This window comes from Vitis vinifera, chromosome 17, assembly GCF_030704535.1.
Source record: "Vitis vinifera cultivar Pinot Noir 40024 chromosome 17, ASM3070453v1".
Lineage (NCBI taxonomy): Eukaryota > Viridiplantae > Streptophyta > Magnoliopsida > Vitales > Vitaceae > Vitis > Vitis vinifera.
In genome coordinates, this window is record NC_081821.1 from 8201734 (window position 1) to 8273822 (window position 72089).

Sequence of the window (72089 nt, forward strand, 5' to 3'; positions counted from 1 at the left end):
TAATAAGTTAGGAATCAAGTCACAAGCAGATGAGTCAAGTTCGTAAACACAGTTGCAAAGAAGCCACTTGGAAGAATCCATAATTTGAATAGATGTGAGATAAAGTCGGAAAACCGACTCTTGTATCTTTAGATCAATTGGCCACTGCCAGGGCAAGCTGTTGCTGCTCAAGACTGGAATACCCTTCGACACGCAGATCAACTCATCATTCAGAGGAGATCCTGCAGAGATATTTGAATCGTTTCTATCAAAACCAAGAAATTTCTTAGACAACAAATTAATTTTAGAAATATGATATAAATTAACAAGTTGAAGCCTTAATACCATCAGTACTATTTACGATTCCGGCCTCAATTAGTTTTGGAATATGAAGTGCCAAAGCCCAGATTCCTGCTCCCATAGGACAAAAAGGGACCCCTTCGATTCCCATCTTCTCTGCCACCTCCATTGGCCACCGCTCAAGTGTTATGTCAGCAATAACACAAGTGATCTGCTCATCATCATTCGAGTGGTTTACTTTCTCAATTAAATCCTTCAAATGACCCGGCATGACTCTTGAAATACTTTCTGTTAACTTGAGCATGTTTTTCCGATCGTCCCCTGGATCCAGACCATCTGGGATAGAGGCTAGCCCTATCCCACTCCGAGCCTCAGCTTCATGTGGGAGTGCAGCCAGCAGTTTAGCATGTATGAAGTCAGAGTTCACAAAGGTGACCTTGATCCCATGATCAGAAATCCGGTGTGCAAGCTTCATAAGAGGAGCAACATGTCCTTGCGCTGGGAGCGGTATAATCAGCACATGAGGTCGCCTGCCCATGGTCCTTGCTAACTTGCCAACACTTCCACCCTTCTCTTTGTTCTGATCCCAAGCTTCACTAGTACTGATACTGTTTTATTAGCCTGAGCCCTCCATGGAACTGTATTTATGAATTTTATACCTATTGCCCTCCTAATTGAGGTGCAAAACTTTTGTCCCTTTCAAAAAACAAAGGGAATATGAAGTCCTCGCTAGCTTTTTCAACAATGAAAACTAGTGGAAGTTCACCGACACTAGAGATGGAAAACCCTCGTCTCAGAAATGCAAGGAAAGGGAAGACCGTCCGCCCACACATATGCTTCCACAGCTTCGCAAAACATAGCCCTAGCTGCTGCATTATTGGCCTTAGAAACCAGCCGCCAGACCAGCCCAACACGTGGTTTTGAAAAAAAATTCTTCCCTGGGCTGGAACCCATATACGGGCGGCAAGCCCAACAAAGTCCATCTCTGATTTATGAATTTCTTTTATTATCTCAAAGCTATGGGTTTGTGGGTCTGGCCCACACTTATTGTGGTGTAATCTGCTACGTGGTTAATTTGTCTATATAGTGTCCTCTATGGCTCTGGAAGCATATTTAAGAATTTCATTTAATTGGCTGCCTTTCATCTCACAGTTTTATATGACTGTTAACGTTTAAGACAAATACGTATCACTGTTGTGACTAAGCTTCTCAGGCAGTTTTTTCTTCTTTTCTAGTGTTGCTTATGCATCAAGATATATATCTTTTGTTTTATATGATGAGGAAGTCATCATCACGTTTTTCCTTTGTCTTTTACATACAAACTCTTATGTAGCTTGAATCTCGTCTTTTGTATCATCAGCTGTATTTGTCTGTTTCTGTTATTAATAAGCCTGTATTGATGTTGCTGAGCCCTCCCTTCTACTGTATTTGTGTATTTCATACATTATCTAAAAGCTAAAGTCTCTGATTATCTTGGTATTTTGTCTTTTTTGCCACTTGTCTTGGTATTTTGTCTTTATAAAGTGTCTTATGTAGCTCTCCATTGCCACTTATCAAAAGTCTCATTAAAATATCATTTTTGCTCTCATACCAAGTTGAAATCCAAAAAAAGATTCAAAGAGAAAAAGATTGAGAAAAAAAATTAGGATTTCTTATTATAAATTCTCTTAAAAATAACTCTAACACCATTAGAATTTAAATAAACCTAATAAAAGAAAATAAATATTATTTTACTCTTACTTCTAAAAAAAAAAAAAAATTCTAATGTTGTAACTAAATATATAATAACTAAATAGTATATAATTCTAATATATTAACTAAATATATTAGTAACTTCTAACACCTTTTACCATTGGATGTTGTGAACGGGCCATTTTAAATAATATTTCTTTGATGTGATAATGAGTTTGATATTTTAGTAAAATATAGTCGGACTTATTTTGGTTCTTTGATTATAAACTAACATTTGGTGATACTCCAAATGCAATATTTGAGTGTATTATTTTTTGCTATGAGTATTTTAAATTATGGTTAGATCTTAGAGGTCTTTTTCATAAGTATAATTGATTATAATATTATTGTAAGACATTTGATAAAACCTAATACATAATACTTAATGATTTAAGATGAGTTTAAGTTAAATTATATTTAAGTTATTAAATTAATAGAGCAAATTAATGTCTTCAAATTATTTTTAATTTTAAGTTACAATATTTATTATGATTAATAATTTATGTGATAATTAGGTCTTTAAGATAATGTATCTAATAAATTTCTTTTACTTAGATAATCTTATGAGGAGCAAACCTTGGCATTCACTCTCACCCTTTTACAAAGCTTTACTTTCTTGATTTTCCAAGGGTGCTATCGTTGAAACATGACGGTTTTGGAGGCTATGTTGTTGAATGTCCCAAAACCATATTGGATTAGTTTCACTATCACTTAGAACCCTTGGGTTAGAGCCCATTTGACCATATACTATACTTATTTTTAGAAATTGTCTTGAAGTTAAAAAAAAAATATAGTTTTTATTTTCTAAAAACAATGGTGTTTAGCAACTTTGTTTTTAAATACACTTTTAAAAAAATAAAAAACAAAAATTTGTTTGGATTTTTTTTTTTAATATTCTGATTTTATAAAAAAAAAAATCATAGACTTAATGTATATAATATTAATTAAATTTAATTCATGCCTTGGTAAAAATAAAAATAATTTTGTACTTAGAAATAAATCATATACATGTATAGTTTTTAGTAAAATATGAGTAGTAATAATATTATAGTAAAATTATAAGTTATATTTTTTGGTAACAAAATATACTATTTTAGTATATGTTATAAAATTATGGACATTAATATTTTCATAAAAGCATTTTTTTTTTCAAAATAAATAATTTGTTTTTATATTATTTGTTAAATATGGGTCACTATTTGAATTTCAAATTATTTTTAAAAGTTACTAAACTTATTAATAAATTAAATGGAATAAGTCTTGGTTGATTTGAAGTATATTTGTGTGAAAAAAAATAGAAGGAAATATGATTTTATGAAGAAAAGAAAAATGAGTTATTATGAATTAATTTTTGTCCATATAATTCTTGTATTAATTGAATCATTATTTGAGTTTTAAACTATTTTTAAAATTTTTGTACTCGTTGATAAATCCAATACATCAAGTTTTACTTGATTTGAAGTTTATTTGCCTACTAAACAGATTTGAAAAAATATAATTATATGTCAAAAAAATAAAAATAAAACTTAGGAAAGTTATTCAAAATTGGATTAGCTTTTAGTTCCAAGATTTTCTAATATTATTGGTTTTTTAGTCTTGAATTATTTTTAAAATTTTGAAAACACAAAAATGTTTTAAAATTACATGGTCAAACAAACTATTAGGCCCAATTTGACTTTGTGATTTAAAAATAGATAACTATTTTTAAAAATTCATAGTAATGTTTTGGTCATTGTTTTTATTTCCAATTTTTAGAAACAAAAGAAAATAGAGAATAGTTTTAAAAAGAGAAGTAGAAGATATTTTTACTAGTTTTTAAAAACAAAGTAAAAACATAAAGATATTTAAAGAAAAAAATCATAAAAAAAACAAATAAAATTATATATAACATCTTTCTTTCTCTCTATGGAAATTGAAAATCTTCAAATATGATATTCCTTTGAATTATTTGTATAAAATTGTATATGATACTTTTCCCAACCATTCCACCCACTCTTTCTCTCTTGTTTATACCCTTCACTGCCCCACATCCTTCTCTTCCTCCCTTTTTCTCTCATTCTTTTTGCTCACATTTCTACTCTTCCTTTTTTTTTTCTTTTTTTCTTTTTTTTTTTTGTTTTCCAAAAATCTATCACTCCTCACCGCCACCGGCAGGACCACCAACCAATCATCGTCGATGAGCCATTGCCAGCAACCCCCTTCCCTTCTATCACTTTCTCATCTCACCCATTTTCCCTTTTTATTATTCATTTTATTTTGTTTTCCTTTCTCTCTTTTTTTTTCTTCTTTCTTTCTTTCTCTCTTTAACTCCACTATCGGCCACCCGCCGCCATCTAACAATTCCAGCAAGCCATAGATTCTTCAACAACAAAAAAAAAATTGTGTAAGCCCATTTATGTATTTCTTTATTTTATTTTTCTTATTATTGTCATTTTTTTTTTTGTTTGTGAGATTTGAATTGTTGAATCAATATGAAATTTGGGCTTTGTTAATTAATATAGAATTTAGGTTGTGGATATATTGCATTTGTTGGTTAATTTAAGATATTTGGATTAGGCCAGTTGCATATTGTTTACCTTATTTGGACTTGCGGCCCATTGCTTATTGGTTATTTATTTGGGCTTATTGGATTGGGCTTGAGACCTTATTTCCTTTAGCCTTGTATATTATTAATGTGGGCTTGTTAAATAATATGAAACTTGAGCTCATTTGTTGTGGATAAAATTTGTTGGATTGGATGATAATTGATATGAGTTTTATCCATTTGAAATATTTAATTTAGACATGAGACAATTATGGTATATTTTGGATATTATTTCGAGTTTACATATTAAATTGGGCTCAATTATTTTGGATTATAGGATATTGAATTTAGGTCTAATGGAATTTGTTTTAATTATCAAATTTTTGGGTTTGGTTGATTGTGCTTGTATTTTGGTTATTAATTTGAAAATTTTTTGCTAAGACCTATAACATATGAGATATTTTTATTGGGTTATATTTACTAATTTGGGCTCATTTTGATTGATGAAATTTATTGGACTAATTTGAAGTCTAAATTTGGGTTTGAATATTTGTTTGGAATTTTGTACATTTCTGGATATTTATATTTGAGCTATTTTTGTTTTTGCATAGACCCATTCTTCAATTTTATTTTCCATTTTTATTTGATTTATTTTTATTAGTTTTTGTAAATGTTTGTTTGTATATACTTACTCATTGTGTACATAATTGAATATCGAAAAAACAAAAAAAAATTATTTAAATAAGAGGAACAATTCATTAAACATGTTTTAATAAAACAATAGTTCATAAAATATTTCTTTGAATAAAAATAAGTTTTCAAAATGTTTTTAGGAAAATTTAGAAAATCGTTTTTAATAAAATAAAAAAAATTGTTTTTAATAATAATTGTCTCAAAATTGTTTTGTAAATAAAGTTATCCCAAAATTCATTTTTAATAAAATTGTCCAAAAATGTTTTTTTAAATAAATTATATTTCCTTAATTAGATAGGATTAAAAGTATTTTTTTATAGATAAGGGTCTTAAATAATTTTTTTAATAAGAATGAAATTTGCAAATCAAAGTTGTAGAAATCATTTTTTTTTAATAAAATTGGGTTGAAAATATTTTCATAAACAAAGTTTGTAAAGAAATTAATTCCTTTTGTAAATAATGTTGTAAAAAATCATTCATTTTTTTAATAAAAGCAAATAAAAATAATTTTTGTTGCCAAATTGAAATTTATAATAAATTGTTCTGAAAAGATAAATGTATACAACTTTCTTGAAAAGAAAAATTGAAAACAAATAAAGTTGAATAAAATCATTTATTGAAAATGAATAGAAACTTTTTTTGTAAATAATTAAATTGAAATCATTAATTCCAAAATTGTTTTAATAAAATCCTTTAAATCTTTTTTAAAAAAAATCATTTTTTTAAATATCCTTTTTTAATCCATTCAATAAATCAATTTGTATAATTCTCTTATCATTTATTTTGTATATTTTTTTAATTAGATTTCATCATTATTTTTGTGTATATTGATTTTCACTATGACTTGTACATACTCATTTATGTGATTATATTTCTTGGTATCCATAATTAATTAATTAATTAATTGTTACAATTCTCTTTATTCGTTTAGGAGAGACCGCATGTATATAGGCTTAGAGGAGTGTTACAGCTCACCACCGTACCTTCCAAATAGGTAACTTGACCCCCAAACCCAGACTCGGTTTTTCACAAACCTATTTTTCCTTCAGGAGTCATACTTAAGGTTTTTTTTTTTTTTCTTATTTTGTTTTTCCCTTTAAAAATAAAATAAAAATAATTGACAACTCCAAGTCTTTTCTAAAAATCATATTTTTCACCAACTGAAAAGCAAATCTCATCGTTGAGTGAGGATGCACATAAAAAATGCAGGTCCACAGTGTTATATTCATCAAGAAGTATGATAATTTAAAAAATAAATTAATTTGAAACTCAAATGGTAACCAATTAATACAAAATATTTATAGATGAAAATTCTTTCACAAATACTCTATTATTTCTTTTTTTTTTTAACACATAATTATATTTTAAAAAATTTTATCATTTGATAAATGAATTTCAAATCAAACAACACTTTGTATTAAATTTATTAATGAGTTTAATAATTTTTAAAAATAATTTAAAACTACAAAAATTGATATAATCACTATAAAAAATAATAGACTAAAACTTATGCATAATGAATTATGACTTTCCTTTTTCTCTTACAAACACAATTATATTTTTTGATTTTTTTTCGCCAGTTAAAAGCATTCTAAATTGAGATATAATTAATAATGTAAATTCTTTAATGAATTTTCTAATTTTTAAAAATAATTAAGAATTCAAAAGATCGATCTAATTAATTGCATATTAAATCAAAGCACCATAGAAAACTCCGTTCAAAATTAAGTACATATGTGCATGTAATGAAAACTTTGCTCATTCACATGTTAAACAAGTTAAACTTTATTTGTTTTGGAATTTATATATATATATATATATATATATATATATATATATATATATATATATATATATATATATATTAATTTTGGGATGATATTGCTATTTATATTTTTACTAAAAACTATTTATTTGTAATTATAAAATTATTTTCATTTTTAATTACACATCAATTAAATTCAATTAATATAATTAATGTTATGCAAATTGAATTTATAATATTTTACAAAAATCAAAATAAAAATTATTTTTTAAAAAAAAAAATTTGCCAAATATCCGTATTTTTGTAAAATACTTAAAAAAATAAAATAAAATAAAATCTATTTTCTTTTTTTAAACTTAAAAACAGTTTTTTTTAAACCAAACATTACAAAACAGGGTCACTCGGCGGGTCTTGAGGCCTCTATCAACATGTTTTGTTTATTTTGTTGCCCAATTTTTGTGTAAGCTCTAAATAATGCCACTTTCAATCCTTTCCAATTGCTCTGTTCCTGCACTTTTTTTAAATGTTGCCATGTAGACAACAGTATAGTTCTTGATCCCCCAATCAAAGAAAACTCAAAAATTATACATAATTCTTTGCTCCACTACTAATGCATTACATCAGTATCTGTCATTAATCAACTCTACCACACAAATTTTATGCAGCAATTGCCATGATTTTTGTACACTAAGTGTTGTGCCAGCGAAAGCTTTGATGCCAACGATGTTAGTTCAAGAACACAAAGATAAAACAATCACACATACGGTACACGAGGTTTTAACGTGGTTCGGCCAACCATGCCTACGTCCACGGATGAGAGAGAATAATTCCACTATACAATAGAGAATATTACAGAGGATAGAACCAGATACAATTATTGGGTTCCCGAAACATCCCATGTTTCCCCACTCCTTGTATCCATACCTTATTACGAGCCCTCTCGCTCCACCAGGTACCTCCCGTTCTTCCTCACATCTCTATCCACCTCGTATAGTCTCTATAGGCCCATCTCCATCTCATAACTTTTTCCCCTCATGACCTAGAATATTTATAGAGATATTTCCAACAACCTTCCTTATTCTATAAGGAAGTCTAATATTACAATAATATATCCACCTAGAAATATTCTATATAATATTCTTTACAAAAAAAGGAATCTATACTAATTAGGAATTTGGGACACTTCCTAACAATCTCCACCTTGGACCAAATTACATGAAGTTAATCTTCAATCTCTCCATGACACAAACCTTTTTGTATCATATCACCACGAAATAGCAATCAACTCCACCTTCAGTGAAAATTCCTTTTGTTTTCATCTTGTGTGCTTTGTGATCTTTTACTCTTCCAGAAATCTTCAACCCAAGCTCTGATACCAATTGTTGTGCCAGCGGAAGCTTTGATGCTAACGATGTTAGTTCAAGAACATAAAGATAAAACAATCACACATACGGTACACGAGGTTTTAACGTGGTTTGGCCAACCATGCCTACGTCCACGGAGTTGCAGGGATATCACTATTATCAGGGAAGAATACAGAGTACAACCTGGCGGCTACAATATTCTCTATATATATATAGCACGGCAACCCTACCATACTAAAAAACCCTAATTACAAAATGTGGTTCCACAATGGGCTAAATGGGCCCAACAGGCCTCAATAAATCTCCCATTAAAAAAGCCATGCAATATTATTCGGGTCGGGTCATCAAACCGGATCAAACAAAACTAGGCTCCACAAAGCCCAACAAATCTCCCACTTGGAGACTAGTCCAATCACCAACATCAAACCGCTATCCTCCAAGAAACGATCCCTTATCCTTACAACTCATCCTCCTGTCCTCAAGCTAGAAGACCAATTGAAGCTGCGCACAGCTTCAACTTCTCAATAGTGACACCCTTAGTCAACATGTCTACAGGGTTCTTAGATCCACAAATCTTCTCAAGTATTACCAGTTTATCCTCAACAAGATAACTGATAAAGTGGTATTTTGTTTGTATATGTTTCGACTTTGAATGAAAAGCCGAATTTTTGGCAAGAAAAATTGCACTCTGACTGTCACTGTGTAGAATGCCCATCTCCTGCTTCTTACCCAATTCATCTAAGAAACCATGTAGCCAAATCATCTCCTTTCCAGCTTCAATTGCTGCAACATACTCAGCTTCTGTAGTAGACAAAGTAACAATCTTCTGTAGATTTGAAGTCCATGATATAGTTGTACCACCTAGAGTAAAAACAAACCCAGTAGTACTCTTTCTACTATCAATATCACCAGCAAAATCAGCATCTACATAACCCTGCAGTTTCAAACTTGCACCTGTGAAGCAAAGACATGTATCTAATGAACCCTTCAGATATCTTAAAATCCACTTGACTGCCTCCCAATGCTGCTTTCCAGGCCTACTCATGAATCTGCTCACAACTCCCACTGCATGTGCAATGTCTGGCCTTGTACACACCATAGCATACATCAAGCTGCCAATAACTGAGGCATAGGGCACCTTGCTCATACACACCAATGCTGCTTTAGTGACTGTTCTTTGCTTAGTTTGAAATGACTACCCAAGGGTGTGCTCACTGGTTTAGCTTCATTCATGTTGAACCTGCTGAGAACTTTCTTCACATACTCTGACTGTGAAAGCTTCAATGTACCATTAGCCTTGTCTCTAATGATTCTCATACCAAGGATTTGCTTTGCAGCTCCCAAATCCTTCATTGCAAACTGTTTGGACAATTGCTTCTTCAGATTATTAATCTTCTCAATGTTAGACCCTGCAATAAGCATATCATCCACATACAATAGTAATATGATATAAGAATTGTCAAAGGACTTAAAATAGCAACAGTGATCAGCTTCACATTTCTTGAACCCAATTCTATGCATAAAATTGTCAAACTTCTTGTACCACTGTCTAGGAGCTTGTTTAAGGCCATACAAGCTCTTTCTCAGTTTGCAGACTAGATTCTCTTGTCCCTGAACAATGAACCCTTTTGGTTAAATCATGTAAAGGTCTTCCTCCAAGTCACCATGAAGGAATGCTGTCTTCACATCTAACTGCTCAAGATGTAAGTTTTCTGCAGCCACCATTCCAAGTACAAGTCTAATTGTTGACATCTTCACAACTGGAGAAAATATCTCTGTGTAGTCAATGCCCTCCTTCTGCTGGAACCCTTTAACAACTAATCTGGCCTTGTAACGTTTGCTACCATCATGCTCATTCTTTATTCTGTATACCCACTTGTTGTGCAAAGCCTTCTTTCCTACTGGCAATTCAGTCAGTTCCCACGTCTGATTCCCCAATAGGGAATCCATCTCATCCTTCATGGCTAACTCCCACTTGCTTGAATTCTCATCTTGCAAGGCTTCATCATAACACTCTGGCTCACCACCATCAGTCAACAGGAGATAATTTAAAACAGGTGAATAACGTTGCGGAGGTCTAATGTTCCTGGAAGATCTGCGAACTTCAGCTACAGGTGTACTCAAATCTACCTGTGAATTTACATTCATTCTCCTTATCTTCTTCACCCCCTTTTTGGACAGTACTTTCAGTCAATTCATCTAAGTTGACAAACTCAGATTTCTTTTGATCTATCTCTGTAACATCTGACGTTACAGTTGACCTATCCTTGTACATAACCTGTTCATTAAATATCACATTTCTACTTCTGATGATTTTCCTGTTTTGTTCATCCCAAAACCTATAGCCAAATTTCTCATTGCCATAGCCAATGAAAAAACATATTTTTGACTTTGCATCAAGTTTACTACGAGCATCAGAATCAATATGAACATAAGAAACACAACCAAAAACTTTTAAATGTGAAAACTTCACCTCTTTACCGCTCCAAACCTCCTCAGGAAGTCTGAACTCCATGGGAACTGATGGTCCTCGGTTTATCAGGTAAGCTGCAGTGCTAACAGCATCAGCCCAAAAAGTTTTTGGTAGTCCAGCATGCAACCTCATACTTCTAGCACGCTCATTGAGAGTTCTATTCATGCGCTCAGCCACACCATTTTGCTGTGGTGTCCCAGGAATGGTCTTCTCCATCCTAATTCCCTGTGCAGCACAAATACAATAGAGAATATTACAGAGGATAGAACCAGATACAACTATTGGGTTCCCGAAACATCCCATGTTTCCCCACTCCTTGTATCCATACCTTACTACGAGCCCTCTCGCTCCACCAGGTACCTCCCGTTCTTCCTCACATCTCTATCCACCTCGTATAGTCTCTATAGGCCCATCTCCATCTCATAACTTTTTCCCCTCATGACCTAGAATATTTATAGAGATATTTCCAACAACCTTCCTTATTCTATAAGGAAGTCTAATATTACAATAATATATCAACCTAGAAATATTCTATATAATATTCTTTACAAAAAAAATGAATCTATACTAATTAGGAATTTGGGACACTTCCTAACAATCTCCACCTTGGACCAAATTACATGAAGTTAATCTTCAATCTCTCCATGACACAAACCTTTTTGTATCATATCACCACGAAAGAGCAATCGACTCCACCTTCAGTGAAAATTCCTTTTGTTTTCATCTTGTGTGCTTTGTGATCTTTTACTCTTCCAGAAATCTTCAACCCAAGCTCTGATACCAATTGTTGTGCCAGCGGAAGCTTTGATGCCAACGATGTTAGTTCAAGAACACAAAGATAAAACAATCACACATACGGTACACGAGGTTTTAACGTGGTTCGGCCAACCATGCCTACGTCCACGGATGAGAGAGAATAATTCCACTATACAATAGAGAATATTACAGAGGATAGAACCAGATACAATTATTGGGTTCCCGAAACATCCCATGTTTCCCCACTCCTTGTATCCATACCTTATTACGAGCCCTCTCGCTCCACCAGGTACCTCCCGTTCTTTCTCACATCTCTATCCACCTCGTATAGTCTCTATAGGCCCATCTCCATCTCATAACTTTTTCCCCTCATGACCTAGAATATTTATAGAGATATTTCCAACAACCTTCCTTATTCTATAAGGAAGTCTAATATTACAATAATATATCCACCTAGAAATATTCTATATAATATTCTTTACAAAAAAAGGAATCTATACTAATTAGGAATTTGGGACACTTCCTAACACTAAAATCACATACCAACCTCTGCACATGCATACACAACATGAATGCATTTGCTTTTATTGAGAGAATAGTTTCACACATTTGAATGTGGCAACATTGGGAAGCATCTTCATTGTTTCATCGCTTCAATAAAGGTTTTGAAATTCTTGTAAGAAGATCCGCCTTCGCTTACACTCTTTCTAGCCATTTCCTTCAACTTCTTTGCATTTGCTTTTATACCATCATCAGAGACCAACTTTTCAATCTTCATCTTAATCCCATGCCTTGATATGAATCCCTTTTCATCTGGGTTCAACCCCAAGCCCACCTTCCATTTTTTGCATATGTAACTCTGGTTATGGAATTGATCTGCGAAGTAGGGCCAACATAGGAAGGGAACTCCCATGCTTATGCTGTCCATGGTTGAGTTCCAACCACAATGGGAAAAGAAACATGCAACAGAAGGGTGAGCTAAAACCTCTTCTTGGGGTGCCCATGATACAATCTTTCCATGGTCAGCTACTCTCTCAATGAAACCATCAGGGTATTCAGCAACTGATCCATCGGTGAAGTCTGATCGGACAACCCATAAAAATGGCCGGCCTACAAGTTCGAGACCAAGTGCTAGTTCATTGAATTGGCGCTGGTTGAAGATTGCTAAGCTGCCAAAGGCAACATAAATGACTGAGCCAGCAGGTTGTTTATCGAGCCAGCCTATGCAGGTCGAATCCTCAGGCCAAAAGTTTCCAGCATAATGACCCAGATGATGACTTGCAAGTAATGGACCTATTGATAATATGTTAGGAATCAACTCACAGGCAGATGAGTCAAGTTCATAAACAAAGTTGCTGAGAAGCCACTTGGAAAAATCCATTTTTTGAATAATTATGAGAAGAGTTCGGAAAATGGTCTCTTGTATCTTTGGATCAATTGGGCAGCACCAGGGCAATCTGTTGCTGCTAAAGACTGGGATATCCTTTGACAGGCAGATCAACTCGTCATTCAGAGGAGATCCTGCAGAGATATTTGAATTATTTCCATCAAAACAAAGAAATTTCTCAATACTTCCCTGGTATCAACAACAAATTAATTTTAGAAAAAGTTGAAGCCTTAATACCGTTAGTGCTATGTATGATTCTGTTAGCAAGTAAAATCTTTTTACAGTTTATACTTTAAGTAAACATTAAATAAGTATGTAAATAAAATAAATGAAATTACAGAACTTACTTTAATTCTATGAATCCGAGCCCAATGACAACACTGTTTCCTTAAGACAATTTTATTCCCTCTCTGGTGCTCAAGGTAGTGAATAAATGTCTCCCAAGATAGAACGGATATTCAGTTCTACAAAAGCAGCACTTCAATCTGTAGAACACCACGAACACAACTTGTGTTTTGTACTCGAACTGACAAAGGATGCAAAGAAGAGAGAGAGAAATATGCAGGAATTAATTGAATCATTTAATGCCGGGGTAGAAAATCTATTTATAGACTTCTTGGTGTCTATTTAGAATAGGTATAAACCTATTCGGAATAGACACGTACCTGTTTGGAATAGTCATTCAAGTGGGTGACTTTGGAGTCAATTTTCTCATTCAATACTTAATGGATTTGAACAAATAAATATACCACGTTATACTCCTCGCGGAAGAGAACGCGTTGGTGTGTGGTCCCGACATTTTCAGAGTGTGGGTCACACTTTTAATTAAGCCCCAAGTTGCTCAATTATTATTTTTTTCAAACTCATTTCCAACAATCCCCCACATGAATGTAAAATTGGCTTTACAACATGCAAAATGAATACGCAGACACTAGTTCGAGTACAAATGAAAAGTTACTGCTTCAGACTAAGTGACCATTGGTCTTGAACTTGCCCTAGTGAAGACTATCGGATTTACTTGGCCAGTCAATAGACGTTGTCTTTGAATTGCCAGTCGTTGGTGTAAACCAAGACAATAGAATCACACAGTACCATTTCTAACACAGTTGGTTCTCACGTTTGTGTTCATTTTGGCCTTGAACACCTCTTGGTTCCGTGAGTATGTTAGAGAATTTAGCCTTTCATAATTCTCATAGAAGTGGCCCCCTTCTTACTCACGTAGGTGATTTCTATTAAGAATATCCTGCAATATCCCACTTATGACACAATTTCATAAGCTATAGAAATCATTAAAATCGTATCTTATCCTGATTCTCGCGGCAGATATGCACTGTCTCATCATAGGAATGGTTTGGAGTAAGTATCTCCACAGTGCGTTCTGAGTTCTACATAGTTCGGTTTGCCCTTTGAACCTAGATCTTGGGATCTCCTGTCAGCTAGGTTGGGTTGCCACTATGATGACCCTTGGTTTATTTCATAGGCTTTAGACCCATTCCCTTTGATGAACTTTCTACTTGCTCTCTAGTTAAACCTTTTGTAAGCGGATCTGCAATATTATCTTTTGACCTTACGTAGTCAATTGAGATAATTCCATTTGAGAGCAATTGCCTAACGGTATTATGTCGACGTCGTATGTGACGTGACTTACCGTTATAGTTATGACTCTGTGCTCTTCCAATTGCTGATTGGCTATCACAATGGATGCAAATAGCAGGCACAAGTTTTGACCAATTTGGAATATCCTCTAAGAAATTTCGTAGCCATTCGGCTTCTTCTCCAGCTTTATCTATTGCAATGAATTCTGATTCCATTGTAGATCGAGCTATACAAGTTTGTTTTGAGGATTTCCAAGACACGGTTGCACCTCCAAGTGTAAACACATATCCACTTGTGGATTTTGAGTCTTTTGAGTCAGATATCCAATTAGCATCGCTGTATCCTTCAAGTACAGCTGGATATCTTGTGAAATGCAGTCCATAATTTTGAGTATATTTAAGGTATCCCAAAACTCGTATTATTGATTTCCAATGATTTTCTCCGGGATTACTCGTAAATCGACTTAGCTTACTAACGGAGTATGCTATATCAGGTCGAGTGCAGTTCATCACATACATTAGACTGCCAATTATACGAGAATATTCTAATTGAGATTTTCCTATGCCAGTATTCTTAAAAAGATGAAGATTTACATCCATAGGTGTCTTCTTTGGTCTTATATCGTACTTCTTGAATTTCTCAAGTATTTTCTCAATGTAATGAGATTGAGAAAGTATAAGACCATCAGAAGTTTTTGAGACCTTAATTCCCAAAATTATATCTGCCACACCTAGATCTTTCATATCAAATCTACTGGATAGCATTTGTTTAGTCATTTTTATCATATTAGTATCACTACCAATAATTAACATGTCATCAACATATAGACATACAATGACATATCCTTTTTGAGTGTTTTTGACATAAACGCATTTATCACATTCATTAATTTTGAATCCATTTGATATCATTGCATTGTCAAATTTCTCATGCCATTGTTTAGGTGCTTGCTTTAATCCATATAAGGATTTAACAAGCTTACACACTTTCCTCTCTTGTCCAAGAGCTATAAACCCTTCAGGTTGATCCATATATATTTCTTCATCTAATTCACCGTTCAAAAATTCCGTTTTAACATCCATTTGATGTATTTCAAGATTGTTTATTGCTGCTATAGCAATTAACATACGGATAGAAGTTATTCGGCTAACTGGTGAATAAGTGTCAAAATAATCCAATCCTTCCCTTTGCTTGTACCCTTTGGCAACAAGTCTTGCTTTGTATTTATCAATTGAACCATCTGCCTTCATTTTCTTTTTGAAAATCCACTTACATCCCAATGTTTTGGTACCTGGTGGAAGAGCCACTAGTTCCCAAGTATGGTTTTGCAGAATAGATTCAATTTCACTATTAATTGCTTCTTTCCAATATGAAGCTTCAGGGGAGGACATAGCTTCTTTGAACGTTTGAGGATCATTTTCTAACAAATATGTTAGAAAATCTGGGCCAAACGAAGTTGACTTTCTTGCCCTTTTTCCATGTCTAGGTTCTTCGTCAACTTGTTTTTCTTTTGATTCTTGATTTACTTCTAATTGATTATTACCAAAAGTAATATCATGAGTCCTCTTTTGTGTACTTGTTTCAGATGACTTGTTATATGGAAAAATAGTTTCAAAGAATGTAGCATTCCTTGATTGTATAATTGTATTAACATGCACATCAGGAATCTCGGACTTATAAACAAGAAAACGATATGCACTACTATTATTAGCATAACCAATGAATATACAATCAATGGTTTTAGGTCCTATTTTAACCTTTTTAGGTTTAAGAACCCCCACCTTTGCCAAACACCCCCACACTTTTAGATATTTATAGCAAGGCTTGTGACCTTTCCATAAATCATAAGGTGTTTTAAGTGTTTTCTTATGAGGCATTTTGTTAAGAATATAATTGGCGGAAAGCAAAGCTTCCCCCCACAAATTCTGGGGTAAACCAGAACTTAACAACATAGCATTCATCATTTCTTTCAATGTTCTATTTTTGCGTTCAGCAATCCCATTAGATTGAGGAGAATATGGAGCGGTAGTTTGGTGAATGATTCCATGTTCTAAACAGAACTCCTCGAAAGGGGATTCATATTCACCACCTCTATCGCTTCTTATTGCCTTAATCTTTTTGCTAAGTTGATTCTCAACTTCATTTTTATAATGTTTAAACATTTCAATTGCCTCATCTTTGCTTTTAAGCAAATATACATAACAATATCTAGTGCAATCATCGATAAAAGTAATAAAATACTTTTTCCCACCTCTCGTTTGCACAAACTTTAAATCACAAATATCACTGTGAATTAAGTCTAGAGGTTCAGTACTTCTTTCAACTGAATGAAAAGGTACTTTTGTTAATTTAGATTCTACACAAGTTTCACATTTATGATTAGGATCAATATTAAATTTAGGTAGATAATCTAAGTGAATTAATCTACGTAGAGTATCATAATTAACATGTCCTAATCTACCATGCCAAATATTAGAAGACTCAAGCAAGTAAGCAGAAGAATCAATCTTATTATTATTAATAGACTTAGGTACAACAGTCATTACATTCATCTTAAAGAGCCCATCACTAAGATAGCCCTTTCCTACAAACATCTCATTCTTTGTAAGTACAAACTTATCAGACACAAACACTAATTTGAAACTATTTTTGCTAAGCAAAGATCCAGAAACCAAGTTCTTGCGAATGTCTGGCATATGAAGCACATCATTTAAAGTGAGTTCTTTGCCAGAAGTCATTTTCAAAATCACCTTCCCACGGCCTTCAACTTTGGAACTAGAAGAGTTACCCATGAATAATTCTTCATTTTGCTCTACGAGTTTGTAAGTTGAAAACATCCACTTGTTGGAACATATGTGACGAGTAGCCCCAGTGTCCACCCACCATTCCTTGGTGTTTCCTACAATATTGCATTCGGATACAACAGCGGAAAGATTCATCTCGAAGACATCATTTGAAAGTTTATCAAATTCTGTCACATTTGCTTGGGGTTTCTTTTCCTTCTTTGGCTTACGGCAATCATTAGACTTGTGACCAGTTTTGCCACAATTATAACATTTGCCTTTGAATTTCTTCGCCGCATTTGATCCTTGATTCTGATTTTGATCACCATGCTTTCGTTTCTTGTTAGTTTTTGGTCCTTGTTCAATAACATTGGCTTTAGCCTCCATTGAATTATTTCTCTTCTTTTCAGATTTTCGGTTGTCCTCCTCAATCCTTAACCTCACAATTAATTCTTCAAGATTCATCTCTTTGCGTTTGTGCTTGAGATAATTCTTGAAGTCCTTCCATAGTGGTGGTAATTTTTCAATCACAGCAGCCACTTGAAATGAGTCACTAAGACTCATTCCTTTAGAATGGATTTCATGAAGAATTACTTGCAGTTCTTGAACTTGACTTATAACTATTTTGGAATCGATCATTTTGAAATCAAGAAATTTGCCGACTATGAATTTCTTCATGCCAGCATCCTCGGTTTTGTATTTCTTGTCAAGTGAATCCCATAGTTCCTTTGCTGTCTTGAGTGAACAATACACATTGTAAAGTGTATTGTCTAAGCCATTAAGCACATAATTTCTGCATAAGAAATCAGAATGCTTCCATGCATCCACGGCAGCAACCTTTTCCTTGTTGGTTTCTCCTTCTTCAAGTATGGGACATTCTTCATGAAGGAACCTTGCCAAGTTCAATGTGGTGAGGTAGAAGAGCATCTTTTGTTGCCAACGTTTGAACTCATTCCCATTGAATTTCTCTGGTTTTTCTCCATGAGTCAAATTCATTGTAGGAACATTGCTTGAAGATGCCATTTGATTTCTGTTACAAAAACAGAAATGCAGAAAATTCAGAATACAAAATTCTGATTTAAAAAAAAAATAATAGATGAATAGAATATTTAAGTTTCCAAATGCAGAAACACAATCTGATTTGAAACTTAAGAATATAATATTTACTGAAGTATAAACTACAAAAAGTTTTTTTTTTATTTAATAAAGTTGTCTTAAGATTGTTAGCAAGTAAAATCTTTTTACAGTTTATACTTTAAGTAAACATTAAATAAGTATGTAAATAAAATAAATGAAATTACAGAACTTACTTTAATTCTATGAATCCGAGCCCAGTGACAACACTGTTTCCTTAAGACAATTTTATTCCCTCTCTGGTGCTCAAGGTAGTGAATAAATGTCTCCCAAGATAGAACAGATATTCAGTTCTACAAAAGCAGCACTTCAATCTGTAGAACACCACGAACACAACTTGTGTTTTGTACTCGAACTGACAAAGGATGCAAAGAAGAGAGAGAGAAATATGCAGGAATTAATTGAATCATTTAATGCCGGGGTAGAAAATCTATTTATAGACTTCTTGGTGTCTATTTAGAATAGGTATAAACCTATTCGGAATAGACACGTACCTGTTTGGAATAGTCATTCAAGTGGGTGACTTTGGAGTCAATTTTCTCATTCAATACTTAATGGATTTGAACAAATAAATATACCACGTTATACTCCTCGCGGAGGAGAACGCGTTGGTGCGTGGTCCCGACATTTTCAGAGTGTGGGTCACACTTTTAATTAAGCCCCAAGTTGCTCAATTATTATTTTTTCAAACTCATTTCCAACAGATTCTTGCCTCAATTAGCTTGGGAATGTGAAGTGCCAAAGCCAAGATTTCTGGTCCAGAAGGAAAAAAGGGGACCCCCAGGATTCCCATCTTCTCTGCCACCTCCATTGCCCACCACCCAAGTGTTATGTCAGCAACAACACAAATGATTTGCTCATCATCATTCGAGCGGTTAACTTTCTCAATCAAATCCTTCAAATGGCTCGGCATGACTCTTGAAATGCTTTCTGTTAACTTGGGTAGATCTTTCCGATCGTCCCCTGGATCCAGACCATCTGGGATAGAGGCTAGCCCTATCCCACTCCGAGCCTCAGCCTCATGTGGGAGTGCAGCCAGCAGTTTTGCATGTATGAAGTCAGAGTTAACAAAGGTGACCTTGATCCCATGATCAGAAATCCGGTGTGCAAGCTTCATAAGAGGAGCAACATGTCCTTGCGCTGGGAGAGGTATAATCAGCACATGAGGTCGCCTGCCCATGGTCCTTGCTAACTTGCCAACACTTCCACCCTTCTCTTTGTTCTGATCCCAAGCTTCACTAGTATGCCTAAAAATACTAGTGATGATGATGATGCTATTTATGAGAGTCAGAGCGAGAGGAAAACCATGCCTAAAAATAAGGCGGCTATTATGTTCCATGTTTCCATCCGTGTGATTCATGCCCAATTGGTGTCTCAGCTGATTCGTGTTCAGCTGGTGCTCCTTGGATGAGGGAGTGATCAACAAAATTTATACCTATAACACCATACACTAGGGTAGCAAATAAAAAGGTACTATAGTATAGTGGCTCTAGGATCGTTCACTGGGAATGATTAACAAGCAATCAATGATACCAATTCCAAGTGAATTGGTCTTGTTTCATTTCAAGGTTAGCTTAAGAAATAAAACACAAACTTTGATTGGTAAAGGTTTAGACTTAAACTAACTAACTTAACAGAAGTTTGGAATAATTTAGGAAAAAAAGCATTCCTTGGAGATTTAGGTTCACTGGGGTGGTTCCTCATGCAAAAGACACGGCTCTGGTCAGATGGTTTATTTCCTCGCGTTAGAGATTCAACATATAGTCAATTCTCTAACCGGTGATGTATAGAGACTCCTTCAATTAGATTTCACTTTAATTCTCTCACTGATATAACTTGCAATGGTTTCAGCCTCTCACCAAGCCTCAACCATTCAAGGTGATCTTTAACCTTGGACTTCCCTTCACAAACTCGCAAGAGATAACTAATGGATGTCTCCTAGGAGTCCAAAAGCTTACCAAGTGTTGGTAATTCCAGAAAATCCTACCTTGAAGTCACCTCCCAGAGGCTCGCAAGAGGTAAACTAGTGCAATTCCATGGTTGGAAATCACTTGCCTTACCAAGTGTTGGCCCAGGTGACTCTAAGGTGTTTTAAGTTAATTAAAAACATTGAAATCACTAAAGGATTTCACTTCCTCTTCATTACTAGCTAAAACCACAAAGTTTTGCATTCTTGCACTTGGAACCTCCCCCGGCAACCTTAGCTCCAAGGAATTAGAGGTTTAGTTACTCATTCTCTGGGGAAAACTCCTCAGAGAATTCATAACTTAGAAATAAAATGAAAATACAAAGTGAGAAGGTAAGGCAGTAGAAAGAAAAGAACTTTACTTGCTTCCCAACTCTTACAGAAGGAACTCCTCCTCTGGAACAGGTTCCCGAGAGGTATAAATATCAACATAATATATAACTAATTATTACAAAGATATTTAGTCTTTTTTACTAACTTAAAAGCTAAGGAATCTTGTAATTGGAGGTTTACAAAGAGTATTTTGGGATTTAGACAACAAAAATCTAATAGAAAATATCTCCCAATGTCGGTAGCAAATATCGGGAGGCTTCAGGAACCATCTCGCAGGAGAAAAATGGTGTCTGCGAAATTTCGCAGACACCCAAGAGGGCTGCGAAATATTTTCGCAACACCAAGCTATCTTCACCAGGCTGCAAAGTTGGCTTCCATCTTGAGGTTCCTAGCTTCCCTCTCGCAGCATAAATCAGGCATCGTCATAAGGAGAAACACTCTACTGTACAAAAATGCTGCGAAATCACTTCGCAACAAAAGGGTGATTTCGCAACACTTTGCAAAATGTTCCCTTCAGCTCGGAGTGATTGGCTTGTAATGGCTGCAACTTCTTCGTTTCAACTCCGAATTGCACACTGTTTGAAGCATTGGATTTTTGACTTCCTGAGCTTTGAAATGGTATATAGCATACATCATTTGGACTTCAGGAAGTGCCCCAAAAGTGGCTGCTACAACTGTCATCAAGAATATGCTCCATGACTGATCCTCTTTGCTTTTTCTCCTTGCAATCCGGATTCACTCTTGGCAAATGACTTCTAAGCTTTGCCCAAGATTCCTCATAGCTCTCCTCATATTTGACTTGCTTTGGTGATCAAAATACTAACAAAAACACCAAAACTTGCACAAAGTGATTAAAATTGCTTTAAAGGATCCTTAACATGCCAATTGGGTTAAAAGGCCTAAACTACTACTCAAAAGTGTTTAAAAGGATTAATTATAGACTATCAAATAGCACTTTTTGAGTAGTAATCACCGTGGAGAGGGATTTAATAGGATGCAGCTGTATTTCAGCCGCCACTCTTCAGGGTATAAATTCATCAACAACCCAAAACCTAACTTTCCCTATAAATTTTAAAGCAATTCAACGAACACCACTGTAAAGTGTGATTAAAGGGTCAAAGCTTGGCCCCAATTGATATTCATCACGTAAATATATAGTACATCAAGCAAACCTAATTAAGGGAAAACCGTGAGTTTAGGAAACAATCCTAAACAATAGCAACTACTTTCCTAGAATATATCATAATATCTCAATGCCGTGAGTTTAGGAAACAATCCTAAACAATAGCAACTACTTTCCTAGAATATATCATAATATCTCAACACCCTCCCTCAAGTTGGAGCATGAGGTTCAAAAATGCCCAACTTGGCAAGAAGATAATCAAATTGTTTCTTTCCAAGAGCCTTTGTAAAAATATCCGCCAATTGTGTAACAGTAGGAACATATGACGGAGCAATCAAACCATCTGTTATCGCATCCCGAACAAAGTGACAATCAACCTCAATGTGTTTGGTGCGTTCATGAAATACTGGATTTTTGGCCATATGAAGGGCTGACTGACTATCACAAAAGAGCTTGATTGCCTTTGGGTGGTGCACACCCAAGCTCAGAAGCAACCCCTTCAACCATTTGAGCTCACAAGTAACTGCTGCCATAGCTCGGTATTCCGCTTCTGCAGACGAGTGGGAAACTGTGTGTTGCTTCTTTGTCTTCCAAGAAATAGGAGATTGCCCAAGAAACACAAGCCATCCGGACAAAGAGCGTCTAGTGACTAGACATGCTGCCCAATCAGAATCACACCAACCCTGCAGGGACAGATCACTATCTGCACGTAACAAGATACCCTGACCCGGAGTACCTTTCAAATAACGAACGACTCTCAAAGCCGCCTCCCAATGCTCAATTCTAGGCTCCTGCATAAATTGAGATAATATATGAACCGAGTAGGCCAAATCTGGACGGGTCACTGCCAGATAAATGAGTCGACCTACTAATCTGCGATAGGACTCAGGGTTCGACAAGAGCTCCCCATTTGCGAGTCTTAATCTGTGATTTTGCTCGATCGGGAAGCCACACGGCTTGGCTCCCAGTAATCCGGCCTCCGATACAATGTCAAGTGTGTACTTGCGTTGACACAAGAACAAACCAGCCGAACTCCTGGCCACCTCGATTCCGAGGAAATACTTCAAAACACCAAGATCTTTCATCTTAAAACAATCACTGAGATAGGCTTTAAAGGTCTTAAGTGCAGCGGAATCATTCCCAGAGATAATAAGATCGTCGACATACACTAGCACATTTATTTGAACATTGCCCTTAGTGTAAGTAAAAAGAGAATAATCAGAGTAGGATTGTAAGAAACCATATCCTTTAAGAGTCGTGACCAACTTGGCAAACCAACATCTCGGAGCCTGTTTCAACCCATAAAGTGATTTCCGTAACCTGCAAACCAAGTTCGGATCGGAACGCTCAAATCCTGGGGGTAGCTTCATATACACTTCCTCCTCAAGATCTCCATGCAAAAAGGCATTGTGAACATCCATCTGATGAAGTTCCCAATTTTTCGAAGCCGCAATAGCCAAGAAAGCACGCACCGTAGTCATTTTGGCAACTGGAGAAAATGTCTCATGATAATCAATACCGGCTTCTTGATGATTCCCCAAAACTACTAATCTGGATTTGAGCCTTTCAATATCACCATTTGAGAAGTACTTGGTTTTGTAAACCCACTGACTTCCCAAAGCACGCTTACCCTTTGGAAGAGGTTCAAGAGTCCACGTACCATTTTCCTCCAAAGCCCGAATCTCCTTATGCATTGACTTTTGCCAACCGACATCTTTCATAGCCTCTTTAAATGACTTAGGATCATTGCTCGAAATAATAGCTGCAAGAAACTTTCGATAATGTACAAAAAAATTGTCACAATTTATATAATGTGCTATGGGATAAGGAGTACCTGAGGGATGCTGTGGAGACGGAGTGGCGGGAAATGGACTTTCAGCAACCACCGTATGAGTAACAAAATCTCGTAATAGAACTGAAGGAAATTTATCCCTCATTCCCTTTCCCATAGGAGCAGACTGCCCATTGCTTGTATTGTCAAGCCCAAGTGAATCAAGCCCAACAGTGGGAACAGCTTCCGGCCCAGGTGAAAGAGGCGCTGAAGAAGCCTCGGTGTGGGCCGGCCCACCCTCCCTCAAGCCCAGATCTAGATCAGCATCAAAATGGGGCACCTGATCTTGGTGGGCTTGGGGTTCATGTTGGATGAGGTTGGGATTTTGTGTTTGGGCTTGTGGGTTAGGCAAATCAGCATCATCATCGACAAAATCAGCAAAATCACTATCAATTTCAACATTTACCGTAGGCACAATGTTTTCCGGAACAATATTCACAGCACCCGGGTTACCAAACGGAAAAACATCCTAAAAAAACTTGACATCACGAGAAACAAATAATTCCTTGGTGTCCAAATCAAACAACTTCCACCCCTTCTTTCCAAACGGGTAACCCAAAAACACACATTTTCTACTTCTACTTGCAAATTTGTCACCTTTGGATTTTTTATCATGAGCAAAACTAAGACAACCAAAGGTGTGAATTGCCGCATATGAAGGAGGGGTGCCAAATAGGATTTCAAATGGTGTTTTATTGTGTAACAAAGGAGAGGGAGTGCGGTTTATTAAATGAGCAGCGGCAAGAACACTTTCGCCCCAAAAATAAATAGGCAAATTTGCTTGAAAGCATAATGCCCTCCCCACATTTAAAATATGCTTGTGTTTTCTCTCAACCCTCCCATTTTGTTGCGGAGTTCCCACACAAGAAGTTTGGAATAAAATGCCAGTTGCAAAAAAATAGTCAAGTAGGCATTTAAATTCCGTACCATTATCACTTTGAACAACTTTCACTGTTTGAGAAAATTGTCAATCTACCATTGCAATAAAGGACAGAAACATCCGAAAAACTTCTGTTTTATCGACCAACAAATAAATCCACACAGCTCTTGAGAAATCATCAACAATAGTTAAAAAATAACGAGCTCCACAAGAAGAGACATGTTTATAAGAGCCCCACAAATCACAATGTATTTTCTCAAAAATTCTAGTTGCCTTATTGTCACTTAAAGGAAATTTGTCTCTAGGATGCTTAGCACGAAAACATATTTCACAAGCTTTGTTTAAACTACCCTTAAGATTGCTAACTGGAGGAAGTAACTTCACTACTTTCTCTGAAGGATGTCCCATCCTTTTGTGCCACAACTCCAAAGTGGATACTGCGTTGTGGACAGAAACATGTTGTACCGAATCACCTTCAGCTCCACCGAAGTAGTAAAGTCCATCTCGCCTAACTCCCGTTCCAATCAGCTCCCTGGTGTGGTCCTGTATAGCACACATATAAGAGTTAAATTGGACAATACAATGTAAGTCATCAGTCAATTGTGAAACCGAAAGTAAATTGCAATTGAGTTTCGGCACATAAAGAACGTTTTTAAGAGTGATGGTATTCGACAAACGAACGGAACCGGATTGGGTCGCAACAACAGATTCACCATTAGGAAGGCCAACCGGACACTCAAACAACGCTATAGTATCAAATAACCAAGATAAATCACCGGTCACGTGATGAGTTGCCCCGGTGTCAATGATCCATGACTTCGTGTCAAACTTACCATTCAACCTGTTATCCGGAACTTGAGCATTACCAATTAAGCCCGCAAGAGCTTTCCATTGTTCGGGTGTGAAGAGTTGATCGGTAGAACTTTTAGTAGAGGATGCTCCAACTGTGCTACTTGCCGCGTTAGCACGAGCTGAACCACGCCCACGACCAGCCTGCTGACGACTACGTCCAGCACCCCCATCAGCCTTGTTTTGATCCAACCACCCCTCAGGATAACCCACTATTTCATAACAATTATTTTTGTCATGGCCATGCTTGTGACAGTGAGGACAAGCAACGAGAGACCAACAAGTTGAAGTCTCATGCCCCGTCTTCTTGCAGTGGCTACACATAGGCCTCTCCGTTTTTCCTCGTCCTCTTCCAGCACCTGTACGGACAACGAAGCCAAGGACCTCTGCGGGCTTGTCTTCTGTGACTGCCTTGGCGAGCCGCACACGCTCATCTTGTATCACCAGTTGGTACGCTCGATCAAGCGAAGGCAAGGGATCTTGAGAAAGGATATTGGTTCGTAATTGAGCGTACAGATCAGTGTTGAGTCCCATCAAGAAGTCATGTAATTTTCCTTGTTCACGTCTTGCTTGGTGCAATGATGCGGCAGTACAAGACGAACAACAAGTGCAAGAAATTAGCGATTCATGCTTAAATAATTCCTCCCATAATACATTCAATTTGCTATAGTAAGTTGTAACAGACATAGATTTCGGTTGCTCACACTTAGCAATTGAAGTCTTTAACTGTTGAATTCTTGGGCCATTAACCATAGCATATCGTTGCTTAAGATGCTCTCATAAGCGTTTTGCATCACGAAATTTAGATAGGGTACTCTTTACCTCGGGATCGATTGTGTTTGTAATCCAAGAAACCAACATTGCATTGACGGTGTTCCAATCAGATTGGGTATATGGAGGTTGTGGTCCGGTGATAGTGTCTTCCAAAAATTCGAACTTGCGGCGTGCCTCCAATGCCAACTGAATATCGGAAGCCCAATCATCGTAATTGTCGCCGCGTAAGCGAGTGGGAGTGATGAAGTCGCCTGGTCGGTCTCCTGTACGGAGAAAAAAAGGTGAATTCATCTCCCTTTTAGGTGGCGGCAATGGTGGTTGTTCATCGTCGCCGGCCATTGTTTTATTGTGTGTGCATGTCAGTGCTCTGATACCATGTAAAGTGTGATTAAAGGGTCAAAGCTTGGCCCCAATTGATATTCATCACGTAAATATATAGTACATCAAGCAAACCTAATTAAGGGAAAACCGTGAGTTTAGGAAACAATCCTAAACAATAGCAACTACTTTCCTAGAATATATCATAATATCTCAATGTCGTGAGTTTAGGAAACAATTCTAAACAATAGCAACTACTTTCCTAGAATATATCATAATATCTCAACAACCACCCATCTTGGACCCCCCCCCCCCCCCCCCCCCCTCTCCTCCTTCTTCATGCTTGGACGGTTGGACCATCCAACCATGCTTCACAACCAAATACTTTTATTTTTAATTTCATAAAATTTATGATGTCCTATCACTCCATCAGTATCACAATATTAATTTATCCTGTACAAATTAATAAAATTCTCAAATTTATTTTTACTTTTTTAACTAATAAGATATTAAAAATATTATTCCACATTATCTCAAAATTATTTTTATTTCATACATTATCTCATATCCTTTGTCACTTATCTTGATATTTTGTCTTTATAAAGTGTCTTCTGTGGCTCTCCATTGCCACTTATCAAAAGTCTCATTAAAAGATCATTTTTGCTCTCATACCAAGTTGAAATCCAAAAAAAGATTCAAAAAGAAAAAGATCGAGAGAAAGACAAAATTTAGGATTTCTTATTATGAATTCTTTTAAAAATAACTCCAACATCATTAGAATTTAAATAAACCTAATAAAATAAAATAAAGACTATTTTACTCTTACTTGTAAAAAGAAAGAAAATAATTTTAATATAGTAATTAAGTATAATAACTAAATAGTATATAATTCTAATATACTAACTAAAGAAATTAATAACTTCTAACATATTTTACGATTGGATATTGTAGATGGGCCTTTTAAATAATATTTCTTTGATGTGATGATGGGTTTGATATTTTAGTAAAGTATAGTTGGACTTATTTTGGTTCTTTGATTATGAACTAATATTTGGTGATACACTGATACTACAAATGCAATATTTGAGTGTATTAATTTTTGCTATGATTATTTTAAATTATGGTTACATCTTAGAGGTTTTTTTCATAAGTATAATTGATTATAAATATAATTATAATATTATTGTAAAACATTTTATAAAACCTAATACATAATATTTAATGATTTAAGATGAGTTTAAGTTAAATTATATTTAAATCATTAAATTAATTAAGCAAATGTCTTCAAATTATTTTTAATTTTAAGTTATATAATATTTATTATGGTTAATAATTTATGTGATTAGGTCGTTAAGATAATTTATCTAATAAATTTCTTTTACTTAGATAATCTTATGAGGAGCAAACCTTGGCATTCACTCTCACCCTTTTACAAAGCTTTACTTCCTTGATTTTCTAAGTGTGCTATCGCTAAAACATGATGGTTTTGGAGGCTATGTTGTTGAATGTCCTAAAACTGTGTTGGATTAGTTTCACCATCACTTAGAACTCTTGGGTTAGAGCCCATTTGACCATATTATTTTATACTTATTGTTAGAATAATTAGGTTAATCCAAACTAATGTAGTCACCCTAGTGAGGGGATGAATAGGGTGATGGTTTCATTTTACAAATTTAAATTATATGAATGTAAGACACAATTATAAGAAAATATATAATAAAATAATATAAAAACAATTGCATATAAAATAAAAGAGTAGGGAAGAGAGAATGTAAACATAAGATTTTTATAGTGGTTCAACGTAACCTGGCCTACATCCACTCTTCTTTAGCTTTAATCCCAAGCTTGAGGTTCCATTAATTCAAGGTTTCCAAATCAAGCCTTCAAACAATACAATTGGATTATGGTTTCAATCCACTATCTTGGACTTTTGGCTCCAAGCACCCTTTACAATCTCCAAGAGATATCTCACTCTTGAACAACCTCTCAATTGATATCCCACACTTGAGAATCCCTAAGTGATACCTCACACTTAGATTCTTTATCTCAAAAAATTACAAAAGATAAGAAATAATCTTACAAAATCCTAGTACAAAACTTAAGGCTCAAATGTACAAGAAAAACTAAGATTGAAAGGTGTATTAATGATATGTAAGTTTTAGAACAATGGTGCACTCAAAAATACTCTTCTAAGGCTTAAATATATTTAAGAAAGGTTTAGGAAGGTTAAGTTCTTGAAACAATGAAGATTTGAGCTTTTTTATATAGGAAAAAGGCCAAATTAGCCATTGGGGGGTTCATTCGGTCAAGCTCTGATTCAATCGGTTCACTAGCCGTTAGCATTTAATGCATGACAGGTGATCGTTGGACCTTGACCACCCCTTGACCAGACCTTGACCGGTTGAATAAGCATTGTGGAAGAAAGAGAAGGTTTTTGCACCCTTCAACCGGTTAAGCATAAAATGTCAACTGGTTTTTCATCTGGTTCAACTGGTTGAGTCGTTTTTGGCTCAACAACCATCATTTTGAACTTAAAACCTTTTAAATAAGTTTAGAAAACATTTGACACAAGGTTTTAGTTGAAAACATGAAATCATCCGAAGAGAGAAACTCATGGAAAATATAGATTGAATGAAACTAAGAGATCAAGACACATCAAAAGAATGATGAACAATGAATCCCAGAAGAAGATTGAAAACCTCTCACAATCTAACCCAGTTTGTTTTAGGTGTGGTAAGGTAGACCATTATAAGAAAGATCGTAAGGTTAAGAAGAAAATTAATAACTTAAACATTTTGGAAGACTTAAAAGACATGCTTTGTAAAGTAATGTTAAACTCCTTAGAACTTGAATCAAGGACTGGTTCAGATAATGAAAATGATACTAATCAACTTCTAGACATTGATGAAGACAATTCGAGTCAAACATCTAGTGATCTAGAAGAGTGCATTAAAGGCAGTTGTGATTGCCATCCTAAGACTATAAATGTCATAATCCAAGAACAAGAATTGGTTTTGGATGTTTTAAGAAAGATAAAAGATGAAACTATTAAGCAAGAATTTTATGAAGTCTTTAAGAAATCCGTCCATAAACCAAAAATTAAGAAGACGGTGAGTCCTTATAATCTAAATGAAATCTTAACAAGATTTAATCAAAATTATCCTAAAGATATCATAATTAAGGATCTTCAAGAAGAAATAAGACAGTATAAGAAAGAAATTCAGGATTTAAGACAATTCACAAGTCTAGGTTTAACAGACCTCCAAGACCAGATCAACAAGATTGTTGTTAACCAATGAAACTTTGAAGAGGTTCTAGAATCATCACAAGTCAATGAAGAAGTGATAGATTCATACTTAAATACTGTTAGCAGAATTATTTTCCAAAAATGGGAAGTCTACCTAACTATAGTAATCAAGGATAAGTTTGTCTTTAATTCCATCACTTTGATTGATTTAGGAGCAGCTCTGAATTGCCTCCAAGAAGGTCTAGTACCAACCCAATTTTATAGGAAAACTAAGCAAATGCTTTCAAGAGCAAATGGTACAAGACTTATGATTGATTACAAGTTGTCAAATGCACATATTTGTAATCAGGACATTTGAATTAATAAAACCTTCATTCTAGTTAGAGACTTGAAGGAAAAAGTTCTTCTAGGAGTACCATTTTTAAATTCTATCTACCTTATTAGAGTAGATAACCAAGGTTTAAGAACAACACCCTTAAATAAGGAAATTCTCGTTGAATTCACTGATCCACCTTGTAAGAATTGAAGAACAATTGAAAGAAGAAAACTCAAGATGTAGTAGAAATATTTAAGAATAAGATTATTGGAAAAGTTTTCTCTAACATTCCTAATATGTTCTAAAACAAGAAGTAGCATGAGGTTGAGTTACCTTATGAACCAGATTTTAGTGACAAAAATATTCCCACTAAAGCCAGACTTATCCAGATGAATAAGGAATTATTAAGATATTGTGAAAAAGATATTTAGGATCTTCTTGATAAGAAATTGATAAGGAAGTCTAAGTCCCCTTGGAGTTGTTCAACCTTCTATGTTCAGAAACGAGCTGAATTAGAAAGTGGAACACCTAGACTAGTAATTAACTATAAGACTCTTAATGATGCATTAAGATGGATTAGGTATTTTATTCCAAATAAAAATTACATTTTTCAAAAGTTAGTTAAGTCCAAGATATTCTCTAAGTTTGATATGAAATCAGGATTTTGGCAAATCCAGATTGCTAAGAAAGATAGGTATAAGACAACCTTTGTGATACCCTTTAGACATTATGAATGGATTAGGAATATAAATACACCCAAGGATATATATACTTCAATATTGGGTAAAGAGAGAGAAAAAGAAAGATATCATATGCAATTTTATTTGTTTTTTATGATTTTTTTCTTAAATTTCTCAATGTTTTTTCCTTTATTTTTAAAAACTAATATAAACAACTTCTACTTGTCTTTTAAAAACTATTCTTTGTTTTCTTTTGTTTCTAAAAATTGGAAATAAAAAACTATGAACAACACAGTACTATGAATTTTTAAAAATAGTTATCTATTTTTAAATCATAGAGTCAAATAGGGTCTAATAGTTTGTTTGACCATGTAATTTGAAAACATTTTTGTGTTTTCAAATCGAACTACACTTATTTAGTAAAATTCATTAATTTTTAAAAATAATTCAAAACTCAAAAACCAATAATATGAGAAAATCTTGGAACTAAAAACTAATCCAATTTTGAATAACTTTCCTATATTTTTCTTTTTGGCATATAATTATATTTTTTTCAAATTTGTTCAATAGGCAAATAAATTTCAAATCAAGTAAGACTTGATGTGTTGGATTCATCAACGAGTCTAGTAATTTTTAAAAATAGTTTAAAACTCAAATGATTTAATTAATACAAGAATCATAGGGACAAAAATTGATTCATAATAACTCTATTTTTCTTTTCTACATAAAATCATATTTTTTTCTATTTTTTCACCAGGAAAATAGACTTCAAATTAAGCAAGACTTATTTCATTTTATTTATTAATAAGTTTAGTCATTTACAAAAATAATTTGAAATTCAAATAGTGACCCATATTTAACAATAATCTAAAAACAAATTATTAATTTTGAAAAAAAATCAATTATGCTTTTATGAAAATATTAATGTCCATATTTTTATAACATATACTAAAGTAGTACATTCTGTTATGAAAAAATATAACGTATAATTTTACTACAATATTATAACTATTCATATTTTATTAAAAACTATATATATATATATATATATATATATATATATATATATATATATATATATATATATATATATATATATTTTCTAAGTACAAAATTATTTTTATTTTTACCAAGGCTTGAATTAAATTTAATTAATATTATATACATTAAGTCTATGATTTTATATATATATATATAAAATCAGAATATTAAAAAAAAAATTATCCAAACAATGTTTTTTTTTAAGTGTTTTTAAAAACAAAGTTGCTAAACACCATTGTTTTTAAAAAATGAAAATTGTTTTTTTTTTTTCACTTCAAAACAATTTATAAAATATAAGTATAAAACCAAGGTTTGGTTAATCTCGATTTTGATAATAACAAAATAAGGTTTGGAACTAATGATTATATTTCAAGTTTGATTAAGCACGAAGATTTCCAAAATAGTAATCACAAAAACAAAATATAGAATGTTTCCTTAAAAATTTTGATTAGTTCATCAGTCTCTACTTTAAAACTAATTTATTCATTTATAGCATTAATTCTCCTAAGGGACGGCTGAGGTGTCTCTGGGATAATTAAGTTATATTTTACTTTTTGACTTATCTTTTCTATTAAATCTTGGTTAACAAAAGAATTTTCTTGAAATATTTTAGAGAACTCAAATGGCTTAAATAAAGGCTTAGTATTTTTATTGACAAAAGATGTTTTAATGTGCTCTTGTGTTTCGATGACCTCCTCAACCATGTTGAGTTGATCCCCTAGAGTTTTGAGAAACATATTAGTATAGTTGTTTTGTTCCATCATTTTCTTATTGTCTACTACACTAGCAGTTCCTTTATCTCTTGTTTTAGTCTTAAAAAGTGAAGCTCTTATTATTGTACCATTAACATTCTTGTCTATCTTAGCTTCTAGAGGATGAATGGATTCTATGACAGTGTCGTCACTAGTTTTCCATATCATAGTTTTTGTGGATATATTGTTGATACTCCTATCTATATATATATATATATATATATATATATATAAATTTCAAATCAAACTATACTTGATACATAAAAATTATTAATTTTTAAAAGTAATTTAAAACTCAAAAATCAATTTAGTTGGTATTAGAAAGTCATGAAATGTAATAACACTAAAAAGTAATAGATAAAAATTTATTTTGAATGAATTGACCAATTTCTTTTTTGTATATAATGATATTTTTGTAAAATTTTTCACTAAGCAAGTAAACTCCAAATTAAGAAAGGCTTAATGCGTAGTAATTTTTTAATGAGTCTATTAATGATTCCAATTTAGATTTATTAATGAGTCTAGTAACTTTTTAAAATAATTTGAAACTCAAATAATGATCAAATTAATACAAAAAAAATTATAGATAAAAATTGGTCTAAAATTGCTATTGTTGTTTTTCTATGTAGAACATATATATATACATTTACTAAATGAAGCAAAACTTTACGAGTTATGTTCATCAACAAGTATGATAATTTAAAAAAAAATTAATTTGAAACTCAAATAGTAACCGATTAATACAAAAAAATTATGGATAAAAATTGTTCCACAAAGATTCTATTATTTCTTTTTTTACACATAATTATATTTTTAAAAATTTTATCATTTGGTAAATGAATTTCAAATCAAGTAACAATTTGTATTAAATTTATTAATGAGTTTAATAATTTTTAAAAATATTTTAAAACTACAAAAATCGATATAATCACTACAAAAAATAATAGATCAAAACTGATATATTATGAGTTATGACTTTACTTTTTCTCTTATAAACATAATTATATTTTTTTCGCTAGTTAAATACATTCTAAATTGAGATATAATTAATAATGTAAATTATTTAATGAATTTTCTAATTTTTCAAAATAATTATGAATTCAAAGGATCGATCTAATTAATTGCATATTAAATCAAAGCACCATACAATACTTCGTTCATAATCGAGTACTATACATGTGCATGTAATGAAAACTTTGCTCATTCACATGTTAAACAAGTTAAACTTTATTTGTTTTTGAATTTATTTATATATATATAATTTGTGATTCTAGGATAATATTACTATTTATATTTTTACTAAAAACTATTTATTTGTAATTATAAAATTATTTTCATTTTTAATTACACATCAATTAAGTTCAATTAATATAATTAATATTATGCAAATTGAATTTATAACATTTTACAGATTTCAATCTTCATTAATCTCATGCCTTGATATGAATCCATTTTCATCTGGGTTTAACCCCAAGCCCACCTTCCATTTGTCGCATATGTAATTCTGGTTAAGGAATTGATCTCCTAAGTAGGGCAGCATAGGAATTGATCTCCTAAGATTGACTTTTATTTTCTAAAAACAAGTGTGTTTAGTAACTTGTTTTTAAAACCACTTTTCAAAAAATAAAAAACAAAAATTTGTTTGGATAAATTGTTTTTTTTATATTTTGATTTTGTTAAAAAAATCATAGACTCAATTTATATGATATAAGTTAAATTTAATTCAAGTCTTGTTAAAAATAAAAATAATTTTGTAATTAGAAGTAAATAAAAAATATATAGTTTTTATTAAAATATGAATAGTAATAGTATTATAATAAAGTTATAAATTATATTTTTTATATTAAAATATTAGTCTAGTATATGTTTTAAAAATATGGATATTAACATTTTCATAAAAGTATATCTAAATTTTTTTTCAAAATAAATAATTTTTTTTAAAAAAATTATTTATTAAAAATATGGATCACTATTTGAATTTCAAATTATTTTTAAAAATTATTGTACTTATTAATAAATTAAACAGAGTAAGAGTGCGTTTGGCAGTAATCGTAGAAAGTGTTTATACTCTTTTTAACACTTAAAAATTTTTATTTTCAAGCATAAAAAATATTAGAAACACTTCTTAAAATCACTATCAAACGCACTCTAAGTCTTGTTTGATTTGTAGTATAGTTGTTTGGTAGAAAAATAATAATGAAAAATATGATTCTATATAAAAGAGAAAAATAAAGTTATTATTAATCAATTTTTGTCCATAAATTTTTTGTATTAATTGAATCATTATTTTAGTTTTAATTTATTTTTAAAAAATTATTAAACTTGTTAATAAATCCAAGACATCAAGTCTTGTTTGATTTGAAGTTTATTTGCCTAATGAACAAATTCAAAAAAATATAATTATATATGTAAAAAAAAAAAAGTGGCAAAGTTATTCAAAATAAATTTTGGTTTATAAATTTCTTATGTTAATTGGATTAGTTTTCAATTTTAAGACTTTCTAACATTATCAATTTTGGGTTCAAATTATTTTTAAAAATTAATAAATTTTATGTATTTAAGTGTCGTTATGCATAATTAAAAAATTAGAAAAGTTAAAAGAAATTTAGAATATGTAATTCAAAGTAAGGATGAAAATATCAGTAATCAAGTACTTTGATTTTGCGGATATATTGAAGAGATATCAGCGGATATTTTGGAAAAAAATATCGATAGGCTTAAAATTGTTAAAAACTCATGAAAATGTAAGGAAAACCTCATAATAATATAATTAGAAGTATAATAGACATTTTAAAGTTATTTTATTGAAAATTTTGATATATGTATAACATGATTTATCATATTTGATAATAATATCGTATGCATCGATAAAAATATTAATTTTATAAGTGTACATTTATTATTAAATTACATATAATATTATGATATTTGATTATAATATGTCTAATTTTAAAATATATATTAATAGTAAAATTATGATCCATTTAATTCAATTGTATTAAACAATATAAAATAAATTATGATATATATAAACAGGAATTATGCCATGATTCAAAACAAAGAAGAGGGTTAGATGATACAAAAGATATCCAACAAGAAATTTAAAGAGAAGGAACCCAAAAACTTGTTAGTTCATAATAAGCTTAAAACCGACCATGTAGGCGGTACAAAATAAAAAACATAAAATTAAAAACAAAGCTTAATTAAAACCGACCATGTAGGCGGTACAAGAACATAAAATAAAATGAAAACAAAACTTAAAAAACCATTCATATAGGAGGTAATCAAAACATATTTATATTATACATAAGGAGAAATATCTTACAATGGACAAGGGTAGGAAAGCTTGAAGAAAGCTTGAAAGCTTGAAGGGCTTTACATGATAAGAGAGAAAAAAGAGAGAAGGGAGAGCATAAGCTTAGGAGAGAAAATTAAGCGTGCTTACAAATGAGGACCGAGCCCCTTTAAATATGCAAAAAAGGAATCTTGAATAGTAACAATGAACAGTAGACCCGTGCTTGAATAGTACTTGAATAGTAAAAGTGAACAGAAAAAGGGAACTGTAGCACTTTTGACTTTTGACCCGGAATCTTGCTTTCGACTGAAATGACTGCTGTCAGGCTTCTTTAGACTGTGTAGTGCTGCTTTTGGTGCCGAAACTGCAAAGCTTGAAATATTCTTGTTGATCGGCCATCATGAGAAATCTTTATGATGATCTTCAAGAAGCTTGATATCTTCAGTAATAGACATGGTTGGAAGAGGGTGTAACTTCTTGCCACAAAAAATTTGATGACAAGAATCTGCAGCAATGAGATGTCCCATATTTCTTGGAAAAGCCTCAAAATCCCTGCAAATAATTCTAGCTCTCCAGTGTTTGATTTGCTTAATAATTGGTTCAGCACAAATATCAGAAAATAGCAGAGGGTAAGACAGCCAAGTAGGTCTCCTATTCTGATAGTGAAGAGAAACAATGTGCTGAGCTGGAATAAGCTTGCCACTAGAAACCCACTCAGGAGCTTTGCTGATGATGATGGCGTCCGCGAATTTCTTATTCATTTTAAATCCTTGGGTTAGGCCAAGAGCAATTTTTCTTCCAAACTGGGAAACTTGGTTGGGATCAGAACAGATGATTTGATGGACCAGACCATGGTCCAAAAGCTTTTCTGGAGTTAATAATAAATCTTCACCCTTGAATTTGATGCTGATTGGTGAATAGTATTGCAAGTCCAAGCAAACACGACTGATTGTGAAATTTCTGTTGCAGTTGCAAATCAACTTCTTGATGCCTTTTTGGTACTGGAAAGGTTCTTCAATCATTCTGCAAATTTTTGAATCATCAACTTCCTTATCAGTAACCAAGCTTAAACCTGGGACCTTAAGACCAATATTGGTAGAAAGATAGAGATGAAGATCCTAGAGGTATGAAGATATGAAGATCTGTTTTTCTTCTGCTGAGGACTTAGCCTTTTCCAAAATTAGGAGACGTAGTTCTGGCTGAAGAGAGTATAGATTCTCTGTCTTATGATGATACATCCTTAACATACGGTAACCCAACTCTTCCTCACTCAATTTATCATTCACCAGTGGGGTGGAATGCTTATTCTCACCATTTTCCAGTGGGGAAAATGAGGCTTGAGCTTTTAACATGAGCTTATGAAAGTCAACTAATTCAAGTTTTCTTTCAAGAGTCTCATACCTTCCCTGCCATTCAAAAATGCAATTGATATAATCAGATAAAGTGTTAGTATTGTTAAAAGATGGATTTGTGGGGAAGGAATCTTCCACAAAAGGTAGAGATTCCGAGCTTGAGTCTATATCTCTACTAGTGGATGCTGAAGTAATGTGATGATTGAAGTGGCTGGAAGAATCTGCTATTTCAAAATGGTCATAATAAAGTGGCGTGAATTTCTCAGAGAGAACTGAATGGGAATTCTTAGAATTTGCAGGTTTAATGGACCTAAGAGGTTGTTTGTCTTTCTTGGGGGCCATGTTCTTGTGAATCCTGCAAGTTCCACAAGTTGAGTGATTAGGAATGAAACTTTCTCTTTTAATAAACTTAATTTGAAAATTAGGTTTTAAAATAATCCAATCAGTTAAATTATGCTTAAAAGCTATATACTTAATTGTTTTCTCAGATGTGAAAACAACTTTTAAAATTCCTTGATTCAAAATATCAGTTCGAAATTTTGAAATGCATAAAGGAATGCTTAAAATATCATTTATAATGAGATTATGAATGAAATGGGTAACTAGTATCTCAGGTGGATCATCAATTCTAACAAGATTAATTTCATGATCACAAGGAGTGATGTTTTCAACAGGATTAGCAAATTCAAAAAGACTTTCCTTATCAAAAAGTTTTGTTCTTATACCTTGGTTATCTACCCATAAGGGATAAATAGAGCTTAAGAAGGGTATTCCTAGGAGGGCTTTTTCATTAAGATCCTTAACAAGAATAAAGGTTTGCTTAATACAGATATCATGGTTACGGATATGAACATCTGTTTTATACTTAATGGCAAGTCTTTTACCATTGGCTCCAAATAGAGACTGACTAGTCTCTTCGCATAAAGGAATAGGTACAAGACCTTCTTGAAGGCAATTTTCAACTACTCCTGAATCAATCAAAGCAATAATATCAAAGACAAATTTATCTTTGACTACTATAGTAAGGGAGACTTCCCACCTCTGGAAGATAACCCTACTCACAGTATTAAAAAAAGTATATGTCTCATTATCATTAACATGAGAAGATTCTGGAATATCCATAAGGTTTCTTTGGTTGACAATTCTATTGATTTGATCTTGAAGATCAGAGAGACCTAAACTTATGAATTGTCTTAACTCTTTAATCTCCTTTTTATGCTGCTTAACTTCTTCATGAAGTTCCTTAATGCTGACTTCCTTGGGAGACTGTTGGTCAAACCTGTTTAAGATATCATTAAGGTTATAAGGATTAACAATCTTCTTGGCTTCTACCTTGACAACAGATTTCTTAAAAACTTCATAAAGATTTTGCTTAGTCTTTTCATCTTCAACTTTTCTTAAAGTATCTAGGATAAATTCCTGATCTTGGATTATGACATTTATAGTTTTAGGACGACGATTACAATTACCTTTAATACATTCTGCTTGGTCACTAGAAGATTGGCTGGAAACTTCGCCACTACTGTCTAGTTGATTAACATCATCTTCATTATCTGAATTAGTCCTTGATTCAGAATCTGTGGAGTTTAACATTACCTTACAAAGCATATTTTTTAGGTCATCTGAGACACTTAAGTTATTAATCTTTTGCTTAACTCTACAATCTTTTTTATAATGGCCAACTTTGCCACATTTAAAACAGATAATTGGCTTGACATCTAAAGGAGTTTCTACCTTTTTCTGGGTATCTTTGTTGACCTTTCTTTGGACGTGCCTTGATCGCTTAGTATCATTCATCCTATAGTTGTCATAGGTACCTCTCTTACTGTGGTAAAACTTATCTTTGCTAGGCTTCCTACTTGGTTTTTGCTTAGAAGGAGGCATAGTTTCTTTTTGGCTAAAACCAAACTGGCTATAGAATGATCCAAATTCATTCTTGTAGATTTTTTGTTCATTCTTCATTTGTTGCTTAAGCTTGAAGTCATTGCACAACTTAATCCCTTCAGCTGTGACAATGCTTATAATCTCACCATAGGTTAGCTTATCATAAGGGATTTGACAATTATACTGTTCCCTTATCTTGATCCTAATTCTCTCAAAGAAAAGCTTGGGTAATCCTGAGATGAATTTTTCTTCCCAAAAAAACTGGTTACAATCTGATCTTAGTATGACTTTGTTAGGAAGACTTCCTTATACCACTTAAAATCATGAAGCTTGGGACACTTAAGGTTGGTTAAGAGATCTGCAGTTTTATCCTTAATTTTTGCAGGATCTCCAATGAAGTGCTTGGATATTGAGTAGATTACAATAGCCACTGCATCCTCAATATCTTGGCCATCTTCGTCCTTAACAACCTCATTATTCTCATTAATCCTATAGGCTTTAAGGATACTATTCCTATCATCAAAAGTGAGATAATTATCCCACCAACCCTTAAGCTGACCTGTAAACCCAGCAATAATGGTCTGAGCTACAGCATGATCTGGCAGTCTATTGTTTAATTTATAGGTTGTACTTACCATGGTCATTTCTTGAAGCTTAGTGAGTATGTTATACTCGGTCATACCGTCTATGTTCCATTCATAGATAGTACCACTGGTGTATGAGGCTTGAGTATAATGATTTCTTTCCTCAAACTGCATATCAGGAAATGTAGGTCTAGGATAGTAATTCCTAGTCTTAAAGGTTTCTAAATTGTTAATATCTTTTGAAATAATTTGATTATGGGGTTCCTCAAACATTTTAATTAGTTCATCAGCTTCTTCTTCTGAACTAATATCACCTTTAACCATATTGATTCTCTTATCAGGCTGAATAGTCAAAGGGGCAACAAGATTATCCTTAATCCTTTGATTAATCCTATCAACAAAAACCTGGTTGATTTGGGGATTTTCCTGGAATTCCTTAGAAAATTCAAAGGACTTAATTTTATCAGTGCTCTTATGCTTATAAGGATAATCTGGATATTCCTCTTGTTTGAAGAGTTCAAACCAAATCCAAAACTTAATATTTTTCTTTTCTTGTCTTAAGTAGGCATAGAATTCTTCTTGGTAAATGGTTCTAATGACCTTAGGGACAGTGTTAAAGAACCAATCATTCCTTTGCTTATTGACTTCAGAATAGAAGTCCTTTCTTAAGAGATCCTTGTTGATCTCAAAGTCCTCATCACTTAGGCTTATTGTGTTAATCGTCTGGGAATAGGTAGGAGACATAACAGGAGACTCATCCTGTTGGGATTACTGCGTAGACTCATTTTCCTCAGAGTAAAATGGTCTAGCCACATTGGTGTGACTTCTAACACCTGTTAGCTTAATATTCTTAGGATTTCCTGAACTGGAACCTTCTTCTTCCCTAGTGGTTCTAACAGGGATGGGAGAGCTTGAAGCTCTAGAGGGTTCATAAACAAAAACTCTAGGGCTGCTAGAATGTCTGAAAGAGTTGGAGAAAACCAGTTCTCCTCCTCCATCAGGATATTGAACAATTTGTTCAATACTTTCAGAACGCTGTGCAATGGCTGGAACAGCATTAGCAAAATGCCAATTTTCAGGAAACTCAACATCTTTCCACAAGATCTTCTTGGGAATGATGAAATCTGACTTATCTAACATATCTGAATGAAAGTAAGTGGTCTCACCTTTAGGACTGGTGCAAAGAGCCCCAGATCCAACGCTTGTGTTCATGCTCTTATAGGCAAACCTGGTTATGATTGAAACAGGACTGTTTCCTGGTTTGATCTTAAAGTCATGGGTCTTAATATGCAGGACAACGGAATCTAAGATGTCTGCATCTCTTATTCTAACTGTGAAGTTAGGATAGCACTGGAAATAAACTGGGCCATCATTCAGTCCAGCTTGGACTGCGCCTATAATAGAATCTCGATATTCGAGATGCCTATTATCCCTTAAACACATGACAATAGAGGTGTTTAAACCTAATCTTGTCAAAGGCTTAGCAGCTACTTAAATCATACCAAAGTGTATGAAATTATAGCCATCTTTCTTATGCTTTTCAATGGATCTGTTATCTAGAAGTCTTATGACTTGGTTGTCTTGTTCTAAGCTGACTAACATTTCAGAGGTCTTAATGGTATAATCTGTGAAGAACTTAAAGGTTTCTTTCTTATAAATTTCTTGATTAGACACCTTGGGTAACTTCCAATCATCTAAATCATTTTGGATCTTAAGATAATTGATCTCTTCACTGTTTACAACAGTATCTTGAGAATCATTAGATCTCCTAGACATGGTTCTGAAAATTGAACTCATTTTAGGGTTTTTGAACTAGAGCCTAATAGCAGATTGACAAACCTTATGAGACGTCACCCCAACCCTCTTATAGCCTAACAAACGCCTATCCACGACTAACAACGGCTCAATTGGCAGGGCTCGCTCTCCTAGGCACACTGCTACCTATCCTATGATAGGCCAAGAACACCCAAAACAAGACTCAACTTCCCTTCCTCATGGCTCTGATACCATAGACACCCAGGACACGGTCATATGCAATGAAAACAGGAATTATGCCATGATTCAAAACAAATGAGAGGGTTAGAAAATACAAAGGATATCCAACAAGAAATTTAAAGAGATGGAACCAAAAAACTTGTTAGTTCATAATAAGCTTAAAACCGACCATGTAGGCGGTACAAAAATAAAAAACATAAAATTAAAAACAAAGCTTAATTAAAACCGACCATGTAGGCGGTACAAGAACATAAAATAAAATGAAAACAAAACTTAAAAAACCATCCAGCCATTCCTGGTCTCAGTGTTCCAGGATTAAATTTAACCAAGGAAATGGAATTTGATGGCTCAAAACTTTGCAGAAATTGTACTGAACCGCTTCTTCATCAACAAGACAACAAGCCAATTTGCAACTGCAATAGAAATTTCACTATCAACAGAGCCTACATTGATCTACAGTATTACCAACCAATTAACCTTGCTTTCAAATGAGAAGTTTTAATCCTAACTCCTGAAAAGCTTCTTAATTATGGATTGGTTTACCAATAAGGGCTTTACATGATGAGAGAGAAAGAAGAGAGAAGAGAGAGCATAAGCTTAGGAGAGAAAATTAAGCGTGCTTACAAATGAGGATCGAGCCTCCTTAAATAGGCAAAAAAGGAATCTTGAATAGTAACAATGAACAGTAGACCCGTGCTTGAATAGTGAATAGTGAATAGTGAATAGTAAGATTCACTTTTATACCGAAATCCCCCGAAAAACCCTCTTTCGGCTGAGAAGACTTCTGGCAGGCTGCTTTATACTGTGTAGACACATGCTTGCTACTTTTGGAACAGAAACTACAAAGCTTGTAAAATATTCTTAACGGAAGACAAAAGGCTGATGATTACTTAGATCTTCTTATTGGAGGAAGGATTCCTTCAAAGTCATCACCATTGTCTGGAAGGTAGCTTGTTGAATCATTAGACTCTACATCAGAATTTTCTTGGGAGAAACTTGAGCTTCCTTCTTCAAGGATTTTCTGGAAATCTTGAGGGGTCTTAGCTGCTACGAGCATGGCTTGTAACTGTTGCTTTTTAAGGAGAAACAGAGACATATCATCACTGGCTGAGACTCGTGTGGGGTTCTGGAGGAAATACTGCTTAACTGTATCAATAGATGCATCATTTTTTAAGGCATCCCACCATTTTGTTTTAAAGGTCCTTCCCAGAGATGGAAAGGTTACTGATTCATCTGTAATGATAATATAGTCCCACTGGACTATCCAAGCAAGGCCAAATTTGCTGAAGAAGAATAGTAAAGGAGGAAAAGTTGAAAGTTCTCTGGGGATATCAAAAGAACTTCTGAATAGCTCAAAGCCATCCAGGATGGGCTTGGGAAGAATCTTAATAGTCGGACCATAATAATTCCACCAACTGTAAAACCAAAATGGGAAAGAGGAAAGCTGATTCTTAGATGGAAAATAGAACATCCATGAATGATGGAAGTCCCTATTCTGGATCAGAAAAGCATTAAACCATGCTCTTTGATAATCCCAATAATTAAAAAACCTTGGCTTTGATGGTTCAGAAAATTCCCTTGAAAGATTAGGATTTCCTCCCCATTGCTTAACAGTAAGAATCTTATAGATATGGCAGGTGGAGAATGCCAAACCCATATTACTGAATTTGTCTGCATTATGCTTAATTTTAACAGAACCAGTTTCTGTAAGGACTGCTTCATAAAACTCTCTTGTTCTTAAAATATCACTAGAGGGATAATGAAAATTTTCTTGAAAAGCTTTTGCAGCAATTTCTCTGGGGTTTTCAGAGAAAAATTCTCTTTCTATAACCAAAAGAGGTTGATTTAAATCATTTTGCCAATATCTTGATTTTGTTGAAAGAGGTGTGGGGTTGGCAGCCACCACAATTTGCTTGTTTGAAAAAGAGGAGCTTGATGCTAATTCCTTTTGAGAGGGATTAGCCTTAGTGACTTGCTTGAAGGTCTGGGACCCTGAAATGGCTGGATACTGGGTGGCCTTGACTGGATTAGCTGGATCAGAATGATCATAGTACAAGGTCATCATCTTGTTAGGCATAGGTTTAGAATAATGAAGCCTTGCTTCTTCTTCTTCAACTTGTTGGCTCCATAGCATTTTATGGGGAGAAGGAGCTTGACTGGGTTGGGTTTTCTGGCTAGGAGCTTGGGTATTCTTTTTAGAGGCCATGGTCTCGTGAACCCTACAAATTCCATGAGTTGAGTGATTAGGAATGGAACTTTCTCCTTTAATAATCTTGATTTGAAAATTAGGGTTTAAAATAATCCAATTAGTTAAATTATACTTAAAAGCTATATACTTAATTGTTTTCTCAGATGTGAAAACAACTTTTAAAATTCCTTGGTTTAAAATATCAGTTTGAAATTTTGAAATGCATAAAGGAATGCTTAAAATATCATTTATAATGAGATTATGAATGAATTGGGTACCTAATATCTTAGGTGGATCTAACAAGATTAATTTCTTGATCACAAGGAGTGATGTTTTCAACAAAATTAGCAAATTCAAAAAGAATTTCCTTATCAAAAAGCTTTGTTCTTATACCTTGGTTATCTACCCACAAGGGATAAATAGAGCTTAAGAAGGGTATTCCTAGGAGGGCTTTTTCCTTAAGATCCTTAACAAGGATAAAGGTATGCTTAATACAGATGTCATGGTTACGGATATGAACATCTGTTAATTTATACTTAATAGCAAGTCTTTTGCCATTGGCTCCAAATAGAGACTGACTAGTCTCTTCGCATAAAGGAATAGGTACAAGACCTTCTTGAAGGCAATTTTCAGCTGCTCTTGAATCAATCAAAGCAATAATATCAAAGACAAATTTATCTTTGACTACTATAGTAAGGGAGACTTCCCACCTTTGGAAGATAACCCTACTCACAGTATTCAAAAAAGTATATGTCTCATTATCATTAACATGGGAAGATTCTGGAATATCCATAAGGTTTCCTTGGTTGGCAATTCTATTGATTTGATCTTGGAGATCAGAGAGACCTAAACTTATGAATTGTCTTAACTCTTTAATCTCCTTTTTATACTGCTTAACTTCTTCATGAAGTTCCTTAATGCTGACTTCCTTGGGAGACTGTTGGTCAAACCTGTTTAAGATATCATTAAGGTTATAAGGATTAACAGTCTTCTTGGCTTCTACCTTGACAACAGATTTCTTAAAAACTTCATAAAGATTTTGCTTAGTCTTTTCATCTTCAACTTTTCTTAAAGTATCTAGGATAAATTCCTGATCTTGGCTTATGACATTTATAGTTTTAGGACGACGATTACAATTACCTTTAATACATTCTGCTTGGTCACTAGAAGATTGGCTGGAAACTTCGCCACTACTGTCTAGTTGATTAACATCATCTTCATTATCTGAATCAATCCTTGATTCAGAATCTGTGGAGTTTAACATTACCTTACAAAGCATATTTTTTAGGTCATCTGAGACACTTAAGTTATTAATCTTTTGCTTGACTCTATAATCTTTTTTATAATGGCCAACTTTGCCACATTTAAAACAGATAATTGGCTTGACATCTAAAAGAGTTTCTACCTTTTTCTGGGTATCTTTGTTGACCTTTCTTTGGACGTGCCTTGATCGCTTAGTATCATTCATCCTATAGTTGTCATAGGTACCTCTCTTACTGTGGTAAAACTTATCTTTGCTAGGCTTCCTACTTGGTTTTTGCTTAGAGGGAGGCATAGTTTCTTTTTGGCTGAAACCAAAATGGTTACAGAATGATCCAAATTCATTCTTGTAGATTTTTTGTTCATTCTTCATTTGTTGCATAAGCTTGAAGTCATTGCACAACTTAATCCCTTCAGCTGTGACAATGCTTATAATCTCACCATAGGTTAGCTTATCATAAGGGATTTGACCATTATACTGTTCCCTTATCTTGATCCTAATTCTCTTAGAGAAAAGCTTGGGTAATCCTGAGATGAATTTTTCTTTCCAAAAAGACTGGTTACAATCTGATCTTAGCATGACTTTGGTTAGGAAGACTTCCTTATACCACCTAAAATCATGAAGCTTGGGACACTTAAGGTTGGTTAAGAGATTTGCAGTTTTATCCTTAATTTTTGCAGGATCTCCAATGAAGTGCTTGGATATTGAGTAGATTACAGTAGCCACTGCATCCTCAATATCTTGGCCATCTTCATCCTTAACAACCTCATTATTCTTATTAATCCTATAGGCTTTAAGGATACTATTCCTATCATCAAAAGTGAGATAATTATCCCACCAACCCTTAAGCTGACCTGTAAACCCAGCAACAATGGTCTGAGCTACAGCATGATCTGGTAGTCTATTGTTTAATTTATAAGTTGTACTTACCATGGTCATTTCTTGAAGCTTAGTGAGTATGTTATACTCGGTCATACCGTCTATGTTCCATTCATAGATAGTACCACTGGTGTATGAGGCTTGAGTATAATGATTTCTTTCCTCAAACTGCATATCAGGAAATGTAGGTCTAGGATAGTAATTCCTAGTCTTAAAGGTTTCTAAATTGTTAATATCTTTTGAAATAATTTGATTATGGGGTTCCTCAAACATTTTAATTAGTTCATCAGCTTCTTCTTCTGAACTAATATCACCTTTAACCATATTGATTCTCTTATCAGGCTGAACAGTCAAAGGGGCAACAAGATTATCCTTAATCCTTTGATTAATCCTATCAACAAAAACCTGGTTGATTTGGGGATTTTCCTGGAATTCCTTAGAAAATTCAAAGGACTTAATTTTATCAGTGCTCTTATGCTTATAAGGATAATCTGGATATTCCTCTTGTTTGAAGAGTTCAAACCAAATCCAAAACTTAATATTTTTCTTTTCTTGTCTTAAGTAGGCATAGAATTCTTCTTGGTAAATGGTTCTAATGACCTTAGGGACAGTGTTAAAGAACCAATCATTCCTTTGCTTATTGACTTCAGAATAGAAGTCCTTTCTTAAGAGATCCTTGTTGATCTCAAAGTCCTCATCACTTAGGCTTATTGTGTTAATCGTCTGGGAATAGGTAGGAGACATAACAGGAGACTCATCTTATTGGGATTCCTGTGTAGACTCATTTTCCTCAGAGTAAAATGGTCTAGCCACATTGGTGTGACTTCTAACACCTGTTAGCTTAATATTCTTAGGATTTCCTGAGCTGGGACCTTCTTCTTCCCTAGTGGTTCTAACAGGGATGGAACAGCTTGAAGCTCTAGAGGGTTCATAAACAGAAACTCTAGGGCTGCTAGAATGTCTGAAAGAGTTGGAGAAAACCAGTTCTCCTCCTCCATGAGGATATTGAACAATTTGTTCAATACTTTCAGAACGCTGTGCAATGGCTGGAACAGCATTAGCAAAATGCCAATTTTTAGGAAACTCAACATCTTTCCACAAGATCTTCTTGGGAATGATGAAATCTGACTTATCTAGCATATTTGAATGAAAGTAAGTGGTCTCACCTTTAGGACTGGTGCAAAGAGCCCCAGATCCAACGCTTGTGTTCATGCTCTTATAGGCAAACCTGGTTATGATTGAAAAATGACTGTTTCCTGGTTTGATCTTAAAGTCATGGGTCTTAATATGCAGGACAACGGAATCTAAGATGTCTGCATCTCTTATTCTAACTGTGAAGTTAGGATAGCACTGGAAATAAACTGGGCCATCATTCAGTCCAGCTTGGACTGCGCCTATAATAGAATCTCGATATTCGAGATGCCTATTATCCCTTAAACACATGACAATAGAGGTGTTTAAACCTAATCTTGTCAAAGGCTTAGCAGCTACTTAAATCATACCAAAGTGTATGAAATTATAGCCATCTTTCTTATGCTTTTCAATGGATCTGTTATCTAGAAGTCTTATGACTTGGTCGTCTTGTTCTAAGCTGACTGACATTTCAGAGGTCTTAATGGTATAATCTGTGAAGAACTTAAAGGTTCATTTCTTATAAATTTCTTGATTAGACACCTTGGGTAACTTCCAATCATCTAAATCATTTTGGATCTTAGGATAATTGATCTCTTCACTGTTTACAAAAGCATCTTGAGAATCACTGGATCTCCTAGACATGGTTCTGAAAATTGAACTCATTTTAGGGTTTTTGAACTAGAGCCTAATAGCAGATTGACAAACCTTATGAGACATACCCCAACCCTCTTACAGCCTAACAAACACCTATCCACGGCTAACAACGGCTCAACCGGCAGGGCTCGCGCTCCTAGGCACACTGCTACCTATCCTATGATAGGCCAAGAACACCCAAAACAAGACCCAACTTCCCTTCCCCATGGCTCTGATACCATAGACACCCAGGACAAGGTCATATGCAATGAAAACAGGAATTATGCCATGATTCAAAACAAAGAAGAGGGTTAGATGATACAAAAGATATCCAACAAGAAATTTAAAGAGAAGGAACCCAAAAATTTAAAGGGAAGTTGGGTCTTGTTTTGGGTGTTCTTGGCCTATCCTAGGATAGGTAGCAGTGTGCCTAGGAGCGCAAGCCCTGCCGGTTGAGCCGTTGTTAGCCATGGATAGGCGTTTGTTAGGCTGTAATTTTTTTAATATTTAATTAATTATTAATGATATTAAAACCATTATGAAGAAAATTATATAATTTTTATATTTTTAGTAATCAATTAAAAGAAAATTTTACATTTAATTATAAAATAATTATAATTAATTTGTTCTTTAAAATATTCTTTTAGTATTTTCTTTATATAATAAGTTTAAGTATATATAAGTTTAGTGTACAATATATAATAAAGGCAACGTTGCCCGGATGGCAAGTGGAGTGTACCCCAAACCTTTTGGTTTGAAGTTCAAATCCCTCGATACTCTCCGATACATGATATATCGCGATATTTTCCTCCTTGATTCAAAGTAAGATCGTATTTGTAGATTTCTCTTTATTTCAACCATATTTGTAATTATATTTTTGCTGTGTGAGAAACAAAAAGAGATATCAACCATGTTTTGTTTGTTTAGTTGCCCAATTTTTGTGTAAGCTCCAAATGATGCCGCTTTCAATCCTTTTCAAATGCTCTGTTCCTGCACTTTTTTATGTTGCCATGTACACAACAGTAGTTCTTGATCCCCAATCAGTGAAAGCTCAAAAGTAATGCCTTACATCAGTATCTGTCATTAATTAGCTCCACCACACAAATTTTATGGGGAATTTGTCATTGTTTTGTTACATCAACATGACAAACCAACCTCTGCAAATACACAAGATGTAACATTGGGAAGCATCTTGTTTCATTGCTTCAATAAAGGTTGTGAAATTCTTGTAAGAAGATCCACCTTCACTCATACTCTTTCTAGCCATTTCCTTCACCAGCTGTGCATTTGCTTTTATACCATCATCAGAAACCAATTTTTCAATCTCATGCCTTGAAATGAATCCATTTTCATCTGGGTTCAACCCCAACTCTGGTTATGGAATTGATCTGCCAAGTAGGGCCAGCATAGGAAGGGGACTCCCATGCCCACGCTGTCCATGGTTGAGTTCCATCCACAATGGGATAAGAAACATGCTACAGAAGGGTGAGCTAACACCTTTTCTTGGGGTGCCCATGAAACAATCTTTCCATGGTCCGCTACTCTCTCTATGAAGCCATCTGGGTATTCAGCAGTGGATCATCGGGTGAAGTCTGTTCGGACAACCCATAAAAATGGCTGGCCTGCAAGTTCGAGACCAATTGCTAGTCCATTGAATTGGTGCTGGTTGAAGATTGTTGTACTACCAAAGGCAACATAAATGACTGAGCCAGAAGGTTGTTTATCAAGCCAGTTTATGCAGGTTCAATCCTCAGGCCAAAAGCTTCCACCATAATGACCGTGATGATTACTTGCAAGTAACGGGCCAGTAATATGTTACGAATCAAGTCACAAGCAGATGAGTCAAGTTCTTAAACCGAGTTGCAAAGAAGCCACTTGGAAAAATTCATAGCTTGGATGCATCTCTGAGAAAGTCTGAAACAGATCTCTTGTCCCTTTGGACACCTGGGCAACTCCAGGGCAATCTGTTGCTGCTCAAGACTGGGAGATCCTGCAGAGATATTTGAGTTACTTGCATCAAAACCAAGAAATTTCTCTACTTCCCCAAGTTTTTTATTTTTTAATTTTCAAGGGCTATTAGGTTTATTCTCGTACTTGTTTTCAATTACTTGACACCTTATTGTTTCCCTGATTAGGTATATATCAAAAAGAAATGAATTATAGAAACATGATACAGACAAGTTGAAGAATTAATACCATCAGTACTATGCACTATTCTGGCCTCAATTAGCTTTGGAATGTGGAGTGCCAAAGCCAAGCTTCGTGGTCCAAAAGGACACAATGCGGCCCCCTTGATTCCCATCTTCTCTGCAACCTCCACTGCCCACCGCCCAACTGTTGTGTCAGCAATAACACAAGTGATCCTCTCATCATCGTTCAAGCTGTTAAGCCTCTCGTTCAAGTCCTTCAAATGACCCGGCATGACTGTCAATATACTTTCTGTCAACTTGAGCCGATCCTTCCTATCCTCCCCTGGATCCAGTCCATCTGGGATTGAGGCTAGCCCTATCCGACTCTGAGCCTTATCCTCATGTGACAATGCAGCCACCACTCGCATGTATGAAGTCTGAGAAAACGAAGGTGACCTTGATCCCATGATCAGAAATCCGGTGTGCAAACTTCATAAGAGGAGCAGCATGTCCTTGTGCTGGGAATGGTATCATCAGCACATGAGGTCGCCTGCCCATGGTAGTTGCCAACACTTCCACGCGTTTGTTTGCTCTGATCCCAAGCTTCAGTACTTCTGATTCTGTTTATTAGCCTGAGCCCTCCACAGCACTGTATTTATGAATTTTTACCTATTGCCCTCCTGATTGAGGCAAAAAATCACGGCAAAACTTTCTTCATCCTCGCTAGCTTTTTTAACAACGAAAACTAGCGGAAATTCACCAACACTAGAGATGGAAAACTCTCGTCTCAGAAATGCAAGGAAAGGGAAGACCATGAAGAATTTGAAGACCTTCACACTTGGATCAACCCTTGTTTTCTTCTTTTCTCCTCACCTTTTCACTCTCAACCGTCTGCCCACACATATGCTTCCACAGCTTCACAAAAAATAGCCCTAGCTTCTGCATTATGGACCTTAAAAACCAGCCACCAGACCAGCCCAACACTTGGTTTTTTAAAAACCACTTTCCTGAGCTGGAACCCATATATGGGCAAGCCCAACAAAGTTCATCTCTGATTTATGAATTTATTTTATTATCTCAAAGCTATAGGTTTGTGGCTCTGGCCTGTGGTTAATTTGTCTTTGTAGTGTGTCTTCTATGGCTCTCCATTGCACATGAAAGCATATTTAAGAATTTCAAATCTTACCAGCTAAACTTAATTGGCTGCATTTCATCTCAACAATTTGTTACTTCCATTCTTTATCTGCTACATTTTAGCTAAGAGCTGCATTTTATTCCTAAAAGAAGTTTTAGATAAACACAAAAAAAATATATATATATATATTAAAAGTTCATCCCTTAACACCTTTTTACTCTTATTCATTCGGACTTAAAGTTTGCAACCCAATATAGATTATATAGATTATTTGTCCACCGTTACCAAAGAGCTTAAACTTTTAGGTCAATTGATAGCCTAAGAGCTTATCATGACTTTACTTTCCCCTTCCTTTAAAAGAGTATATTTTGTTTGTTTTGTTGCCCCATTTTTGTGTAAGCTCTAGAGAATGCTGCTTCCGCTAACAGTATGTGTAAAACCAATACATTAGCTGTTACAAACATATCCTCTAAATTATGGAAATGCAGTCAGAACCAATACATAGCAGTTTCAAACACATCCCAAAATTTGAATCTAAATTATGGAAATGCAATCAGTGAAAACACCAATTATATGAAAGTGATGGTCTATTTGTTGATTGGGATCTATTACATGAACCCATTTTTATCCTTCTACAACAAGAAAACCAATTATGGACCTAGTTACATGGAGGAACATCATCAATGTTTCACTGCTTCAATAAAGGCTTTGAAATTCTTGGAGGAGGATCCATCTTCACTCACACTTTCTCTAGCCATTTCCTTCAGCTTCAGTGCATTTGCTTTTATACCATCATCAGAAAGCAATTTTTCAATCTTGATCTTAATTTCGTGCCTTGATATGATTCCATTTCCATCTGGGTCTAATCCCAAACCAACCTTCCAGATATCGCATATGAAATTCCGGTTGCAGAATTGATCTGCAAACTGGGGCCAGCATAAAAAAGGAACTCCCATGCTTACACCTTCCATGGTTGAGTTCCATCCACAATGTGATAAGAAACATGCAACAGAAGGGTGAGCTAACACCTTTTCTTGGTCTGCCCATTCCACAATCTTTCCATACTCAGAAACTCTCTGCATGAACCCATCTGGGTATTCAACAGCTGATCCATTAGTAAAGTCTGATCGGGCCACCCATAGAAATGGCCGGCCTACAAGTTCAATGCCAAGTGCTAGTTCATTGAATTGGTGCTGGCTTAAGATTGCTAAGCTGCCAAAGGCAACATAAATGACTGAGCCAGCAGGTTGTTTATCAAGCCACCTTAGGCAAGTTGAATCCTCAGCCCAAAAGTTTCCAGCAGAATGAGCAGGATGATTACTTGCAAGTAAAGGGCCAATGGGTAGTATGTCAGAAATCAAGTTACAGGCTGATGAGTGAAGTTCATAAAATGAGTTGCAAAGAAGCCAGTTTGAAAGTTTGACAGTTTGGCTGACTCTGAAAGCATATCCAAATATAACATCTCGGATCTTCGGGTCATCTGATAAGTTCCACGAAAGACCAGTGATGCTAAAAGCAGGGATATCCTCAGCCAGATGGATCAACTCATTTTTCATAGGAGCTCCTACACAACACAGTAAGTTAATTATATCATAACCAAGAAATTTAAAGGAAAATATGAACTTACCATCAGTATCTATGATTCTGGCCTCAATAAGCTTTGGAATATGAAGTGCCAAAGCCAAGTCTCCTGGTCCACCAGGCCAAACTGCAGCTCTCTTGATTCCCATCTTCTCAGCAACCTCAAGTGCCCACCCAACTGTTGTATCAGCAATGACACATGTGATCTTCTCATCATCATTTGTTCGGTTGATCTTCTCAATCAAGTCCTTAACATGGCCAGGCATGACCGTTAAAATACTTTCTGTCAGCATAACTGCATCATTTCGGTTTGCTTCTGGATTCAATCCATCAGGGACTGAGACTAGCTCGATTCGGCTCTGCTTTCCATCCTTGTCTGGCATTGAAGCCATAATTTTTGCATGTATGAACTCTGTGTTAACAAAAGTTACCTTGATTCCATGATCAGAGACTTTGTGGGCCAACTTCATAAGAGGGGCAACATGTCCTTGTGCTGGGAATGGTACAACAAGCACATGAGGTCGCCTGCCCATGGTTGTTTCCTGCACTCCCTCACTTCTGTTGGCTACTTGGCTTTAATCCCAGAGTTGTATTTATATTAGAGACTCTGTTTATTGGCCTGAGACTGCGAGGTGGAGGAAGCTTTGGTTTTGTGTTCAAGTCCTTTTGGCAGTTACTTTAAGCATAATCTCCTATTAATTTTGTCTTTAGGAAATGTTTGGTGTGTGTATACATTGAACATGTAGGCAATTTTTTATGAATTTCATACCTTATCAGCTAAAATTTTAGTTGCATTGCATCAATTATGTTGACATAAAAACTTAAGTATTTGTGTTGAAAACCCTAGTTTCCATCATTGTAAAATAGAAAAGAAGTTGGTGTTTGAAATTGTTTTTTTTTTTTTTTTTTTTTTTTTTTTTTTTTTTTTTTTTTTTTTTTTTGTGGCAGGGGAAGCTTTAATGTTATTTGTTTTTGTGTGATTTAGCCAATGAATCATACCTACATTTACCGGATGAAAAAGAATCATTTTACTATTTAATAAAATATATTACAAAAAACAAAGAAAACATATACGTACAATTATTGAACTAGAAACCTCTTATGTTTTTCTATACCTTGCATTTACACCGTAATCCATGACCCACTATTCCATTGATATTGCCAACTCTTTCTCATGCCTTTATTCACCATGTATGATGTTCACAAACCTAACTTCATCCCATCTTCATGACCTATAATATTTATAATATTATAATATATTTTTAAAAATTTTCCTATTCAATGAGGATATTTATTTTACAAGAAAATACTGATACATAAAACACTCTACACGATATTCTTTATATATATATATATATACTAAATGTGAATTTGAAACACCGAATACTTCATCTTCTATAATCTCAAGGGAATTCTGATACAGACCACAGGTGCTAGGTGTCATTGCATGAGCTTTGAGTAACAGAATATGTCCCAGTGACATATGATGGATCGAGTACAACGTTAACTGAATTTTCTTGAGGCCCATGCAACATAATTAATTAATTGGTCATATGCAATTTTCTTAATTAAACTATTGTTACAATTATTGGATTCTATCAATACTTTTCTTTCATTTTTGCTGAGATGCTACAACTATATTTTTGTTGCCATGTGCTTCTAGATATCCACATTTTCAGTCCTTCAAGGTATCTTAGATTTTGTTCTCAAATGCTTCAACATAGGTTCTTGGGAATCCATCTCTAGTTTGCTTTGTCCTTTACATTGGGTCTTATGCAGCTAGCTTCTTTCTCTTATGGTGTGGTTTGTGCTCTTGGTTCCTTTTCCCTGTATTTATGTGTTAAGTAAATCAAACACAATTCAATTTCTTTGACATTCATATTAAATATGATGTTCTGTGTCTGTAGTTTCCACAATATAATCAAGAACCATTTTCGAATTGTTCATCTTGTATACATACCCAATAACTCTTTATCCGGTTCACGTTAGTTCAATATAATGTCGACAAACAGATCAGTATATATAAAAAAAAGTTTTTAACATTTTATATGTATGGACTTCTCTTAATTGTATAAACGTGTTTTAAATTTATGAGGGCCCTTTATAGTCGATGTGGATAATATATATACGGTTATGAACTGTTTGTTACAGTATATGATGATGGTTGCAGATAAGAAACCAAGTAGAAGAGGCAACCGGGTAGGATGATGAGGTGGGGCAGGGATGGGGGCTGTTCTACCAAAAAACTGGCTTTTTGAAGGTATTAAGAGACACCGCCCAAGAATGTGGTTTGGTTTTTCTCGGAAGTGAGGAAAATAAGTTAGAAGGTGCTTAGGGGATAAATCCATGCATACAGGATTATATTCCAACTGTCCAAATGTGTCAAAGAGATGTAGACAAATGAGAAAGATAGGAAAATGAAAGAAAGTGCAAGATAGCAATCAAGAATCAAAAGAACTAATCAAATTATTGGAAACAAACAATCAAGAATCGAAGGAACCAATCAAACTGCTGAAATTCCACCACCCTCAATCCAAGATTGAAGGCCTGAAAAAAGTTCATGACTTTTTTTAATACCCCATAAAACATCGATCTGAGGCCTGTCAACAGATGGCTTTTGTTAGCTTTGTTTGTTTTCTCTGTTCCTTCATTTGCATATAGCATAATGAATGAATCAAAAATATGTAAATGCAATGAGTGAAAACTCAAAAGCTGTACAAGATTGAATGTTCAATTTTATACTGCATTGCATCCATATCTGCTATAAGCTTTCCTATAAACATGGTGGTTCATAGCTGACTCAGAAGTGCTCCTAAAACCAGAACTGGTAGGCACTGAAAGATGGTATTAGTGGAGAAATTAAGTTCAAGAGTAATGCTATCAAGATAGATATGCACCAAGTTTTTATTCCATTAATCCATTATACAATCCCAAGCACATACATAGGATGGATTCTGCATCAATATGCCCCCATGGAAGATCAGAGATTTCTTTGAGAGGGGGTTTTACAAGATCTGGATACAGAAACATCGGGAAATATCTTCAATTCTGCAATGCTTCAATAAAGGTTTTGAAATTATTGGCAGAAGATCCACCTTGGCAGACACTTCTTCTAGCCATTTCCTTTAACCGTAGTGCATTTTCTTTTATACCATCATCAGAAAGCAAGTTTTCAATCTTGGTCTTAATCTGGTGTCTTGAAACCAATCCATTTTCGTCTGGATCCAATCCCAAACCAACCTTCCAGATATCGCAAATGAAAAACCTGTTGTCTAATTGATCAACAGTGTGGGGCCAGCAAAGAAAAGGGACTCCCATGCATAGGCTCTCCATGGTTGAGTTCCATCCACAATGGGAAAAAAAACATGCAACAGAAGGATGAGCTAACACTTTTTCTTGGTCTGCCCATCCAACAATCTTTCCATACTCGGATACTCTCTGTGTGAACTCATTGGGGTATTCAGCAACTGAAGGGACAACCCATAAAAACGGCCGGCCTACAAGTTCAATTCCCAGTGCCAGTTCATTGAATTGTTTCTGCTTGAAGAATGTTGTGCTGCCAAAGGCAACATAAATGACTGATTCTGCAGGTTGTTTATCAAGCCAGCTTATGCAAGTTGGATCATTAGGCCACAAGTTTCCAGCAGAAGATCCAGGACGATTGCTTGCAAGTAAAGGTCCAAGGGTTAATACGTTGGGAATCAAATCAAAAGATGATGAGTCAAGTTCATAGAATGAGTTACAAAGAAGCCAGTTGGAAATTTTAGCAGTTTGGCTGAGCCTGAAAGCATATTCAAATGAAATTTGCCGAATCGTTGGATCATCTGTTGAGTTCCATGAAAGATTGGTGCTGCTAAACGCAGGGATATCCTTCGACAGCCGGATCAACTCAGATTTTATAGGATTTCCTAGACAGTAGTAAATCAATATCAGAACCAAGAAATTTCTGAGCTTTTAACAATGTTTGTATTGATTTTTTGTATGGGCTATTAACTTTAGCATAATTGTTTTTAATTTCTTGATTTAAATAAGTCCTTCACACTGATCATAAGGTTTATCAGTCAGGTATAAACATATTAAACATTGAAAGAGAGAAATGTGATGAAATATTAGTAGTAGACACTCAATGTTCTTACCATAACTGTCTATGATTCCAGCCTCAATAAGCTTTGGAATGTGAAGTCCCATAGCCAGAGTTACTGGTCCAGCAGGCCAAAGGGCAGATCCCTCAATTCCCATCTTCTTAGCAATCTCCAGTGCCCACCCAACTGCTGTATCAGCAACAACATATGTGATCTGCTCATCAACATTTGTCTGGTTAACCTTCTCAATCAAGTCCTTCAAATGGACTGGCATGACTGTTAAAATACTGTTAGTCACATGAACTAAATCTTTTTTATTTACCCATGGATCTGGGATTGAGACTAGCTGCATCTGGCTAAGCTCTTCATCCTTGTCTGGCATGGCAGCCATAAGTCTTGCATGTATGGACTCCGTGGTAACAAAAGTGACCTTGATCCCATGATCAGAAATCCGGTGTGCCAACTTCATAAGAGGACTAACATGTCCTTGAGCTGGATATGGTATAACCAACACATGTCTGCCCATGGTAGCTACCACCACCTCCACACTTCTGTTTTCTCTAATCCCAAGCTAAACTTATATCACCGTCCGTTAGCCTGGTAACCCCTGTTAGTGCAGAAAGCTATGTTTTCTGCAGTATAGAAAATAATTTATGTAATCTATCTTAAATTTCCTTCTTGTTATGATTCTAGATTAGGACAGGATTTGGATTCTGAAAGATACATAAAGTTAATTCAAATAGACGAACAGTCCACCCAGAGCAAAATTCGCATGGAATTTTTGTTCCTACATGTTTTAAATCTATATTTTAGTTAATAAACTTCAGATTTCTGCATTAGCATGCCTATGTAACATAATGTAACAGGTCACATCCAGTGATTTTTCTTTAGTTGAATGATTGCTATTTTTCTGTGTCCTGATAGCTATTTTTCTGTTCTTAAATGCTTAGACATAGCTCATAATTTCAGCCTTCAGTGCTTTAAATTCACCTCTGCTTTTGCTGTCAAATTCTTTCATATATACAGCTATCCTCTTATCTTCAATAACATTATTATTTGGCCAAATTGAATTGGGTGAAGAAAAGGAACTTTCGGTTTATAAAATGGCACACAAACCTAGCCACACAATGATGGAAGATGAAGAGATGCCAAGAAGAAGAGGCAACACGAAACAGGATGAGGTGGGGCACTGGTGCTGGCTCTGTTCTAGAATGTAAAGATAAGTAGAGATGATAACTTTTTGAAAAAGGTCTTGAACTTCTACCATGATGATTTACCTCCAATTACACTCTTTCTAAGAGGAAATCTCTGGTTTACGCTGTCCTTTATTTTATGTCTTCTGCAGCTGGCCTCTTTTGTTTTTTTTCTCACACCATTTGTAGAAGATTTTGTATTCTTACTGGTCCCATGATGTAGCCAAACAATCATTTTTGAATTAAACGTCATACATCCTTACTAAATTTCCTTTTTCTACTGGCATGGTTAGGTGAATGAAGTGATTTTCTGTTCATATGATACCCCATAAACCTACCTGCATGGTGATGGTAGGCAGCCCTTGGCCAGAGTATATTCATACTAAATTGATGATGATTAAATAGACAAGGAAGATAATAAGAAAAGACAGGAAAAGAAAGCTACCACTCAAGAATCAATGGAACTGCTGAAACTTATGACAGAACCTGCAGCAAGGGGAAACCTCTTGTCATCCAAGTCATTGTCAACCCAAAGATTGTCACCAGTTTCTCTTTCCAAAGGCACCATATTGATACTTGATTGCAGTGGAATATCAGCAGAGGGTTTGCATTTTCAACAGGATTTGATCTGTTTAATAAAGTTTTTGAAATTCTTGGATGATGACCCACCTTCACTTATGCTCTTTCTGGCCATTTTCCTTCAGTGTCAATGCATTTGGTTTTATGTCTCCATCAGAAAGCAACTTCTCCATCTTTCTCTTAATCTCATGCCTGAAAATGATCCCACTTTCCTATGGGTTCAGCCCTAGGCCCACCTTCCAAGCATCACAAATTTGTCTCCTGTTATGGAACTGATCTGCAAAGTGAGGCCAGCATAGAAAGGGAACGCCCATGCTTAGGCTCTCCAAGGTTGAGCACCATCCACAGTGGATTAATTAACAAGGTACAATTACCTTTCCATATGGGTCTAAAGTACCTGAAAGATGTATAATTAAGGCCAATTACCTTTCCATATGGGTCTAAAGTACCTGAAAGATGTATAATTAAGGCCAAAGCCCAAAAATGTATATAATTGATGTAAAGGATATATGATATCTAAAATATTCTTAATGGATACTAGATAACTTTATGAAAAAATAAATTAAATTAAATTAAATTAAATTAAAAAAAAAAAAAAGCACACACACATCAAGAAATGATCCCCAATTATTTATTTTTAATTATACGGTATAACTGGATGTTATACCAAACAATATTATATAGCCAGAAGCTATAAAATAAATAAATAAATAAATGTCCATAGCTTGATGCTATGTACAAATTTACATAATGAAAGTTCATAGTCCGAAGCTATGAAAAGAAATATATATATATATATATTAAATTTTAATTCTTATTTCATATTTCTACATTTTTACCATATTTATAATTGATAAATTTTAGGTTATTATATTTTTAGATATTGTTTACTTGAAATATCGTTAAAGCATTTTTTTTAGTTTATTATAATTGAAATATTTCTCAGATTAATATTATATATAACTTTCAGATAATGTCAAATCTTGCAAAGCTTGAATTTGTTGTCCTCGATATTTCGGGCAAGAACTACTTATCTTGGGTTCTAGATGCTGAAATTCATCTAGATGCGATGAATCTTGGAAATACCATTAAAGAAGAAAATGATGCATCCCTGCATGATCGTGCTAGAGCTTTGATATTCCTTCGCCATCACATTGATGAAGGATTAAAAGGTGAATACCTTATGGTTAAAGATCCTTTCATCCTTTGGAATAATCTAAGGGAACGGTATGACCACCAAAAGACCATAATCCTTCCAAAGGCACGCTATGATTGGATGCACTTGAGATTACAAGATTTCAAGTCTGTTAGTGACTACAACTCGGCCCTATTCAAAATTAGCTCACAATTAAAATTGTGTTGAGAAAAGGTCACTGAAGAAGATATGCTTAAAAAAACATTCACGACTTTTCATGCCTCGAATGTGCTCCTGTAGCAGCAATATCGACAGCGTCGTTTCACTAAATATTCAGAATTGATCTCATGTCTTCTGGTGGCTGAACAAAATAATGAGCTATTATTGAAAAACCATCAATCTCGTCCTACTGTGTCTATTTCATTGCCTGAAGCCAATGCCACATCTGTTCAAACCCTTAGACATGGACAAGGACATGGATATAGACGAGGTCGGGGATGTGGTCGCAGTCGAGGTTGTGGTAAACACAATTCTTCTCATCGTAGTGGTTCTCAAAGTAAAAGGAACAACTCAAACCACCAGAAGTGAAATAAATCAGAGGCACAACCTGAAAAGGTGATAGAACCACAAAGTAAACATACTCATGAGAATAAATGCCATAGATGTGGCATGAAAGAACATTGGTCACGTACTTGTCGTACTCCAAAACATTTTGTTGACCTTTATCAAGCCTCAATAAAAGCAAAAGGAAAGGAAGTTGAAATGAACTTCATTGATAGTGATGGCCAAGTGGATCTAACTCATTTAGATGTTTCGGATTTCTTTGAGAATCCTAATGGGAAAATTGACCATCTAATTGGTGATAGAAATGTTTGTTATGATTAAACGTTATGTTTTTATTTAGTTCTTTGCAAATAGGTTTATTTTGTTATCATCTTTGAACACATTGTTTATTATTTACCTTTTATAGTTTATTCCACATTTTACTTAAATTCTTCTCTTTATTTATACTTGAAGATACATGGATCTTTCTCATACTTTGGTACATCATACGACATCCAATGTAGATGCATGTCTTATAGATTGTGCCACAACACACACAATCCTTCGTGATAAAAAATATTTTTCCAACATATCGTTGGGTAAGTCTAATGTTAATACAATATCAGGTCCTATAGACTTGATTCAAGGCTTCGGAAGAGCAACTATTATTTTACCCAAAGGAACTAAAATCCACATTAATGATGCCCTTTATTCTGCTAAATCCAAGCCAAATCTTCTTAGTTTCAAGGATATTCGCCGAAATGGATATCACATTGAAACTATGAATGATGATAGTAAAGAATACCTTCTCATTACTTTAATTATTTATGGGGAAAAACACATCTTGGAAAAGCTTCCTTCTTAGTCTTGTGGGTTATATCAAACAATCATTAGACCCATTAAATCATATGCTGTCATGAACCAGAAGTTCTATGACTTAAAAACTTTTATGATATGGCATGAATGTCTTGGTCATCCAGGATTATCCATGATGTGTTGTATCATCAACAATTCTTTAGGGCATCCCTTGAAGAACCAGAAGATTCTGATGCCCAATGATTACAATTGTGTTGCTTGCTCACAAGGCAAATTAATTATTAAACCATCATTTACCAAGGTTGAATATGAATCACCAGCCTTTTTAGAACGTATTCAAGGTGATATTTGTGGACCTATTCCTCCACCTAGTGGACCTTTTCGTTATTTTATGGTTTTAATTGATGCATCAACTCGTTGGTCTCATGTTTGTCTTCTTTCAACTAGAAATATTGCCTTCGCCAGGTTGCTTGCTCAAATAATTAGACTCAAGGCACAATTCCCTGATCATCCTATTAAGAAAATTCATCTTGATAATGCTGGTGAATTTTCCTCTCAAACATTTCTTGATTATTGTATGTCGATTGGTATTGATGTTGAATATCTTGTTGCTCATACCCATACTCATAATGGATTAGCTGAATCTCTAATTAAGTGTTTGCAACTGATTGCAAGACCATTACTCTTGAGAACAAAATTGTCCTTGTCTGCTTGGGGGCATGCTATTCTTCATGCTACCACTTTAATTTGAATTCGCCCTACAGCTAATCATGATTGCTCACCTTTACAACTTGCTTTAGGCTCCCAATCAAATGTTTCACATTTTCGGATTTTTGGTTGTGATGTCTATGTTCCTATGGCTCCACCTCAACGTTCCGAGTTAGGACCTCAACGTCGACTTGATATATATGTTGGTTTTAATTCTCCCTCCATTATTGGTTATCTTGAACCTGTCATAGGTGATGTTTTTACTGCCCGCTTTGCAGATTGTCATTTTGATGAAAATGTTTTCCCGTCATTAGGGGAAGACAAGTCAAAAGAATGGCGAGACATTACATGGTATGTACCCTCCTTGTCTCATCTTGATCCTTGCACAAGACAATGTGAGTTAGAAGTTCAAAGGATTGTTCATTTGCAAAGACTTTCAAATCAATTACCTAATGTTTTCACAGATATAAAGAAAGTAACAAAGTCACACGTGCTAGCTGTGAATGCCCCAGCACATATTGATGTCCCTGAATGACAATTGGAGAATGTCATAGCAAATGAATCTAAGACATGCCTGAAGCGTGGTAGACTTATTGGCTCAAAGGATTTAATTCCTAGAAGAAAAAAAAGGTACAACATATGAAAAACTTAGTACTCCTGAAGAGTTCACAAATATGAAATGGTCAAATGATGAAACCCAACTTGACAAACAATTAGCTTCTGAAGAAGCACAAATTGATCAAATACCAGTATCTAGAATTGAAGAGATCTCAATGAGTCACATGGGAGAAACAAAGGACCGTAGTGACATTATTATAGATAATATATTCGCATTCCAAGTGGCTATGGACATCATGAGAAATGATGAATATCAAGAACCACAAATTGTGAATAAATGTCGAAAAATGAAAGATTGGCCAAAATGGAAAGAAGCAATCCAAACTCGTTAACAAATCAGAAGGTATTTGGACCTGTAGTTCAAACACTTGGAAACATAAAGCCTGTTGGATATAAATGGGTCTTTGTGAGAAAACGAAATGAGAATGATGAAATCATAAGATATAAAGCATGACTTGTTGCTCAAGGTTTCTTTCAAAGACCTGGTATAGACTATGAGTAAACTTATTCCCCTGTAATGGATGCAATCACATTTCGATACTTGATAAGTTTAACAGTCTCTGAAGGACTAGATATGCGTCTTATGGATGTTGTCACAGTCTATTTATAAAATATGAGAATTTATCGGATTATGAGAAACATTAGATGATCATCCATTTTTATGTATATCTCTTTGTGACTCCCTATAAAAGGGAGACACCTCTAATGAAATTTGATTTTCTTCCTACGTTCTAATTTCTCTTTCTTGTTTTCTTCTCCTTTCACTTTATAATTTTGCAACATTTTTATTATTTTTTTTACTTCATGATTTTTAAAACTTGTGATTTTAATTTAATGAATGAAAATAATAAATATTATAATTTTAAAATAAATTTATGATTATAAAATAAGTTTTTGATTTAAAATTTCAAATTTTAAATTTAAATTCTGATTTTAATTCAAATTTATAATTTGAAACTAATTTTATGATTTTTTAAATAAAAATTTAATTTTTAAATAAAATAGAAATTATTATTATTATTATTATTATTATTATTATTATTATTATTAGTAATTTTAATAATACATAATTTATATATTTATGGCATCACCGGTTCAACCGCAGTTCGACTGTCGGTCCAACCAGTGAACCGTAAACTAGTAACTTTTCCGGTTCAATGTCTAGTCCGGTTCTGAAAACATTGGAATTAAGTTCCTGTCATGAAATTATTATTTTTTTATTCATTTTTGTATTTTCTTTCACTTTTTTGGATTTAAAAAAATAATGAGATGAGCAACAAGGGAGTTTTTTGTTCCTATTTTAAAAAAAAAATATTGTATGCATCCATTTTTTTTTCTTTTTCTTTAATAAATATTTTGCCAATTGTGTTTGTTGGATTATTAAGCCTGAATCAGTTTTGTTATACTTTGTTCAGGATGTCGAAGATCAAGCTATTCGGTTAGCTCACAAGAGTCGAGCTTCCTGGTGAGCTCGTAGGAATCAAGCTATCCGGTTAGCTCGCAAGGGTCGAGCTTCCTAATGAGCTCGTAGGGATCAAGCTATCCGATCAACTCTTGGGGATTGAAGGGAATAGTGTCTCTAAAAAAAAAAAATTATGTGTTCATTAACGAGTTTACCCCTATTATACATTTAACCATTTTATATTTAGGGTTTTATTTTTTCTGAGACTAAGGTTGTAATTTTTTTTTTAGAGTTTCACCATTGTAACTCTTCTCTTTTGTTTTGATTAATGGACCGTTGAGTGTTGATGCACTCCATAGACATAAGGATCACATGGATCATCGAACCATATTAAAAATCTTGTATTTTTCTTTATTTTTTTTGCTCATGTGGATAGTTTGATTTACAATATTATATTCTTAATCAATTAATTTAACCATGGAATATACTTACATACTGGTTGAATATAAAAAGGGTAGAAAATAAAATAAATATATATATTTATTCCTTATATATATATAATATTTAAATGAGTTATAGGTTGATTCTTGCAATATTCATAATAGCAATCAACAACCATGTTTGAATTATTCATCTTATCTTCAATAACTTTTTCTTGGCCAATGATGAGTTGGGTGAAGAAAAGGGTCGTTTGGTTTATAAAATTAACAAGAATAAAGAGATTGGCTTCAAATTGGATACTTTTCTCATTAACAGAATGTAGTATATATATACACATGTTTGATCTAATCTTCTCCTAAATTATAGCTACAGAATCAGAAATATGAGACTAATTATGCTCCTATACAATCAGCTAATTATGTCAAGATAATCATACCATAACTAACATATAATTTCCTTAATACTCCCCCTCAAGTTGGAGAGTGCAAATCAAGAACTCCCAACTTGGTGCACAAAAATTCGAACTGCTCCCTGCCAAGTGCCTTTGTAAAAACGTCCGCCAACTGCATCTTTGTAGAAACATAACACGGACGAATTACCCCAGCTTGAAGTTTTTCTCGAACTATATGACAATCAATCTCAATGTGTTTAGTACGTTCGTGAAAAACTGGGTTAGCCGCAATATATAAAGCTGCTTGATTATCACAAAACAATGGTGCTGGTTTGTCCAATTCAACCTTCAAATCTTTAAGTATGTACCTCAACCAAGTCAATTCCAGGCAAGTATTCGCCATTGCTCTGTACTCTGCTTCTGCTGACGAACGTGAAACATTCGTTTGTTTTTTTGATTTCCAAGAGATGAGTGATGATCCGAGGAAAACACAATAACCAGAAACGGAACGTCTTGACATACGACATTCTCCCCAATCTGAATCGCAAAATGCGCTGAGTGTTAAATTATTTTCAGATGGAAGAAAAAGACCTTGACCTGGTGATCCTTTAATATATCGGAGGACCCGTAATGCTGCTTCCCAGTGCGGCTTCCGAGGTGTGTTCATGAATTGACTTAGTGTACGTACTGAATACACTATGTCAGGCCTGGTTACAGTCAAGTATATTAATCTGCCAACCAGTCTCCGATACCTACTTGGATCATGAAGTAACTCGCCATCTTCATCAGTCAATTTCAAGTTTTGCTCCATCGGAAATTTTTCGGGCTTCGCTCCTGTCAATCCTGTGTCTTGCAAAATATCTAATGCATATTTTCTTTGAGACATAAAGATTCCCTTTTTAGAGCGAGAGAATTCTATACCCAAAAAATATTTCAATTCACCGAGGTCTTTAATAAAAAAACGCTTGAGCAGATGAGTCTTGAGCATCTTGATTTCATGCAAATCATTACCAGTCAACAGGATATCATCAACATAAATGAGAATAGCAGTGAACTTGTTACCTTGGGATTTAGTAAAAAGTGAATAATCTGCTTTGGACTGTATGTAACCCGCAGACTTAACAGTAGCTGTAAAAGTTGAGAACCAATTGCGTGATGCCTGTTTCAAACCGTAAATAGATTTGCGAAGCCGACATACCAGATTCTCCCCCTGTCGGCGAAGACCAGGAGGTGGAGTCATATAAACCTCTTCTTGTAAATTGCCATGAAGGAATGCGTTGTGCACATCAAGCTGATGGATGTACCAATTTCTGGAAGCTGCGACAGTCAGCAAACAGCGAAGAGTGGTGAGTTTGGCAGTTGGAGAAAAGGTTTCCTGATAGTCGATACCGGCGACCTGTGTGTAGCCCTTGGCAACCAAACGGGCTTTATAGCGTTCAATGGTCCCATCAGAATGGTATTTGATCTTGTACACCCAACGGCAGCCAATGGGTTTGTGTCCCGGAGGAAGAGGGACCATCTCCCAAGTGTTGTTTCGTTCTAGAGCCTGAAGTTCGGTGGACATGGCTTGGCGCCAACGTGGATCACAGTCAACTTGTTCAAAGGATGAAGGTTCGGTTTGGGCTGTCAAAAGAGCTAAAAAAGCACGGTGATGGGGTGAAAAACGAAAAAAGGAAAGGTGAGAAGAGAGGGGATACCTTGTACCTTGACGAGAACTTGATTGCGTGGAAGAATGATTAAGCTGGGCAGACATGGCATAGTCGTGGTGCCAGACAGGAGGCTGAATATGACGAGTGGAACGTCGAAGAGGGGGTTCATGGGTGGGGGAAGGGGCTGACGTGGTGGAGGGTACTGAGGGCACGGAAGGTGGGGAAGAAAGCGAAGAAGGAGATGGAGAAGAAGGTAAGGGTGACGCAACTGATTCTGGGGATAAAGATTCGGGAACATCAGTATTAGAGGAAGGTGGAGATGATACAGGATTGTGATGCGACAAGGGAGGAGTGGAACTTGGAGAAAAACGAGGAATAGATATCGGTTGAGGTGTGGAATCGAAAGAAATGGGAAGCGGTAAAGGAAGAGAAGGTGAATGTTGTTGAGATTGAGAAGAACTAGAATGGAAAGGAAAAATATTTTCCCGAAAGAATATATCTCGGCTGACTGATATTTTTTGTGTTTGCAAATCGAGTACTTTATAGCCTTTTTTTCCATGTGGATACCCCAAAAAAACACAAATAGATGCCCGAGGGTCAAATTTCTGTTTGGGGTGAACATTGGTTACATAGCATTCACAACCAAAAACTCGCAAATGTGTGAGTGAAGGAGGCCGATTATATAAGACCTCGAATGGTGATTTGTTTGAGAGCAATGGAGTCGGAATGCGGTTTATCAGATAAACGGCTGTTAAAACACATTCCCCCCAAAACTCAAGTGGGACATTTGATTGAAACATGAGAGAACGGGCAACATTTAAAATGTGTCGATGTTTGCGTTCTACAACTCCGTTTTGTTGCGGAGTGTAAATGCAAGAGGTTTGAAGTTCGATTCCTTTATTTTGAAGAAAGATGCGAAGAGGAATAAATTCTGTGCCATTATCCATTCTTACCGTTTGAACATCTGTGTGGAATTGAGTTTTGACGAATTGCACAAAATTAGTTAACAAAGATTGTGTTTCTGACTTATGATGCATAAGGAAAATCCATGTGCAACGAGAAAAATCGTCAACAATTGTAAGGAAATAACGCGAACCAGTATGTGCAGGAATTTTGTGAGGACCCCAGACATCACAATGTAAAAGAGAAAAAGGAAATTTTGTAGTTATTGAACTTTTGGGAAAGGGCAAGCGTGTCTGCTTAGCCTGTGGGCAAATTGGACAATGATTTCCTAATTCTTTATGAATATCTGGAAGCAAATGTGATAATAATTTAAAACGAGAAAAAGAGGGATGACCCAGGCGTAAATGCCATAAGTCAGACGGTTGAGAAACATGAAAGACAACCGATTTATTTGTTGATGGATGCATGTAGTATAGACCACCACACTGTTTACCCGAGCCAATCATCTTCCCCGAAACCAAGTCCTGCAAAATACAATAGTCAGGAAAGAATATGATGCAGCAATTCTGATCTTTTGCGAGTTTGCTAGCCGAAATTAAATTCAAGTTAAAGGATGGGACACATAAAACATCTTTAAGGGTCAATTGGGAATCAAAAATAACGGTGCCAGTGTGTGTTATTGGTGATGCTGCACCATTTGGTAAATTAACAGTTGTGACATTAGAAGGTTTGAGATCAGTGAAAAGAGACATGTGGGAAACGATGTGATCCGTGGCACCTGTATCCAAAATCCAAGAACTTGTACTACTAGAATTAACAGACACAAGAGTTGATGGAATCAAACCTGCAACATTTGCATATGCGTCAATATTACCGAAATTACTGTGATTTAATGAACGAATTGCTTGAGCCAACTGTTGTATTTGTTCTGTAGTGAACCCCTGGACTGTACTAGAAGAAGTCGAATCAGACATTTCCTGGGATTCTGTCGCGTTTGCTGAGGGCTGATTCCCACGACCAAAAGGACGTTGTCCTCGGAATTGTCCCGTTTTGTTATTGCTCCCATTTTTCAGTCGGCATCTATCCTCCGTGTGACCTCTTTTATCACAGAACTTACAGTGAAATTTAAGAGTCCGACATTCATCTATGGTATGTCCGGATCTGTTACAATGGTCACACATTTTCTGTCTTGGATTACCTCCTTTTCCCGGGACTGCGGCAGCTATTGAGAAATTCTCGGTTGGCTCAGAAGAAACTTGTCGTTGCATCTCTTCCTGGATAATTAAAGAGTATGCTTGACGGACATTGGGCAATGGCGACATCATCAAAATATTGGATCTCACTGCCTTATATGACTCATTCAAACCCATTAGAAATTGCATAAGACGGTCTTCCTCCCTTTACTCGAGATGTGCTTGCCGCTGGTTGCAGGTCAGCGGGGAACGGTATGTCTCAAGCTCGTCCCATAAGGCTTTGATCTTTGTAAAATATGCAGCTACTGTCATCGTTCCTTGCGACATGGTGGCGATTGATTTCTGTATTTGAAAAACCGCTGGAGCATTCTTTTGAGAAAACTGGTCGCGTAAATCAACCCACACTTCGCGTGCTGTTTTAGCATGGATAATTCCTTCAGCAATGTCCGATTCAACAGCATGAGTTAGCCAAGAAAGTATCATGCTGTTGCATTGATTCCACTGTTCAAACATAAAGGGTTCATCTTCCTGCGATGGTTCTTCAACTGTCCCGTTGACGAAGCCGATCTTCTTCTTGGCAGTAAGGGCATGAATAACTGCTTTGCTCCATGATTGATAGTTGACCCCATTTAATTTGATGGGCACCAAAACATGGCCTGGTTGATCTGAATGATGAATATAGAGGGGATGTGAAGGATCGATGGTCTTGTTTTCTGATCCAGAAGCCTTCTGACTGCCAGCCATGGTGGTTTGTTGTTCTGGCTCTGATACCATAACAAGAATAAAGAGATTGGCTTCAAATTGGATACTTTTCTCATTAACAGAATGTAGTATATATATACACATGTTTGATCTAATCTTCTCCTAAATTATAGCTATAGAATCAGAAATATGAGACTAATTATGCTCCTATACAATCAGCTAATTATGTCAAGATAATCATACCATAACTAACATATAATTTCCTTAATAAAAATGCCCCCCCCCCCCCCCCCCCCCCCCCCCCCCCCGTGCTGGTGCTGGCACTGTCCTACAATGTAAAGATAAGTAGAGATGATAACTTTTCGAAGAAGGTCTTGAATTTCTTCCAGGATTATTCACCCCCAAATTACACTCTTTCTAGGAGGACCCAACAATTGTTTATAGTAGATTTGGTATTCTTATCGGTCCCATGATGTAGCCAACAATTATTATTTGAATTAAACATCATATATCCTCTCTTAATTTCCTTTTTCTACTGTTGGGGTTGGGTGAATGAAGTGATTTTCTGTGAAGAAAAGAAAAAACAGGAAAAGAAAGCTTCCACTCAAGAATCAACGGAACTGCTGAAACTTATGACAGAACCAACAAGGGAAAGCCTCTTGCCTTCCAAGTCATTGTTAACCCAAAGATTATCACCAATTTCTCTTTCCAAATGCACCATATTCATAACAAAGAATAATACTACGATGCTTGACTGCAATGGAATATCAGCCGAGGGTTTGATGTGTTCACTAAAGTTTTTTGAAATTCTTGGATGATGACCCACCTTCACTTATGCTCTTTCTGGCCATTTTCCTTCAGTATCAATGTATTTGGTTGTATGTCTCCATCAGAAAGCAACTTCTCCATCTTTCTCTTAATCTCATGCCTAGAAATGATCCCATTTTCCTCTGGGTTCAGCCCTAGGCCCACCTTCCTAGCATCACAAATTTGTCTCATGTTATAGAACTGATCTGCAAAGTAAGGCCAGCATAGAAAGGGAACCCATGCTTAGACCCTCCAAGGTTGAGTATTGATTCTTTAAGCTTGACTTCCCCAGCCGGATCTTTTAATCAAAAACATTTATAAAACCTATGACCTTATACTGGCGTAGCAAAGCTACTGTAGTATAGCAGTTCTAGGGTCGAACTCAGGGATGGGTTTTCACTCTACCAATGATAGACTCTAAATTAGAAATTGATTCTGATGATTTCCTTTAGCACAAACTTGAAATTTAAAAGAAATTAAAATTGTTTTGAAAGTGGTGATTTAAACTAAACTCACATAGAACTAAGTAAAAAGTGGAAGAAAGAAAGTCTCTCGGAGATAAAGGTTGCTAGGTTCAAGTTCCAGATGCAAAGTGGAAAATTCCGGATTTTTCTCCTCGCATTGGGGATTTAACCTATAGTTATTTCCCGAACCGGTATAGGTTTGACAATGAAGTTTTAATCCATAAAAAATCATTAGAGATGGTAGTCAAGGTCCATTAATGACTTAAGACACTATGGACTATCACCTTGAATCACTTTCCACTGGCTCGTACATGATAACTAATGGACTGATATGGATCTAGCAATAAGCATCCACAGAGACCTTAAGCTTACCATGTATTGGCCAGTCAAAGTGATCCTAAGGGATTTAAGGCAAAAACCTTGGCTTTAAAAGCCATTTATGGACTCCAACTACCTGAATTCAATGCACGGAAACTTTCCACCTTTTAATCTGGACTTTTCACCTAGCTTCCTTCACTCCAAGAAACTAAATGTTTAGCCTCTCATCCTCTGGGAAAACATCCTCAGAGGGTGTTTGGCTTGCAAGAAAATAGAAAATAGAAGAGAAAAGAAAGTAAAAGAGATCTCTGTATTTCACTAAGTAACAAATTTACAATAGTTGGTCTCCTGGAGAAAGCTCCCCGACGAAGATCTATATTCAGTGATTACAAGAGAATTTATATAGGAAGGTAGTTTTACCCTTCCTTGGATACTTCCTAGCTAAGGAATTACATGGTTGGTTGAATACAAGGAGAAAATGGAAATTTAAACACAAAAATATCAGAAGAAAAAGAGTCGGCAAAAATATCCAATTTTCGCACGCTGAGTTCCAATTTCGCATGTTGGTTTGAGGTGTGCGAAAATTTCGCACAGTGGACTGAGGATTTCGCACCTTAAACAGTGGTGTGCGAAATTGTTCCTCAGCTTGATGCAGTTGTCTTCCGAAGTCCATATCTTCCTCATTTCAGCTCCAAATCATATATGGTTTGAACCGTTGGATTCTTGACTTTCTGAGCTTCAAAATGGTATATAGAATGCAGAAAATGGACTTCGGGAAGTGCTCCAAAAGTGCACTAAAAGACTGCAGCTGTGTCCCCTATTTTCATCCCCTGTTTTCTTCTTCTCCATTGTTTCTCCCTTGTAAACTTTGAACGATTAAGGCAAAGGATTATGAGGCTCCATAGCTTGATTTCTTCATAAATTTAAGCTTTCAAAAGCTTTGCCCTGAACTATAAATAGCTCTCCCTCATTCTTAAATTGCTTTGGTGAGCATAAAGCTATCAAAAAGCACCAAAACTTAACACAATTGTTAGAAACGATTGCAAGGGCTCCTAACATGCTAATTGGGTTAAAAGGTAATAATTACTACTCAATGGTGTTTAAAAGAGCTAATTACAAGCTACAAAATAGCATGTTTTGAGTAGTAATCACTCCCCCCAACCGACATATTGCTAGTCCCTTAGCAATTAAGGAGAGGAAAACTAAGCAAACGTAATAATATATATAAAAGAGGTCATGCAATTCATTCCAAAAAATAATTGAGTGGCATGACTGATATCAAAACACATCTCACATGGTGAACTAAAGATATGAAGATTCAAAATGCAATAGGAGTTGTCCAAGCTAAAAACTTAAACAAAAAGTACAAAGAGTGGAGATTATGCAATTAAGTATCAAAAGAATCTCTACTCTCAAGGTTCCATATCAAACTCTTCCATAATAAGCTAAGTGTTAATGAAATTAGCTTCCGGATATAGTATATACAACTATCCTCACCCT

At 34.9% G+C, this 72089-nt stretch overlaps 5 protein-coding genes and 1 pseudogene across 5 annotated transcripts in view; all 6 read right to left on the bottom strand.

Annotated features, from left to right (window-relative positions):
• The window catches only part of LOC100255230 (UDP-glycosyltransferase 83A1), a 2158-nt gene extending 731 nt beyond the window's left edge, over nt 1–1427 (bottom strand). The window contains exons 1-2 of the mRNA XM_002281151.5: nt 325–1427; nt 1–221 (exon numbers count right to left, since the gene is read on the bottom strand). The exon at nt 1–221 is cut by the window's left edge and continues 731 nt beyond it. Of these exons, the coding sequence (XP_002281187.1) occupies nt 1–221; nt 325–817 (714 nt within the window). The 5' untranslated portion in view covers nt 818–1427. The remainder of the gene's footprint in view (nt 222–324) is intronic.
• A 10684-nt stretch (nt 1428–12111) lies between these two features.
• On the bottom strand, nt 12112–19784 carry LOC100260306 (UDP-glycosyltransferase 83A1-like). Its single transcript, XM_002281135.5, has 4 exons — nt 19188–19784; nt 17404–17408; nt 15806–15812; nt 12112–13106 (listed from the first exon to the last, which is right to left on the bottom strand). Exons 1-4 carry the CDS (start codon nt 19663–19665, stop codon nt 12223–12225), a joined length of 1374 nt encoding a protein of 457 aa, XP_002281171.2. The 5' UTR covers nt 19666–19784; the 3' UTR covers nt 12112–12222.
• A 3998-nt stretch (nt 19785–23782) lies between these two features.
• On the bottom strand, nt 23783–26580 carry LOC109124309 (uncharacterized). The gene is made up of 5 exons (XM_019226406.1): nt 26290–26580; nt 25228–26193; nt 24985–25161; nt 23867–24207; nt 23783–23810 (listed from the first exon to the last, which is right to left on the bottom strand). Exons 1-5 carry the CDS (start codon nt 26578–26580, stop codon nt 23783–23785), a joined length of 1803 nt encoding a protein of 600 aa, XP_019081951.1.
• A 22264-nt stretch (nt 26581–48844) lies between these two features.
• On the bottom strand, nt 48845–50811 carry LOC100248337 (UDP-glycosyltransferase 83A1-like; annotated as a pseudogene).
• A 761-nt stretch (nt 50812–51572) lies between these two features.
• LOC100253659 (UDP-glycosyltransferase 83A1) lies at nt 51573–53292 on the bottom strand. Its single transcript, XM_002281092.4, has 2 exons — nt 52692–53292; nt 51573–52628 (listed from the first exon to the last, which is right to left on the bottom strand). The coding sequence occupies exons 1-2, from the start codon at nt 53176–53178 to the stop codon at nt 51745–51747; spliced, it is 1371 nt and encodes a 456-aa protein (XP_002281128.1). The 5' UTR covers nt 53179–53292; the 3' UTR covers nt 51573–51744.
• A 2255-nt stretch (nt 53293–55547) lies between these two features.
• Nucleotides 55548–57295, bottom strand: LOC100258802 (UDP-glycosyltransferase 83A1). Its single transcript, XM_002281081.4, has 2 exons — nt 56782–57295; nt 55548–56553 (listed from the first exon to the last, which is right to left on the bottom strand). Exons 1-2 carry the CDS (start codon nt 57251–57253, stop codon nt 55688–55690), a joined length of 1338 nt encoding a protein of 445 aa, XP_002281117.3. The 5' UTR covers nt 57254–57295; the 3' UTR covers nt 55548–55687.
• Between the last annotated feature and the right edge of the window lie 14794 nt (nt 57296–72089).

What these genes read in the sequence shown, in the direction of transcription:
- LOC100260306 (XM_002281135.5), bottom strand. Translation starts at nt 19,665, where the DNA reads ATGGGCAGGCGACCTCATGTGCTGATTATACCTCTCCCAGCGCAAGGA.
- LOC109124309 (XM_019226406.1), bottom strand. Translation starts at nt 26,580, where the DNA reads ATGGCCGGCGACGATGAACAACCACCATTGCCGCCACCTAAAAGGGAG. An exon ending in CAAACACAATCGATCCCGAG is followed by an intron (nt 26,194 to 26,289) that starts GTAAAGAGTACC and finishes AGAATTCAACAG; the next exon opens with TTAAAGACTTCAATTGCTAA. An exon ending in TAGTGAAGTTACTTCCTCCA is followed by an intron (nt 24,208 to 24,984) that starts GTTAGCAATCTT and finishes AAGTTTTTTTAG; the next exon opens with GATGTTTTTCCGTTTGGTAA.
- LOC100253659 (XM_002281092.4), bottom strand. Translation starts at nt 53,178, where the DNA reads ATGGGCAGGCGACCTCATGTGCTTGTTGTACCATTCCCAGCACAAGGA. An exon ending in CAGAATCATAGATACTGATG is followed by an intron (nt 52,629 to 52,691) that starts GTAAGTTCATAT and finishes TGTGTTGTGTAG; the next exon opens with GAGCTCCTATGAAAAATGAG.
- LOC100258802 (XM_002281081.4), bottom strand. Translation starts at nt 57,253, where the DNA reads ATGGGCAGACATGTGTTGGTTATACCATATCCAGCTCAAGGACATGTT. An exon ending in TGGAATCATAGACAGTTATG is followed by an intron (nt 56,554 to 56,781) that starts GTAAGAACATTG and finishes ACTACTGTCTAG; the next exon opens with GAAATCCTATAAAATCTGAG.